We start from the raw sequence: 72,089 nt of genomic DNA, 5'->3' as shown, positions 1-72,089 counted from the left end.
ATGCATTATCTCACCTAAAATTCTGGTCTTAGAATTTCTTGTGGGGGTAGCTTACATACAAAAAAAAAAATTATACAAACTATCTTTTGAATTAGAAATTAACAATAACAAATGCACACCCATGGGTCTTTCATTTGGAATGCTAAATAAATCATATTGTACAAATGACATATGTAATAGCTTCTCACCTGCTTTTGAGCAAGATATAGAAATATGACTTTCAAGGAAAGTCAATTAAGGTCAATAATGATTATTAGGGAAGGCAAATCATGAAGCAGCACCAATTGTTTGTGTGCTCATGCAAGAATGTCCAACTCTTTGCAGCCACATAGATTGTAGCCCACCAGATGCCTGTACCCATGGAATTTTCCAGGATACTAAAGTGGGTGCCATTTGCTATTCTATAACATCTTCCAGACCCAGGGATACAACCTGCATCTCTTATGACTGCTGCAGTGGCAGACAGATTCTTTATAATAGTCCCAACTAGGAAGCCCACCAATTAAGACAGATTTGAGATCAAAGATAAGTGCTGGGAGCCCTAAACATGAGTAGACAATGGTTAATACACAAAATTCCAGGCAAATAGCTGGCCCAAGTCTGTCTATTGATAGGGAATATTCATCTAGTCAATAGAGGCTCAGCAGAAAGACTTCAGTTTGATGTAAGTGAAAGTGTTAACCACTCAGTTGTGTCCGAGTCTTTGCAGCCCCACAGATTGTAGACCACCAGGTTCCTCTGTCCATGGGATTCTCCAGGCAAGAATACCAGAGTGGGTTGCCGTTCCCTTCTCCTGAAAGTGAAAGAAAATGAAGTTGCTCAGTCGTGTCCAACTCTTTGCGACTCCATGGACTGTAGCCTACCAGGCTCCTCCATCCATGGGATTTTCCAGGCAAGAATACCAGCATGGGTTGCCATTTCCTTCTCTAGGATATCTTCCTGACCCAGGGATTGAACCTGGGTCTCAGCATTGTAGGCAGATGCTTTACCATCTGAGCCACCAGGGAAGTCCCTTGGCAGGTCAGTCTAAACCCCTGACAGGGTTTCTGCCATAAGCTGTATGAGGTCACCACGGAACCACAGAGTAGGGCTCCTTAACTTGTTTCATGCAGGGCATGTCATTCATTCACACAAGCACACTGTAGAGTTAGTAAAAGTAAAAAGTAAAGTCGCTCGCTCAGTCGTGTCTGACTCATTGCGACCCCATGGACTGTAGCCTACCAGACTCCTCCCTCCATGGGACTCTCCAGGCAAGAGTATTGGAGTGGGTTGCCATTGCCTTCTCCAGGAGATCTTCCAGATCCAGGGATCAAACCCAGGTCTCCTGCATTCCAGGCAGACACTTTAACCTCTGAGCCACCAGGGAATCATAGCAGAAAACATGTTCTCTAGGAGAACAAAGAACTAGAGCTCCAATCATCCTTATCTTGTCCTAAAGAATCTGGGATGAGCCTCCAAGATAAAAGGTTGCTGCTGAACCACAAAGACACTGGAATTCCTGGCCTCCAGAGGAGAAAAATTCAATCCATGGCCAGTGACAAGGATTGATCACACAGAGCTTTTGTGTCATAACATTTTATTAAAGAATAAAAGAGATAGAGAAAGTTTCTGACACAGACATGAGAAAAGGGCAGAAAGAGTGCCTCCCCCCCCCTCCCTCCCACCCCGCCCACCGCCAACTCCAGAGGGTGTTCCCAAATCAGGGATCAAACCCAGGTCTCCTGAATCGCAGGCAGATTCTTTATTGTCTGAGTCACCAGGGAAGCCCAATATACATATGCTTCAGAAACAAATTTTATTTCATGCCCATGTTCCTTATTCAAAGGCTTCTCTGTCCATGGAATTTTCCAGGCAAGAATACTGGAGTGGGTAGCCATTCCCTTCTCCAGGGGCTCTTCCCAATCCAGGGATCAAACCCAAGTCTCTTGCATTGCAGGCAGATTTTTTACAGTCTGAGCCACTAGGGAAGTAAGAGAAGCTGATTAAAATTAAAATAGGTTTCAGATCCTGGAAAACTAGAGATTATGTACTGTGATCTAATAAGACTCACTTTAGCACAATTGGTTAGAAAGCTTGGCTATTACAGAAAAAGTTCACAGAGAGTCATGAATTTAATTCTATATTCCATCTCTCCCTAATTATGAGATCTTTGGAAACGTTCTTTGTGAGAAATTCCCAAGACTATCAAGACAATTAAATGAAATAATGCATATAAATTAACCAGAACCCTCCCTATCACTCCAAGATGTTTAGTAAATATTTTCTATTGTTAACCTTGACATTACTTTGTCAACAAAGATCCATCTAGTCAAGGCTATGGTTTTTCCAGTAGTCATGTATGGATGTGAGGGTTGGACTATAAAAAAAAGCTGAGCACAGAAGAATTGATGCTTTTGAACTGTGATGTTGGACAAGACTCTTGAGAGTCTCTTGGACTACAAGGAGATCCAACCACTACATCCTAAAGGAGATCAGTCCTGGGTGTTCATTGGAAGGACTGATGTTGAATCTGAAACTCCAATATTTTGGCCACCTGATGCGAAGAGCTGACTCATCGGAAAAGACCCTGATGTTGGGAAATATTGAAGGCAGGAGGAGAAGGGGACAACAGAGGATGAAATGGTTAGATAGCATCACCGGCTCAATGGACATGAGTTTGGGTAAACTCCAGGAGTTGGTGATGGACAGGGAGGCCTGGCAAGCTGCAATTCATGGGGTCACAGAGTCGGACACGACTGAGCGAATGAACTGAACTGAACATTGACATGTTTCCAGGATAGTAATTATGGATCAGGACAAAGCAGAGAGCTACTTATATTAAATAACTGGAAACTTATGTTATAGGAAACTCTTTATCAGAAGGGAAGCCAGGAGAAAAACCATTAGGCAGTTTAGACATTCAGGGAACAACACTGGACCATGTCCAAGGTCTAATTCACAGTCGGGTGTCTCATGTTTAATGTCAGGCTTCAATGATTCTTGTGGTTTCACCATTAACCTGGGTCACCTCAGCTGAATGTACCAACAACACAGCACATTCTCTATCTCTCTCTGTCTCATGAAGTAATATTTAGAGACTGCATCTAACAACTTGCTTCTGCAGTGAGAAGCATGAGTACAGAGCAGAGCATGGAGCTGAAGATGGCCTGCATCTGAGTCTGTACTTTACCTGAGCAGCTAGGTAACCTTCAACAGGCCTTACTTACGTCAGTTTTAACTTCTAGGCTTCCTAAGATGAGAAAAATACCTGCCTCAGGCAGGACTTGAGCAGGAACCAGGGTAGGACACAGGCCATAATTGGGAGATGTCTAAGGATGAAGAAAGTAGAGGCTAGTGGCAGGCAAGAAGGAACTAGACTTGCTGTTCACTTCCTGTTTCACTAAATCCAGCCCTGATCTTTTTTCCATGATGTTTGAGGCCTTCTACTGACTTCCTTGAAGAAGGCAATGGCACCCCACTCCAGTACTCTTGCCTGGAAAATCCCATGGATGGAGGAGCCTGGTAGGCTGCAGTCCATGGGGTCTCAAAGAATCGGACACGACTGAGCGACTTCACTTTCACTTTTCACTTTCCTGCATTGGAGAAGGAAATGGCGCCCACTCCAGTATTCTTGCCTAGAGAATCCCAGGGACGGGGGAGCCTGGTGGGCTGCCGTCTATGGGGTCGCACAGAGTCGGACACAACTGAAGCGACTTAGCAGCAGCAGCAACAGCAGCACTGACTTCCTTCGATTCTCTTTTTCTCATCTCACTTCTTATTGATCTTCTGGTACTTATGCTTCTTCATTGAGCAGAGAGTACACAAGGATCACCTAGAAATTCTTTGTCAGTTAATATTGCCCCTATGGCTACTGAGAGAATTGGAAGCATGTGTTCCTGATTTTGCAGACCACAGGGCAATGTCAATGTAGAAGGTAACCCAACCAATTCTAAAACACAGACACACACAAAGCTTTGCCTAACTTTGAAAATACTGCTGTCACCTTGATCTTTTTGTCACTCAAGGAGACATAATTACCCAATGCCGATTGGGTATATACACATACACCTGTGCTCACACACCTGAATGTCATCCTGTTATCACTAATCCATGACTCATATTCAGCTCAAAATTGGACAATTAATATGGAACCTCTAAGTTTGAGTTATACAAGACAGACAAAATCTGGATATGTGATATTAACTTATCTCCCTTAATATACACTATGTACCAAGGGAACACTTCATGCAAAGATGGGCTCGATAAAGAACAGAAATGGTATGGACCTAACAGAAGCAGAAGATATTAAGAAAAGGTGGCAAGAATACACAGAAGAACTGTACAGAAAATATCTTCACGACCAAGATAATCATGATGGTGTGATCATGCATCTAGAGCCGGACATCCTGGAATGTGAAGTCAAGTGGGCCTTAGAAAGCATCACTACAAACAAAGCTAGTGGAGGTGATGGCATTCCAGTGGAACAATTTCAAATTCTGAAAGATGATGCTGTGAAAGTGCTGCACTCAATATGCCAGCAAATTTGGAAAACTTAGCAGTGACCACAGGACTGGAAAAGGTCAGTTTTCATTCCAATCCCAAAGAAAGGCAATGCCAAAGAATGCTCAAACTACTGCACAATTGCACTCTTCTCATATGCTAGTAAAGTAATGCTCAAAATTCTCCAAGCCAGGCTTCAGCAATATGTGAACCGTGAACTTCCAGATGTTCAAGCTGGTTTTAGAAAAGGCAGAGGAACCAGAGATCAAATTGCCAGCCTCTGCTGCAACGTGGAAAAAGCAAGAGAGTTCCAGAAAAACATCTATTTCTGTTTTATTGATTATGCCAAAGCCTTTGACTGAGGGGATCACAATAAACTGTGGAAAATTCTGAAAGAGATGGGAATACCAGACCACCTGACCTTCCTCTTGAGAAATCTGTATGCAGGTCAGGAAGCAACAGTTAGAACTGGACATGGAACAACAGCCTGGTTCCAAAAAGGAAAAGGAGTACATCAAGGCTGTATATTGTCACCCTGCTTATTTAACTTCTATGCAGAGTACATCATGAGAAACGCTGGACAGGAAGAAACACAAGCTGGCATCAAGATTGCCGGGAGAAATATCAATAACCTCAGATATGCAGATGATACCGCCCTTATGGCAGAAAGTGAAGAGGAACTAAAAAGCCTCTTGATGAAAGTGAAAGAGGAAAGTGAAAAAGTTTGGTTAAAGTTCAACATTCAGAAAACAAAGATCATGGCATCTGGTCCCATCATTTCATGGGAAATAGATGGGGAAACAGTGGAAACAGTGTCAGACTTTATTTTTTGGGGCTCCAAAATCACTGCAGATGGTGAGTGCAGCCATGAAATTAAAAGATGCTTACTCCTTGGAAGAAAAGTTATGACCAACTTAGATAGTATTTTCAAAAGCAGAGCCATTAATTTGATGACTAAGGTCCGTCTAGTCAAGGCTATGGTTTTTCCTGTGATCATGTATGGATGTGAGAGTTGGACTGTGAAGAAGGCTGAGCGCTGAAGAATTGATGCTTTTGAACTGTGGTGTTGGAGAAGACTCTTGAGAGTCCCTTGGACTGCAAGGAGATCCAACCAATCCCTTCTGAAGGAGATCAGCCCTGTGATTTCTTTGGAAGGAATGATGCTAAAGCTGAAACTCCAGTACTTTGGCCACCTCATGCAAAGTGTTGACTCATTGGATAAGACTCTGATGCTGGGAGGGATTGGGGGCAGGAGGAGAAGGGGACGACAGAAGATGAGATGGCTGGATGGTATTATTGATTTGATGGACATGAGTCTGAGTGAGCTCCTGGAGTTGCTGATGGACAGGGAGGCCTGGTGTGCTGCGATTCATGGGGTCGCAAAGAGTCGGACATGACTGAGCGACTGAACTGAACTGATACACTATGTAAGTAGAAGCAAAATGTTTGCCCTTCTCACCCTGCTTGAAATGCAACCTGTTAGAGCCACTGAATCATCTACAAAGCTTACACTAATTTTAAAAATCACCCTCTGAATTGTTCTTTCTTTGGTTGGAGTCATCGTTTGACTGGCATGCCCCATAAAAGCTTTGCAAGTAATGCAAAGAGGTTGCTAAGTAGAAAATATTTCAAGAGTTTTGAAAATATAAGCCTGACAGAGTCAGCCTTGAAACCCTCAGTTTACATGAAAATTTATTGTCTATACATGTTCTAGCATTAGAATGCAATATATGGCATTAGATCAAAACCGAGACAGCCAATCACCTACAGTTCTATGCTGAAGTAAAAAATGAAGGACAAGAACTATCACCCAGAGAAGGAAAAAAATAAGTATCAGGGAAAGAAATGACTATAGAAAGCACCTTCAGAATATTTTAAACTATTATTTTCTGGGCTTTGAGTTTGAGTCAGTAAGAGACCACCAGCTTCTTCAAATGGCTTCAACAGATGGAAAACAAAAATTACCAATGAATACACTGGGACCTTATTTCACAGCTCTGTACATTTGAGACACATTTCAAAGAATGAAAACTGAATACCCTCCATAAATATAATGGTAATGGTTATAGATATGGCAAGTATGCAGTTGGCCAGAGGGAGAAGACATTGTAATTTTTGTGTTTTTTCAACATGTTAGTTTGTGGAACCAAGAAGCTACCATTTCCAGAGGATATCACAACAGGTGTAACAGGCAGCAACTCAACACACTCTACCTTGGACTCCCAGTGGTGCAACTGACTTTGCTTGGCAATGAGCAAAGGGTTTATTCCAAGTCTTAGAAAAATGGGCAAGGATCATCATAAGAGCAACAGTTGAAAAAAAAAACTGCAGTCTATTTAGAAAACAAAAAAAGTAATTTTTCAAGAAGGTATCTTTATTAGTACTGGTTCTTTGTGCTGGAATTTAATAGCTCTCAAGATTTGTCTTGGTCCTGAAACTATAAATGCTCACAGGTATACCACTGTAACCTCAAACCACTTGGATATGAAAGACACAATAAGAACAAATAATTAAACACTGTTCTCAGTAACATGCTCAGTCAGAATCCCAATTTAGTGCCCAGAAATACTGAGGAAGAAATGAAGAGGAGAGAAAACAGCAGAAAATGCTCAACACATAAAAGAGCAAATCGCCTAACTTGGCTTTGGGCAGTCTGTGTAAATTCTTCTTCAGATTCTTTTCCATTAAAGGTTATTACAAGATATCAAATATATTCCCTGTGATATATACTATGTTCTTGTTGGTTATCTATTTTATATATAGTGGTGTGTATCTGTTAATACCAAATTCCCAATTTATCCCTCCGCACCCTTTATCTGTTGGTAACCATAACTTTGTTTTCTATGCTTGTGAGTCTACTTCTGTTTTGTATGTATCATAATAAAATTTTTTAAACTTTTAAATGATCCAAATGTGCAGTCTTTTAAATTAGACACACACATATAGTGGTTAAACCATATATTTCAATGTTACATAACAAATAGCAACAGAAGAATAGTATTGATGAGTATAGTCAAGGAAATACAAGAGATTTTTAACAAGCTGAAGTCAGAATACATTGTTTCAAGTGTCCCCATAGACAATTCCAAGGTCCAGCATTTTAATGCTTGGGGCTGGTGTACAGGGATGATCCAGAGAGATGATATGGGGTGGGAGGTGGGAGGGGGGTTCAAGATTGGGAACTCATGTACACCCGTGGCTGATTCATGTCAACGTATGGTGAAATCAATACAGTATTATAAAGCAAAATAAAGTAAAAATAAAAATTAAAAAAAAAAGAAATCTAAATAATAAAAGACAAGTAACATTATACATAGGAAGGCTTCACAGACCTTTTGCGAGCTCTGAGTTAGGTGATTACCTTTCCTCTCATGTCTTCTAAATAGTGCAGCTTCTATGTTATTTTGCCACACATATTCTTGCATGAACTCTTTTCTTGGGGTATGTATATGCTATGAAGAAAAGACTCAGCTATGCTGGTGTTTATCCAACACTAGCAAAGCCTTATTCATAACCCCAGCAAACACATGCTGAATAGAACCAAGTCCAGATTGTGCCAACTAGATTGTTATGCTGACCCTGAAGGACAACCTATTGTATTTCAAAGCAACTGTTAGTAACGTATGCAAACAAAATATGAGATGGCTTAAATTTTAATTTGGAGTGTGCAGCTGGTTCTGTTGTTTACCTTCCATCTGTTAACCCTTCCTCCTTACCAAAACCTGAATTTTTTAGGTATTAATACCCACAAATGGCCTAAATGACTTATGGGGCACAGTATTTCTAACTGCCAGTATTTGTTTCTGAAATGTTCATCCAATCATTATGATATCCAGTGGGATAGATTGCAAAAACAGAGAATTGAATACTTGTGCATATCCTCTTCTAGTCATCTGGATATTGTCCAAACTTACGCAGCAAATGAGGCTTTTTATCAAATCCTAATAGGGCAATTTGTTCTGATATCCACCCATTCATCTCATTCAGGAAAGTCAAGGGAAGGTCCTGTTACAGATCTTATTATAAGCAAGGTATTTCCATGATTGAGTCTATGCTTCCTCAGTCTCATCTAAAACTGATCTTCCCAAGCCCTTGGAATATTGATGATGTTTATATTGTTGATAATGAGTCCAAGCACACCACTTCCCCAGAGTTACCATCTATTAGACTAAGCTACTGTCATGAAATTGCTGTTTGATGAAGTTCATTCAGTGATAATAAAGTCACAAGATAATTTTGTTAATTTTGTTGTTTTTAAAAATATCCAAATACAAGTTGTCCTGGAAAAGGGTCAGGTTTTAAGATTATGCTACATACTTCTAATGAGGCTTCCAGGGTTTAAATATTTTTATAACAACTCTAGAGAACTCAGGGTCAATTAGTTGCTGTTGTTTAGTCACTCAGTCATGTCCAACTCCTTGAAACCCTATGGACTGCAGCATGCCAGGCTTCCCTGTCCTTCACTGTCTCCTAGAGTTTGCTCAGACTCATGTCCATTGAGTCAGTGATGCCATCCAACCATCTCATCCTCTGTCTCCCCCTTCTCCTGCCCTCAATCATTCCCAGCATTGGGGTCTTTTCCAATGAGTTGGCTCTTCGCATCAGGTGGCCAAAGTATTGGAGTTTCAGCATCAGTCCTTCCAATGAATATTCAGGGTTAATTTCCTTTAGGATTGACTGGTTTGATCCCCTAGCTGTCCAAGGGACTCTCAAGAGTTGATTAGAAGACACGGGGGGCGGGGGGGGGATCTATTTGATTTATACCACATATGAAGTGATAATGACCAAAACCAAGGTTATCAAGGCAAATACTCAAGATATTGCACTTAGTGACCAGTTCTAAACCACACCATCTGGATACTAACTAGGATAGAGACACATTTCAATATGTTGACAATGGTAGAATTTTGATACAAATAGGTATTTTACATAAGGACTTTAAAATATATCACCATCAATTATATAGGGCTTCCCAGCTGGTGCTAGTGGTAAGAACCTGCCTGCTAATGTAGGAGACATAGAGATATGGCTTCAATCCCTGGGTCCAGAAGATCCCCTGGAGGAGGGCATGGCAACCCACTCCAATATTCTTGCTTTGAGATTCCCATGGGCTACAGTCAAGAAGATCACAAGGAGTCCGACATGACTGAAGTGATGAGCATGTGCACATCATCCATTATATAAAGTTTTGAGGTATTTCATTATGTGGCCACATTTAACTGGGTTTGACAACATTAACTTGGACACCTCTCCTAACATGCTCTTTATTTTATTCATTAATTTTCTGCCACCCTCAGTAGAATATAACCTTTCATAAAGTTATGTGTTATTTTTCATACATCCCCAAAGCAGGGAATTGTGCTTAAGACATAGTAAGCAACCAAGAGATATTTACTGAATTCATTAATTCAGTGAGTTAACTTAGACCATATGCTCTGCAAAGGAAGATCTAAGTTGCAAGCTTCCAAGTATTTCCTAGTCATGGTGCTTAGAACAAGGATAAATAAGCAAATTGTCATAGTGCATCACCAACTTGGTAACCAGGCAAAGATTTTTATATTTTCACACCTTAACCACAAGAAGCATCTTGGGACACTGTAACATTAGCATTAGCATTAGCATTAAAACTTAATCCACCCCTGGAAATTGGTAATCACTTGTTGCCTTTGATTTTTTTGGCTAAGAGTTTCTAGATGCCCTAAGGGAAGACTTCATGAACAATTGCTGAGCATGACATCATAGTCATCAAATCATTTTATTCATGACACCCAGGGAGCCACTAAAACTAAATTATGTCAAGTACATCACTTGAAAATAAAAGGCAGAGTGCCTGGGACCTGGAGACATCACTAACAGATTAAAAATACAGAGCTTGTAAAATAATGACTAAATTGGAGAAGAATTTTAAAAGGTGAAATAGACACTTTCATATATGGGCACCAGATTTATATCCAATTGATTGTGAAGTTAAAACAAAATTGGAAAACAAGAAATACTTGAATTGTAATACTAAAGATTAACTCTTTTTTAAACAGGTAAACAAAAGTAACTATGGCAAGAAAGAAACATGATGAAAATGCTTAATAAAATCAATCCAGATGTTGCTTGACTTCAAGGACACAGTTCATGTATTACTTTCTGTCCATTTTCACTGACAGATCACCCCATTTTTGTTGATAAAGTTAACAGACAAGACAATTTTATTTTCTGACAAGCAAGCTGTAGCTTGTTTTATGGTTGTGTGCATGATAAGTTGCTTCATTGTGTCTGACTCTTTGCAACCCCATGGACTGTAGCCCTCCAGGTTCTTCTGTCTATGGAATTCTCCAAGCAAGAATAATGGAGGGGGTTGTCATGCCCTCCTCCAGGGGAGCTTCCTGACCCAGGGATTGAACTTGTGACTCTTAAGTCTCACGCATTGACAGGCGGAGTCTCTACCACTAGCGTCTCCTGGGAGTTCAGTTCAGTTCAGTTCAGTCGCTAGGTGTCCGACTCTTTGTGACCCCATGAATCACAGCGTACCAGGCTTCCCTGTCCATCACCAAATCCCGGAGTTCACTCAGACTCATGTCCATTGAGTCAGTGATGCCATCCAGCCATCTCATCCTCTGTCATCCCCTTCTCCTTCTGCCCCCAATCCCTCCAGGCATCAGAGTCTTTTCCAATGAGTCAACTCTTTGCATGAGGTGGCCAAAGTACTGGAGTTTCAGCTTTAGCATCATTCCTTCCAAAGAAATCCTAGGGCTGATCTCCTTTAGAATAGACTGGTTGGACCTCCTTGCAGTCCAAGGGACTCTCAAGAGTCTTCTCCAACACCACAGTTCAAAAGCATCAATTCTTCAGTGCTCAGCTTTCATCACAGTCCAACTCTCACATCTATATACAACCACTGGAAAAACCATAGCCTTAACTAGACGGACTTTGTTAGAAAAGTAATGTCTCTGCTTTTCAATATGCTATCTAGGTTGGTCATAAATTTTCTTCCAAGGAGTAAGCGTCTTTTAATTTCATGGCTGCAGTCACCATCTGCAGTGATTTTGGAGCCCCCCAAAATAAAGTACGACACTCTTTCCACTGTTTTCCCATCTATTTCCCATGATGTGATGGGACCGGATGCCATGATCTTAGTTTTCTGAGTGTTGAGTTTTAAGCCAACTTTTTCACTCTCCTTTTTCACTTTCATCAAGAGGCTTTTTAGTTCCTCTTCACTTTCTGCCATAAGGGTGGTGTCATCTGCATATCTGAGGTTATTGATTTTTCTCCCAGCAAACTTGATTCCAGCTTGTGTTTCTTCCACCCCAGCATTTCTCATGATGTACTCTGTATATAAGTTAAGTAAGCAAGGTGACAATATACAGCCTTGACGTACTCCTTTTCCTATTTGGAACCAGTCTGTTGTTCCATGCCCAGTTCTAACTGTTGCTTCCTGACCTGCATACAGATTTCTCAAGAAAGAGGTCAGGTGGTCTGGTATTCCCATCTCTTTCAGAATTTTCCACAGTTTATTGTGATCCACACAGTCAAAGGCTTTGGCATAGTCAATAAAACAGAAATAGATGTTTTTCTGGAACTCTCTTCCTTTTTCCATGATCCAGCAGATGTTGCCAATTTGATCTCTGGTTCCTCTGCCTTTTCTAAAACCAGCTTGAAAATCTGGAAGTTCACAGTTAATGTATTGCTGAAGCCTGGCTTGGAGAATTTTGAGGATTACTTTACTAGTGTGTGAGATGAGTGCAATTATGCAGTAGTTTGAGCATTCTTTGGCATTGCCTTACTTTGGGATTGGAATGAAAACTGACTTTTTCCAGTCCTGTGGCCACTGCTGAGTTTTCCAAATGTGCTGGCATGTTGACTGCAGCACTTTCACAGCATTGTCTTTCAGGATTTGAAATTGTTCCACTGGAATTCCATCACCTCCACTAGCTTTATTCATAGTGATACTTTCTAAGGCCCACTTGACTTCACATTCCAGGATGTCTGGCACTGGATGAGTGATCACACCATCATGATTATCTTGGTCATGAAGATCTTTTTTGTAGAGTTCTTCTGTGTATTCTTGCCACCTCTTCTTAATATCTTCTGCTTCTGTTAGGTCCGTACAATTTCTGTCCTTTATCGAGCCCATCTTTGCATGAACTCTTCCCTTGGTATCTCTAATATTCTTGCAGAGGTCTCTAGTCTTTCCCATTCTTCTGTTTTCCTCTATTTCTTTGCATTGATTGCTGAGGAAGGCCCCCCCATTTTATGGTTAAGATACTGAAAGTGGAATGAGGTGGATAGGTCCTCATCTTCTAGTTTATATACTTGAAGAAGAGTATGTCTTAGCCTTTACATTAAGATCAACTACCACTGCAATGCAGGCATGCTTATGTTTTTAATGTGGCTCCTTTGTGTCCTTCTCAGTGGTCATTTCATAAAGGCATATGACTTGGCACCACTCTCATGTCCTTCATTAAGTTACCTTTTCTCACAGCACAGTGCTTTGAGGGCTTTAAAACTACCCAGCCAACCCTACTCCAGGAAACTCTTTCTATATCACTAAATTAAAACAAAACAAAAATGTATTTAGCAGATCTATACCTATGACAGAGTTAGATTTTTGGCACATGTCATTTCATTTTAATCTTTACTACTCAGCGAGGAAACAGAGATCTAATTGCCAACATCCGATGGATCATCAAAAAGGCAAGAGAGTTCCAGGAAAACATCTATTTCTGCTTTATTGACTATGCCAAAGCCTTTGACTGTGTGGATCACAATAAACTGTGGAAAATTCTGAAAGAGATGGGAATACCAGACCACCTAACCTGCCTCTTGAGAAATCTGTATGCAGGTCAGGAAACAAAAGTTAGAACTGGACATGGAACAATAAACAGGTTCCAAATAAGAAAAGGAGTACATCAAGGCAATATATTGTCACCCTGCTTATTTAAATTACATGCAGAGTACATCATGAGAAACGCTGGGCTGGAAGAAGCACAAGCTGGAATCAAGATTGCCGGGAGAAATATCAATAACCTCAGATATGCAGATGACACCACCCTTATGGCAGAAAGTGAAGAAAAACTAAAGAGGCTCTTGATGAAAGTGAAAGAGGAGAGTGAAAAAGTTGGCTGAAAGCTCAACATTCAGAAAACAGATCATAGCATCTGGTCCTATCACTTCATGATAGATAGATGAGGAAACAGTGGAAATAGTGGCTGACTTTATTTTCTGGGCTCCAAAATCACTGCAGATGGTGATTGCAGCCATGAAATTAAAAGATGCTTACTCCTTGGAAAGAAAGTTATGACCAACCTAGACAGCATATTAAAAAGCAGAGACATGACTTTTCCAACAAAGGTCCGTCTAGTCAAGGCTATGGTTTTCCAGTAGTAATGTATGGATGTGATAGTTGGACTATAAAGAAAGCTGAGCACTAAAGAATTGATGCTTTTGAACTGTGGTATTGGAGAAGACTCTTGAGAATCCCTTGGACTGCAAGGAGATCGAAGTCCATCTTTAGATGGAGAACCAGTCCATCCTAAAGAAGATCAGTCCTAGGTGTTCATTGGAAGGACTGATGTTGAAGCTGAAATTCCAATACTTTGGCCACCTGATGCAAAGAGCTGACTCATTGGAAAAGACCCTGATGCCAGGAAAGATTGAGGGCAGGAGGAGAAGGGGACTACAGAAGAAGAAATGGTTGGATGGCATCATCAAATTGATGGACATGGGTTTGGGTGGACTCCTGGAGTTGGTGATGGGCAGGGAGGCCTGGCATGCTGCGGTTCATGGGGTCACAAAGAGTCAGACGCCACTGAGTGACTGAACTGAACTCTGCGAGATTGAAATTAATTGCCTATTTTATGAATTCTGAAGCTGGAGAGTCATGTCTTGCTGAAAGTAAAAGAGCTGGTCCATATGTTTGGCTATACTGATACCAGATATTTAAGACTGGAGTTTTTTTTGTTTGTTTGTTTCACAGCAGCCTGCCTATTGAACTTCTCAGAGTTGTTCAGTTTTCAAAACACACTTTCACATTCTGTATCATCATAGCAACTGTTCAATGAAGATACCAGAAAACTTTTTCCCAAGAATCAAAAACAATTTAAAGACCTAATTCACAAATGACAACATCCATGGATGAAAAATAAAACAGCTAGGCTACAAGGGTAAAAGATCATTTCTTTTGAAAGTCTGCAGCCTGCACACACAGATAAATGATTAGTCTTCCTTGATTTGTATGCAGCTGGTAGCTTGTCTGAACCCTTCAGGTTATGACCATGACACTGGGATACTTTTGATTTTCTTCTTAATTGAAAATCACATGGTAACGATGGCCAAGTTCTATGTAACACAATCTCATCATCTCTCAGGGGCAATCAATGACTTCAAAGCTGTCTGGCACTAATAGAAGTGCACTCAAACAGCTTTAAGAAGAACACAATCACTGTCTTCTCTTTTCTAATTTTTCAGCACAATTTAGAGCAATCGAGGAAAAAAGTGTGTGACCAGAAGAGAAGATGTGTTTTTATCTTGGTTTTCTTTCTTTCTAACTAGTTTACCTTGGGTAGGTCACTTAACCTCTCTGAGCCTCAATTATCTTATATGTAAGATTTGGAGATAACCACACTTGACCTGCCAATATCACAGGGCAGTTATGGGAGAATCATTTGGCATAAGGTGGATATAAAGTGTTATGTAAATATAAAGGGCAGGCAAGGAAATCTGGAGATTTTCGATCAAGTGCCTTATTTTTACTTTTTTATTCAAATTTTTTAAATTTAACATTCTATAATGTAGCAGAATGAAAATTTTTACAAGCTTTTCCACAAGGTTTTTATTTTTCTCAAAGGGTTATAAGTTTTGGGTTTATTTTTATCTTAGATGGTTTTGTTTTTCATTTTATGCTATACATGCTCTTGAATAAATTTTTTGGGATAATATATAACATAGTGGGGGAAATTACCCATGACAAATTTCACAGACATTTTAATTTATTCATTCCCATGCCATTTCTTTGCACATATTTATAAATAAATGCATGCTATTAATATAAAATTAGAATCATTGTTTAGAGATTTATTTTTTCACTTATCAAGGGCTTCATGCAGATTTTAGGTCTGTGGAAATGAGATCTTTACATAAAAAACACTACTTTATGAATAAATTTAACATTTAATTTTTGCACATACTGAGGTTTGTTTCATATTTATACTATCATCAATAATTATATTATAATTATCTTTATATGTAAATTGTCGACTGTTTTTGAGTATTCTTTTATGATTTGCACCTAAAAGTGGGATTTCCAGTTTAAACATTTTGAACGTTTTTAAGCTTTTGCTACAGATTGAAAAATGGCCTTCATAAATGGTGTTACTGTGCACTCCCACAAGGCATGAATAAAAGCTTATCTTAAGTCACCACCAAGAATCAAAATCCTATAACACACTCACACACAGAGATCAACACACACATTGTACACACAAAACAATGTGTAGCATCTATAAAGATGATGAATACACATTAGTTTGTATTCAAATCTCAGATTGGTAATAAACACTTTTATGAGGCTGAGACACATCCAATAACCTGTTTTGATACTACTTAAGAGACTGAGGATATGTATGTTTTAGTCATTGATTATTTACTTAAGATTCTTAAAAGTGAAATGTACTGGGGCAAAAACTTACAAACAAGTAAAAACAAACCTTATATACATTCTCAAATTTGCTTTTCACTATGATTATGTTGATTTAGCTTTCTGCAAATGACATTTTTCATTCATTCATTTAACAAACACATACTAATTACTTACTATGTGCTAGACATTGTTCTGGGCACTAGAAACACAACAAAGAACAAAGCAGTCAGAAACTCTCACAGAGCTCATGACCTAGTTGGAAGGAGAGAGACTATAAACGGGATGGATAACTGAAATATAGATGGACACAGAGAGAAGAGGCAAAGAAGTGGGAAGGAGAGTAACGAGGGTGGGACGTAAAAAATTCTACATGGAGTGGTCAGGTAAAACCTTAATAAAAATCTCACTATGCCACTGACAGATTAGGTAAATTGAAGTCAAGAACTGATCAATGGACTTAGCAAAGCAGTGATCTTTTCTGACTTAAGACCAATTTCAGTGGGCTGATAGGTGTCAGAGCTTGAATCTAAGGGAGAAAAGTCAAAGAGGTCATTAGATCTGTAGGTACAGATCTTTCTCCACTTTCAAGGAGGCTACCTCCTGAAAACCCATAAATAAACTGAAAACATCATAAGTTGAAATGTATTTAATAAAACTAACCATAAAATATAACACTTCTAGCCTCACCTACCTTAAATGCATTCACAACACATACATTGGCCTACAGTTCAGTTCAGTTCAGTTGCTCAGTCATGTCTGACTCTTTGCAACCCCATGGACCACAGCACACCAAGCCTCCCTGTCCATCACCCAATCCCAGAGTTTACCCAAGCTCATGTCCATCGAGTTGGTGATGCCATCCAACCATCTCACCCTCTGTCATCCCCTTCTCCTCCTGCCTTCAATCTTTCTCAACATCAGGGTCTTATCAAATGAGTCAGCTCTTCGCATCGGGTAGCCAAAGTATTGGAGTTTCAGCTTCAACATCAGTCCTTCCAATGAACACCCAGGTCTGATCTCCATTAGAATGGACTGATCTCCATTAGAATGGACTGGTTGGATCTCCTTGCAGTCCAAGGGACTCTCAAGAGTCTTCTCCAACACCACAGTTCAAAAGGATCAATTCTTCAGTGCTCAGCTTTCATTATAGTCCAACTCTTATATCCATACATGACTACTGGGAAAAACCATAGCCTTGGTGAGACAGACCTTTGTGGGCAAAGTCATGTCTCTGCTTTTTAATATGCTGTCTAGGTTCATCATAACTTTCTTTCCAAGGAGTAAGCTTCTTTTAATTTCATGGCTGCAATCACCATCTGCAGTGATTTTGGAGCCCAGAAAATAAAGTCTGACACTGTTTCCAGTGTTTCCTCATCTATTTCCCATGAAGCGATGGGACAAGATGCCATTATCCTAGTTTTCTGAATGTTGAGCTTTCAGCCAACTTTTTCACTCTCCTCTTTCACTTTCTCAAGAGGCTCTTTAGCTCTTCTTAGCTTTCTGCCATATGGTGGGGTCATCTGCATATCTGAGGTTACTGAAATTTTTCCCAGCAGTCTTGATTCCAGCTTGTGCTTCTTCCACCCCAGCATTTCTCATGATGTACTCTACATTGAAGTTAAATAAGCAGGGTGACAATATACAGCCTTGATGTACTCCTTTACTTATTTGGAACCAGTCTGTTGTTCCATGTCCAGTTCTAACTGTTCCTTCCTGACCTGCATGCAGGTTTCTCAAGGGGCAGGTCAGGTGGTCTGGTATTCCCATCTCTCTCAGAATTGTCCATAGTTTATTGTGATCCACACAGTCAAAGGCTTTGGCATAGTCAATAAAGCAGAAATAGATGTTTTTCTGGAACTCTCTTCCTTTTTCCATGATCCAGTGGATTGTGGCAATTAGATTTCTGGTTCCTCTGCCTTTTCTAAATCCAGCTTGAACATCAGGAAGTTCATGGTTCATGTAATGCTGAAGCCTGGCTTGGAGAATTTTGGGCATTACTTTACTAGTGTGTGAGATGAGTGCAATTGTGTGGTAGTTTGAGCATTCTTTGGCATTGCCTTTCGTTGGGATTGGAATGAAAACTGACCTTTTCCAGTCCTGTGGCCACTGCTGAGTTTTCCAAATTTGCTGGCATATTGAGTGCAGCACTTTCACAGCATCATCTTTTCGGATTTGATAGAGGTCCACTGGAATGTCATCACCTCCACTAGCTTTGTTTGTAGTGATGCTTTCTAAGGCCCACTTGACTTCACATTCCAGGATGTCTGGCTCTAGGTGAGTGATGACACCATTGTGATTATCTGGGTCGTGAAGATCTTTTTTGTACAGTTCTTCTGTGTATTCTTGCCACCTCTTCTTAATATCTTCTGCTTCTGTTAGGTCCATACCATTTCTGTCCTTTATTGAGCCCATCTTTGCATCAAATGTTTCCTTTGTATCTCTAATTTTCTTGCAGAGGTCTCTAGTCTTTCCCATTCTTCTGTTTTCCTCTATTTCTTTGCACTGATCACTGAGGAAGTCTTTCTTATCTTTCCTTGCTATTCTTGGAACTCTGTATTCAAATGGGTATATCTTTCCTTTTCTCCTTTGCTTTTTCCTTCTCTTCTTTTCACAGCTATTTGTAAGGCCACCTCAGGCAGCCATTTTGCTTTTTTGCATTTTTTTTTTCTTGGGGATAGTCTTGATTCCTGTCTCCTGTACAATGTCATGAACCTCCATCCATAGTTCATCAGGCACTTTGTCTATCAGATTTAGTCCTTTGAATCTATTTCTCACTTCCACTGTATTATCATAAGGGATTTGATTTAGATCAAACCTGAATGCTATAGTTGTTTTCCCCATTTCTTAAATTTAAGTCTGAATTTGGAAATAAGGAATTCATGGTCTGAGCCAGTCAGCTCCTGGTCTTGTTTCTGATGACTGTATAGAGCTTCTTCATCTTTGGCTGCAAAGAATATAATCAGTCTGATTTTGGTGTTGGCCCTCCGGTGATGTCCATGTGTAGAGTCTTCTCTGTTGTTGGAAGAGGGTGTTCGCTATGACCAGTGTGTTCTCTTGGCAAAACTCTATTAACCTTTGCCCTGCTTCTTTCTGTACTCCAAGGCCAAATGTGCCTGTTACTCCAGATGTTTCTTGACTTCCTACATTTGCATTCCTGCAGTTGGGCAAAATCATTTACCATAAAGCCCATGTAAACGTATTGAATACTGTACTGAAAGTAAAAAAACAGAATGGTTTTAAGTGTATTGGTTGCTTGCCCTCATGGATGACTGAAAGTTGAGGCTCACCACAGCTGACCAAGCATCACAAGAGGGTACTGTATTACCCATCAGTGTCCAGGAAAAGATCAGAATTCAAAATTCGAGGTATATTTCTATTGAACGCACATCACTTTCATATCATCATAAATTTCCCTTTTTAAGTTGAATAGTATTAAGTACTTAAGTCAATGAGGAAAAAGGCATAATCCAGGTCAGGAGACTGGAGAGTAGTTTAGGACTACTAGCTCAAAGACCTAGCTCAGAATAAACTTTGTTTTTGGCCGAATGTCGTCTATGTAACATATACCCAGTGTATACTTGTCAGCCTAGAACTTTACTTTAAACTGCTTAAATATGGTGTTGAATTACACTGGGAAAGGAAAAGAAGGTAACATGCATTTGGAAGTATATTCAATCAAATCTGTTCTCAGGGGTAGCCATGCAAGTGCTTAAGATTCATCAAAATCTATTTTCTGAACATCCACTAATTCACAGGAGGTAAGTGAGTAATAATTTTCATTGATAAAACAAACCTGTTCAAGATATGTGGTTAGCTAGAAAGATTTGCAACACTCCCATACTTTGATAAAAATAAAAGAATCCTGAATCCCAGTTATCCCACTAGCCTATTTGAAATAGCTCCTTAGGTTAGAAGCTCCATATAGGCTCATGCATCCCTGCTTCATGAAGGATTTTGACACGAAATCCAGATTTAAAAGTGGGCTGAACTTGCCTTCAGAGTACTGTTAGATTCACCTGGAAGTAAAACTCTCATGTATGTGCTTGTACAAAAGCCTTAGGGCCTCCTACATCTATTCTCCCTAAACTTCTAGTTCAGGGAGTGTTGAAGACAATTGTAAGTGGGGAAAAAATGAAGTTAGAGTGTTTTCTGGATCTCCAAAATATCCATGGATGCTGCACCATCTCCCAAGATATTCACATGTCATCTCATAGAGACTGGGATAACATGTATGCCATAGAAGCCTCCATGGCCTTTGAGAAGACCCTGAATCAAGCCTTGCTATGCCTTTATAAACTCTTCTATGTGGATTCCTGGGGAGTCACTTCCTGGATAAAGATGTGGAAATTTTCAAGATAAGTGACCACCTGACTGGGTTACACAGCTTCCTTGAGTAGTTACTCCATGTAAGCCCATGTAACTCCATGTTCACTGTCAAGAATGGCAATGGACATTCAGTTTGCATCCCTCAGGAAGGTTGCCTCAGTACCTTAGCCTAAAGGCTTCTCCTCAAATTTCTTCCAACATTATGGATGCTTATTGGCCATTCTCCAAGATCCACAACCACAAGCCAAGTGGCAAGAGTAAAGCTTCTCTATTTTTCCAAACAGCTTAAGCTCAACATTTTCCTTTCATTTATTTTGTTTGTATTTACATATTTCTGGGGAGGCCTTACAAATAGCTGTGAAAATAAGAGAAGCAAAAAGGAAAGATATAAGCATCTGAATGCACAGTTCCAAAGAATAGCAAGAAGAGATAAGAAAGCCTTCTTCAGTGATCAATGCAAAGAAATAGAGTAAAAGAACAGAATGGGAGAGACTAGAGATCTCTTCAAGAAAATCAGAGATATCAAAGGAACATTTGATGCAAAGATGGGCTCAATAAAGGACAGAAATGGTATGGACCTAACAGAAGCAGAAGATATTAAGAAGAGGTGGCAAGAATACACAGAAGAACTCTACAAATAAGATCTTCACGACCAAGATAATCATGATGGTGTGATCACTCATCTAGAGCCAGACATCCTGGAATGTGAAGTCAAGTGGGCCTTAGAAAGCATCACTATGAACAAAGCTAGTGGAAGGGATGGAATTCCAGTGGAGCTATATCAAATCCTGAAAGATGATGCTGTGAAAGTGCTGCACTCAATATGCCAACAAATTTGGAAAACTCAGCAGTGGCCACAGGACTGGAAAAAGTCAGTTTTCATTCCAATCCCAACGAAAGGCAATGCCAAAGAATGCTCAAACTACCACACAATTGTACTCATCTCACATGCTAGTAAAGCAATGCTCCAAATTCTCCAAGCCAGGCTTCAGCATTACATGAACCATGAACTTCCTGATGTTCAAGCTGGATTTAGAAAAGGCAGAGGAACCAGAGATCAAATGGCCAACATCCGCTGGATCATGGAAAAAGCAAGAGAGTTCCAGAAAAACATCTATTTTTGCTTTATTGACTATGCCAAAGCCTTTTACTGTGTGGATCACAATAAACTGTGGAAAATTCTGAGAGAGATGGGAATACCAGACCACCTGACCTGCCTCTTGAGAAATCTGTATGCAAGTCAGGAAGGAACAGTTAGAACTGGACATGGAAAAACAGGTTCCAAATAGGAAAAGGAGTACGTCAAGGCTGTATATTGTCACCCTGCTTATTTAACTTCTATGCAGAGTACATCATGAGAAATGCTGGGGTGGAAGAAACACAAGCTGGAATCAAGCTTGCCAGGAGAAATATCAATAACTTCAGATATGCAGATGACACCACCCTTATGGCAGAAAGTGAAGAGGAACTAAAAAGCCTCTTGATGAAAGTGAAAGTGGAGAGTGAAGAAGTTGGCTTGAAGCTCAACATTCAGAAAATGAAGCTCATGGCATCCGGTCCCATCACTTTATGGGAAATAGATGGGGAAACAGTAGAAACTGTGGCAGACTTTTTTTCGGGGGGCTCCAAAATCACTGCAGATGGTGAGTACAGCCATGAAATTAAAAGACACTTACTCCTTGGAAGACAAGCTATGACTAACCTAGATAGCATATTCAAAAGCAGAGACATTACTTTGCCGACTAAGGTCCATCCAGTCAAGGCTATGGTTTTTCCAGTAGTCATGTATGGATGTGAGAGTTAACTGTGAAGAAGGCTGAGCACCGAAGAATTGATCCTTTTGAACTGTGGTGTTGGAGAAGACTCTTGAGAGTCCCTTGGACTGCAAGGAGATCCAACCAGTCCATTCTGAAGGAGACCAGCCCTGGGATTTCTTTGGAAGGAATGATGCTAAAGCTGAAACTTCAGTACTTTGGCCACCTCATGCGAAGAGTTGACTCATTGGAAAAGACTCTGATGCCTGGAGGGATTGGGGGCACGAGGAGAAAGGGACGACAGAGGATGAGATGTCTGGATGGCATCACTGACTCGATGGACATGAATCTGAGTGAACTCCAGGAGTTGGTGGTGGACAGGGAGGCCTGGCGTGCTGCGATTCATGGGGTCACAACACGACTGAGTGACTGAACTGAACAGAAGAAATAACTGTTTTTTCTATTGATTTTTACCCATAAACATGTGGGTAGATTTTCCGAAGTGTCCTTCATTAAACACCTGATTTCTATTTGAATATTCTAGGACAATTTACCTCAGAGTCTCCGAACAAATTTCCAGTATCTTTAATAACTTTTACCTCCTGCTTCTAGTATATAATTATCTGGCTCTATAGAGATGAATTTCTGCCTTAAACATTTGAACTATTCTGAAACTAATTAGGAATAGTGACATTCAAATCAGGCAGAAATGGGGTCTACCAGTGCTACCATTTTCAGGCTGTGAAATCATAGAGCATATGATTTAATCTTTGAAACTCATTCCCATCATTTGTAGTGTCATGAGAATTAAACAGAATAGTATATGTGCAGTGTTTAGCAGATTACCTGGCACATAATAAATTCTGGATAAATGGTACCTAATATTGTTATTAAAATAGTAATATTTTCTTGCCAGCATAAGTGCCACAATTCTCAGTATACTTGCTTTGACACTTGCAGTTCCCACTTTTTCTTACAACTGGTTTTTCAACATGGTAGGACTGTATCACTTGTCACCCATGGCCAATGTGCATTACAAGGAAAGGTATGAATGAACAGCCAGACAGCAATAAAATTGCTCTACATTCCTCAAAGAGCAACTTGTATATAGTCAGAGGGTGGCTTTATTTTTAGTTAATAAATTGATTCAGTATCTTAGAAGCATGGTTTGTAGTAGGAATAGATAGAAACCCACCCTCTTCCCAGGTAACTGAACTCTCAGTGGTCTCTCTGGGCTTTGTTAATAAATAATTCCTTCTAAGATATAGTAATTTTTAACAATTAATCTTAATATATATTATTGTCATTTTGTATAACCTTCTATATGACGGTTGGTTTTCATTTTGTTAGCATTTTGTCTATTGTTGTTCTGCATTTTTTTTCCTATTCAGAGTCTTAGAAACTACCTAACAATTTTCCTGTTGTCCACTGAACATGCTTTCATGTCTTCTTATAAGAAAAATGATCAGAAATAATGTTGAGTATATTATAAAGTAAACGTATAAATGCTGTATCAGCATATGTTCTCTTAAACATTTAATGATCTTTTAAAAAAGAACTATTCATACGGACTCAATTTATTACTAAATTATCTTAATGGATTGCACTTCACAAGATTATGTAAGAACACTTACAGGTAAATTTGATAAAATTCTTCTAGCATCATCTCTGCCTTACTGGATGGCACCATTTTCAATCATACGTCTCAGGTTTTCATTCTTGTGTCATCGCAAAAGAAAGCCTCACCACAATTAGACTGAGACACAAAAATAATACCTGCAAAGGACAGAGGGAAAAAAGAAGCCGAAAATGTTTCAATTGTATGTTGTTCCGGAAAGCTTGTGAGGCTTTTCATGAAAGAGCTCTTCAAGTAAATGAGCTAATGACTAGCACTCCCTGAGAAACGGAACAGAGCCCATACAAAAAGTTCAGTATGCATCGCTGAGCAGGCTTCACCTGAACACACTCAGCAACAGAAGAAAACTCAGTCCATAAATCTCACAGCTTTGCAAGTCATTTTATTTCATGATTCCCTCAACACGCTTGTACTAAGAATCATTTATTTGCAAGCTCTTTTGAGGATACCAAAGATAAGAGGCATGCCCCAGGCTTCCAATGAGCTTACACTTGACCCAAGGAGCTTTTAAAACTACTCATAGCATAAGAACACAAATTTGAAATATTGAATATGCCACCAAATACATGTTTGACAGAGACAAGGAGTTCAATGAAAGACTACAGGAGAGATATTCCTCCTGGTTGAGAAATAAGGGAAATTTTCACAGAGAATTTGAGGATTATAAATGCGGGTATATTCCAAAATTGTGATGCAAATATGATAGGTATTCCTTGACAAGCAAAGTCTGTTCAAAGAGATAAAAGTAAGTATGCAGTGAGTTCATATGTCTAGTTACAGTGGAAAATTCGTGTAAGAGAATTATTCAGAAGAAAGATTTTAAGTACTTTGTGGACAGTCCAAGTAAAAAATAAAACAGTCATATCGCTAGCTATTTTCAATTAAAACAGCAAGTGTTTAGTATCTCAAGAAAAACCCTTCTTCTATCCACACACACACACATGTCCCAGAATGAAATGGCAGACTGTAAAGTAGAAGAAACATTTAGATTTTTACTTATTCTCTTCAGATTTCTGAATCTTACCGTCATATGCCCTGTATCCTTCCCCTGACAGTCCAACTCGTAGTTTCTTCCTTCCTCCCAAAGCCTGAGTCACTTGCTATCACTGTCTCCTATTTGGCAATTTTGTTTTGACCTTATTTTTCCCTCTCTTTTTATGAATATTATATTCTTATAAAAATTTTAATATATCTTGAGAGCAGATACCATGTTTCATATTTTTATGCCTTATATTTATTTTCATTTATTAACCTAATATTTCTGGTATTAGTGCCTCTGGGTTGTAAGAATGGTCACTTTATATATTCTAGTGGAAAACAAAAGAAATAAAAGAAAACACTATAACCTCACTATCTACTAAATAAAGTGAAGAATAAAACTATATGGATCTGTCTCCACGCCAACCATCTACATGCTTTTAAAATAAGCATTCCGTAAATATTATCTCTAAACTTTTTTGAACTAAAGGATATGGACACATTTTAGTGCTAATATCTAAATTTAATAGACCAGAGCTTTATAATTACTTCAGAGTGGGCCTGGGGAATAATTATACCACCGTTTGGTGAATTTTCATTTCAGATGACATCAACCTGAGAATTCAACCTCAGGGGGCTTTTAATAGAGGGTAGTCATCTCAAGTTGCTATGACAGTTAGCTGTAGAAATTTTATTAAAACAGATTACAGTCCAATGTAAATTGGTTGGAATATCAGAAATTTCTGGACTTAGCATTGACTGAGGAGCTATAAAGCAATGTCAAGTGAATATCAGTTATACAAACATTCCATGTTTACTTTATTACTATTGAGGTTTAGAAGACACACTAAATAAATATATTTTTCCTCGACCCATATAAGACCAGTTGTGTGATAAGCACAGGGATCAGGTAGCTAGATACCAAAATATTTTTATCTTAAAAAATTTCTTACAGTATAAGCAAGCACAAAATTAAAGGGAATAATACTATAAACCTATATACTAGATCATCCAGCTTCAACATTCATCAATTCTTGGCCTCGCTGGTTTCATTCATATACTTCCATATATTTTCCTACCCTCAACTGGATTATTTTGAAGCAAATCACAGACTTAAATATCACTTTACCCATAAATATTTAAGTATTTGTCAATAAAATAAAAGAAATATTTATAACAAACAATAAAGTCATCAGGGGTTTCTCTGGTGGCTCAGACAGTAAAGAATCTGCCTGTAATACAGGAGACCTGGATTCAATCCCTGGGTCAGGAAGGTCGCCTGGAGAAGGGAATGGCAAACCATTCCAATATTCTTGCCTGGAGAATTCCATGGACAGAGGAGTACTAAGTCCTAGAGGACTAAAGTCCATGGGGTTTCAAGGAGTCGGACATGATAATATCATTATCATACATAAAGAAAATAAATAATAATTCCTTAATACCTGTGATAAGAGCCTTCTAAGATGACCCCAGTGATCCTCATCTCCTGCTTTGCAAGCCATTGTTATAACTGCCCTTGAGTGTGAGCTGGACATAATAAAGAGTATAATAAGGCAAAACTGATGGGACCTCATTCAGATACAAAGACATTGGGGATTTCATCTTGCAAATTCTCTCTCTCTCTCATTTACAATCTCTCAACTCTCTCTCTCCCTCACTTTGTCTCTTTCTGAGCCCTTATCTGTAGAAAGTAAGCTCCCTTGTTGTGAACGGTCCTATGGACAGACCTAGTGTAGCATGGAATTGATGACTGACCATCAGCCAGATTTCAGCTTCAGCCTACCAACAGCAGCAAGAGAGAACTTGGAAGCAGATCCTTCCTAGCCAAGCTCTGAAGCAACTGAACCCCTAGAGAACACCTTCATCATAGCCTATGAGAGACTTTGAGGCAGAGGCACCCACACAAGCCATGCCCAGATTCCTGACCCACAGAAATCATGAGGTAATCAATGTTTGTTGTTTTAAGCCACTAAATTCTGGAGTAATTTTTTATATGGCCATAGATAACTAGTATATATCATTATATATTCGATCAGTATTCAAATGGTCTCCATGTGTTATGGATGATTTTCATCAGTTCAGTTCAGTCGCTCGGTCATGTCCAACTCTTTGCAACCACATGGACTGCAGCACACCAGGCTTCCCTGTCCATCACCAACTCCTGGAGCTTGCTCAAATTCATGTGCATTGAGTCAGTGATGCCATCCAACCATCTCATCCTCTGTCTTCCCCTTCTCCTCCTGCCTTCAATCTTTCCCAGCATCGGGGTCTTTTCCATGAGTCACCTGAGCGCTTCACATCAGGTGGCCAAAATATTGGTACTTCAGCTTCAGCATCAGTCCTTCCAATGAATATTCAGGACTGATTTCTTTTAGGATGGACTGGTTGGATCTCCATGCAGTCCAAGGGACTCTCAAGAGTCTTCTCCAACACAACAGTTCAAAAGCATCAACTCTTCAGTGCTCAGCTTTCTATTGGTCCAGATCTCACATCCATATGTGATTACTGGAAAAACCATAGCTTTGAGTAGATGGAACTTTGTCAGCAAAGTAATGTCTCTGCTTTTATATATGCTGTCTAGGTTGGTTATAACTTTTCTTCCAAGGAGTAAGCGTCTTTTATTTTCATGGCTGAAGTCACCATCTGCAGTGATTTTGGAGCCCAAGAAAATAAATTCTGTCACTGTTTCCATGGTTTCCCCATCTATTTGCCATGAAGTGATGGGACTGGATGCCAGGAGCCTCATTTTTTTGAATGTTGAGTTTTAAGCCAACTTTTTCACTCTCCTCTTTCACTTTCATCAAGAAGCTCTTTAGTTCCTCTTCACTTTCTGCCATAAGGGTGATGTCATCTGCATATCTGAGGTTATTAATATTTCTCCTGGCAATCCTGATTCCAGTTTATGCTTCATCCAGAGCATTTTGCTCTAGGTACTCTGCATAAGAGTTAAATAAGCAGGGTGACAATATATAGCCTTGATGTACTCCTTTCCCATTTTGGAACCAATCTGTTGTTCCACATCCAGTTTTAACTCTTGCTTCTTGACCTGCATACAGATTTCTTAGGAGGCAGGTAAGGTGGTCTGGTATTCTTGTCCCTAAGAATTTTCCACAGTTTGTTGTGATCCATACAGTCAAAGGATTTGGCATAGACAATAAAGCAAAAGTAGATGTTTTTCTGGAACTCTTTTGCTTTTTGATGATTCAGCAGATGTTGGCAATTTGATCTCTGGTTCATCTGCCTTTGTAAATCCAGCTTGAACATCTGGAAGTTCTTGGTTCACATACTATTGAGGCCTTCACTTGGAGAAAATTCACTTGGTGAATTTTGAACATTACTTTGCTAGCATGTGAGATGCAGTTGGGCAGCAGTTTGAACACTCTTTATGATTGCCTTTTTTGGGGATTGGAACAAAAACTGGCTTTTTCCAATCATGTGGCCACTGCTGAGTTTTCCAAATTCTCTTGCATATTGGCTGAAGCACTTTAAGAGCATCATCTTGAATTAGATTTGAAGTAGCTGGAATTCCATCACCTCCACTAGCTTTATTTGTAGTGATGCTGCCTAAAGCCCATTTGACTTCAAATGGATGATTTTTATAGATGGTTTATTTGAATCAGGATCCAAATAAGATCCTCACATTTCACCCAGTTATATATGGTTTACGTTTTCTTATCACTAGATTCCTTTTCCTGCAATTTTTTTCTTTGCCACCCTCCACATTTGTTATTGAAAAGCTGATTATTAAAAACCCTGACATGGTGTGAAAACAATGGATTTGCCAGCTCTTCCTTCTACTCCTATCAATTCCTCAAAATAGCTCTCTGAGAGGAAAGTTTAGATGTCCTGAGCAACTACCCTTCCTTGGTGTCATAATTTGATCTGGTCTAGCATAAAAATAGCAGAAAAAGACTACTAGACTCAGTGAATGGGGAATAAGTTATTAGTCAAAATAACACCAATTTAGACTTAAATGAAATGTGAGGGCCATACAATCAAATGTTTATTTATGTCAAAATTTAAAATTTGCCTCCTATTCTTATTGCTCTTGAATAAATTAAGCTTCAACTAAAGAATGTTTCTCACTGTAGCGTCAAGAGAAAGACTTCAGTATCAGTTTTTCCAGTAGTCATGTATAGATGTGAGAGTTGGACCATCAAGAAGGCTGAGTGCTGAAGAATTGATGCTTTCAAACTGTGGTGCTGGAGAAGACTCTTGAGTGTCCCTTCGACAGCCAGGAGATCAAACCAGTCAATCCTAAAGGAAATTAACCCTGAATATTCATTGGAGTCACAGGTGCTAAAGCTGAAGCTTCAGTACTTTGGCCACCTGATGGGAAGAGCAACTCATTTGAAAAGGCCCTGACGCTGGGAAAGATTGAGGTCAAGAGGAGAAGGGGGCAACAGAGGATCAGATGATTGGATGGCATAACTAATTCAATGGACATGAGTTTGAGCAAACTCAGGCAGATAGTGAAGAACAGGGGATCCTGGTGTGCTGCAGTTCATGGGGTCACAAAGAGTCAGACATGACTTAGTAACTGGATGACAAAAACTGACAATGTGCCTGCCTTAATGAGTTTATGATTTACTAGAAAAGTTAACCAAACAATCATACACATGCATGTGCAGACACACACATGGACAGAATGTGAGAGACAGATGAATTTTAAAATGTATGAAATCCTTTGAAAGAAAAAGTTGCTCTGAAAAACATAATAAAAATCTAATACAGTCCAAAATAAAAAAGAAGATATTTTAGTAAACAAGGTATGTAAAAATGAAGATATTGCATTAACGATATTAATGACCAATGACAAGATATTAAATTTTAAGCAAGAGCAAGATGTGATAGGACTTGAATTTCAAAGAGCATGGACAACAGTTTGGAGAGGGCAAACATGGTGCAGTTGGTTCAACATCTGTCTTAAACACTAGCCCTTTGATTTCACTACCCACACAGATGATACTTCCAATACCCTAGCCATTCTATTCCTTGACTCTATTCTCCAAAGATTTTCTCACCTATGCTACCTCAACTACCACTGCCCTCCCTTCATAATCTCAGTTTGAAGCATCTCACTTTCTGGTCATCACCTCCTAACATTTCCAACTAATTTCTTCCACTAATATCAGTTTCCTATTGCTACTGTAATAGATCACTAATACGGTGGTTTAAAACAGTACACATTTATTGTCTTACAATATCTTCACCATTCAGTGTAAAATGGGTCTCACTAAGCTAAAACCAAGATGTCAGCAGAACTCTCTCCATTATTAACCCATCAGCAAAATTTGGCATAGTTGATCACTTCCTCTTGTTGAAACTCTTTCTTTACCTGCTTCCCAGGACATCACTCTCTCTTAGGATCTCTGCCCATGTTATGGCTATGATTTCTCAGTTTTCATCACTGGGCTCTCTTCAACTTTCTAAGCTCAAACATTGGAGTATTCTAGGGCCTAGTTCTTAGGTATCTTCTCTTGTATTTAATCTCTCTGTTCAAGTCATCTTATCTTGCTTATGGTTTTAATTACCACTATAATGTACATATTCAGATATCACTGTACTTCCACTGAAACGGGTATCATTCTACATATGGTATAGTGTTGTGACTAAAAATCACAAGCTCCAAGGGAAAGTTTCTTGGGTTCAAGACCCTACTCTGTCACTTCCTAACAATGTGCCATTTAGCAAGTTAATACTCTGTGCCTCAATCTTCTTATCTGTAAAATGGAGCTAACAATTTTTAAGCTCACAAGGATACTATGAGGACTAAGTGAGTGAATACATATGTAAAGTTCTTAGAACAGTGTCCAGCATATTGCAATATTCAGTAAATTCTACATATTATTGCTCAGCATCCACTTGATTTTTTCAAGTCTAAAATCCTGATTTTTCCCCAGAAAACATATGTTCCTATAGCTTTACTACTTCAGCAAATAATAATTTCATCCTTCCAGATGCTTAGGAAAAATAACTGGGAGTTTTATTCATTTCTTTCCTTTATACCTATGGCCAACCCTATCAGTAAATTTTCAGTTCTACCTTCAAATCACATCTGGAGTCTTACAGCTTCTCACCATTTCCATTAATAATACCTTAGCCTCAATCTAAGTCTTAATCTGAGATAATTATTCCTCATTCTATTTAGCTCATTTGTCTAATTACTGGTCTCACTCATTCTACTCATCCCCTTTAAAGTTAATTTTCAATAGCGCAGCCAGAGTGACCACATAAAGTCATAAGTAAAATCACTTTATCTGCCCAAAACCCTCCGCTGGTTCCACATTCAGAGTACTCCCATCAAAGTACAAGCCAAGGCCCTTACAGTGACCCCAAAACCTGTGTAAGGTTCTGCCCCCATTCTCCATCTCAGTCTTTAACTACTTACTCCATCAATTACTCCACTGTGACCATACTGGTCTGCATGATGTTCTTCAGTGCTACCGAGGAAACTTTTACTGACCAAAAAGCCTCCTATTGGTGAGACTCTGTATTTCCTTTACTCCACTTACCTCTCCTTAGCGCTTACTACTATTCAGTATGCTAAAGATTTATTAGCTCCCACCTCTTCCAAGTAAACCGTCAACTTCATGAGGACACAGTTTGTTTTATATAATGTTGTATTTCAAATGCTTAAAACTGTGCCTGGCACATTATAATCACTGAATGAATAAGTGAACCTATTCTCAATCAATGATTTTATGCCATATACAACCAGTGGAATACTACTGCCATTCAAGGAACTCAACACATGTATACCCATGGCTGCTTCATGCCAATGTATGGCAAAAACCACTACAATAATGTAAAGTAATTAGCCTCCAATTAAAATAAATAAGTTTTTTAAAGTAAATGAAAATAAATAAATGAATTGGTGCTGGATATGTTGAATGTTAAAGTGCCTTTGGGACACTCAGGTAAGCACTAAACACTTGTGTCTAGAGCCAAGAAGATAAACTGAGATCTTTAAGTCTGAGGATCATTAAGAGAGAGACAATCATTGAAATCATACAAGACAGATATGATCCCTAAGGGAGAGAGTACACAGTGAGAACAGAAGGGAGCATCTAGAGGAAACCTGAAGACCCCAGTACAGAAGTGGAGCCCGGAAGAGAGAATCCCCCAGTAAGGGGGAAAGAGCAATAAAGGAAGAGAGGTAAGAGGCCACACAGAGTGAACAACAACTCTCAACACCTATTTCAATTTTGCTGGAAAGGAAATGCTATTATATGAAGTGACAGAGGCAGTGCTGGGAAGGGTCAGGACCAGGAACTTTTGTGCAACTTGTTAGGGAGACTAGAGTTTAGAGTGGGAACTCTGAAGGCTTTAAGATAACACACACACACACACACACACACACACACACACACACACACAAAACCATAGTTTGGGCTAAATGGATTAGGGCCAGGTTTCAAAGAAGCAGTATTTGTAACGATTAAAAGGTGAAGACTGCCACCTTGATTCCCAGCATTTTTCATCTTTGTGCAATAAAAATATTTTTGGCACAGGACTTCTATGTGTCTAACCTCATTAAAATCTTTCAGAAACATTAGGAGGAATTACTCTTAAAGCAAAGGGTGTGTTCTGGTTGACTTGAACAGAGTTTAAAGAATTTACTATCAGGGCTTAATCTTTGCACAGTGACTTCAATTTCTCTGTAGTCAATCATCTGAAAGGAGTCATTTCACAACATATGAACCAAATGAATGGCTAAATATATCCTATAGGGTTTTTCTCCCTACAACTGGCCTTGATGACTCTAGGAATAAATGCTATGATTCCTCAGGCTTTCAGAAGGAAAGCAGATTTTTAAGCACTTTGCATCCCAGAAGAAATTTACATATGACTATTGAAGAAAATTAATCAGAGAAGACTGCCACCCATCACCCATCAGGAATTAAGATGACTTAGATATGCAAGAGCAAGCAGGGGACATTGTTTATAATCAAATCAGCACCAGAATATCAAGAGGCAAATACATTGACACAGCTTTAAGCCACTTACAGCATTGATTAAGTACACAAATATTTTGTTCAGCATAATGATTGCTCAATCACTGTTATTTTCTTAAAACATAAATGGCATGGTCTCTTAACTTTTAGGCTTTATCCGATAAGCACCTAGAAGGTTTTTCTACAGATACCTAACTAGTTCCCTTACTCACTTCCTTGAGATATTAGCTCACGTCACCTCTCAGGTGAGCTTTCTCTGACAACCTTGTATAAAATTGCAATCCCTCTTTCAATTCTCCTACTTCAACTATTATTTAGTTACTTACTGTCTTTGCTCCCCACCTGGCTCCAGCTAGAATGTGACATTTTTGAAAGCAGAAGGTTTGTTTTGTTGTGGATATATTCCCAATACCTGGTATATTGTAGGTACTCAAGAAATATTGCTTGTTTGTATGAATGAATGAAGCATACTTATTTGAAGGAGAGGCTGTGAACAAACTAATTTCACACCATTCTTTACAGCTGAAGTTACCTGAAGTTTATAGTTGTTTCAGAGAAATAACATAATACAGAGGAAAGATAGGAGGAAACTTTGCAGATAAAGATTTCAAAGGCTTGGTTATTCATCTTAGCACTGCCATTTCCCAGCTCTGCAACTTGGGTAAATTTTTAATTTTTTATGCATCAAGGTTTTTATTTATAAGTGTCAACTACTCATTCCTCCAGAAGACCAGCAATAAAACCTATTGATAAAGCACAACTAACTTTATTAGATTTAACTGCAATAGAAGAGACCATGGCAAAATGTCCCAGATCTGAGAAGCTGGAAAAGCAAGAACATTTATAGAGTTTTTAAGGCCAAGGCTGGGTGATTTTAAAGCAAGTCTTTCAAGAACTGAGTTGGGCAGGATTAGTGATATAATACTTTTGGATCGGTTGGCCCATTGAAGTGAAAGTCTTAAAGGGATTCTTGTTGAGCTAACTGATACTCTTGATTAAAACATACTGTTTTAGTTGGCTCACAGTTTTATCTTCTCACATTAAGTGTACCTGAAATAAACAGGTGAGTTATGTTTTACTTGTTGTTCTCAATATTGGGAAAGTAAAGTGTGTCTGTATTTTATCCAGTATTTTAACACAAGGACAAGAAATTGTATTGGTTTCAGTCCTTAAATATGAGGTCAATAATTTCTGCCCAGTTTGTAGAGTAAGAATCAGCTCAGATATTGTGTTTCCAAACTTATAGATAGGCATGCTTCTATTATTGTAAAACACGATACAACAGTTATTTATATTCAAACTCATTACGTACAAGAAATAGTATTAGTCTCTGGAAATGATACTGAAAAAAATAAGACATGATCATTATTTGCAGGAGATTACAGTTTGGACAGGTGGTTAAAGCTAGTAAAAACAAATAACTGAAGAAAAGTCAGAGTAAGGTATGTGCCGTAAGAAAGGCACCTATAAAAGTGCTCCAGATTTTTCAATAAGGAGACCTGTGTTTGACAGTGACTCAAGAAAAGATTTATGGAAAAGGGGGCATTTGTATGGGTTTGTAATTTTGAAGGAGAGGATTTTGTCAGTTGTGCATAGATGCTCTGAGGATGAATTCATGCCAGACAGAAGGATTAGCCTGAAGAAAAGCACTTGACCTTTTAAGGAATTGTTTGCACTGAAAAGCATTCTACCATCCAGTTAGTTTGAGAAAGCTGCTGCTGAGGCTGCTAAGTCACATCAGTCTTGTCCGACTCTGTGTGACCCCACAGACGGCAGTCCACCAGGCTCCCGTCCCTGAGATTCTCCAGGCAAGAACGCTGGAGTGGGTCGCCATTTCCTTCTCCAGTGCATGAAAGTGAATAGTGAAAGTGAAGTCTCTCAGTCGTGTCCGACTATAGCGACCCCATGGACTAGACTACCAGGCTCCTCCGTCCATGGGATTTTCCAGGCAAGACTACTGGAGTGGGTTGCAGAAAGCTAGTCAAAACTAAACACTTTTCTTTACTGCAGGCCATTGTAGGCTTTCATTTGTGAATATGCATTGTCTTCCAAAAAGAACAAACAGTAAGCCCACTTCCTAAACTTATGTTACAAGAGACAACCCTTCCCATATTTTAAAGTGTCTCACTGGACTTTCTTCTATCAACACAATCTAGTTAACACCGGAATGGAGAAAGGTAAGAAAGTTGGAGTAGAGTGTAGGAGGCAGCAAGGTCATGGAACAGCAAATAGTTCTGTTTACCTGGAGCTAAAAAAGTTCTTGGGGTCCAAAGTTTAAAAAATGACAAGCATTATATACATTTCAGTAGAAATGAGGGAAACAACTAGTGAGCAGAAACTATTATTAAACAATGCTTGACATGGATCTGTTTGTCATCATTAAGTAAAATACACGAAGACTGGGAGAAAAGGAAATCAGGAGAGCAGGTTTCAGAGTTCCACAGCACCCTACATAAAAACCATAGAGAGACATAGCTAAGGGAGTGGCAGTAATGATAAAAATAAGATTCAAGAAACAATGAGGTAAAATCTACAGAATATGGCATATAGAGGATAGCAGAGGCGGATTATAAGTCAAAGTTGATACTGAGCTCCCAAGCCTGGTTCGTAGGAGAACCCTGATGTTAGTGACAGGAAGGAAATCAGGAAAATATTTGGAAGTAGGTGTTTAAAAGTGAATCGAAGCAGTTTTTTGACATTGTGAATTTCATATTCTATCTCTTTTAAAAACAATACTCTGTGCACATAACATTAACACTTCTATATGCATCTATGTAAGGACAATAATTCCAAGAAATTTTCTATATTTCCAGGAGTTTTACAAGTTTCATGATTTTTAACTTTCTAGTGAAATTTAATGCTATTAAAACATGCCTTATAATTTAATAAAATGCTCTTTTTATTTTCTATTATGCAGAATGTATCTCATAGTTACCCCATCTATGTAGTAGAAAATATAAAGTGCATCAAAGCAAATACTTGTCATAATTTATCCAAACTAATGCAGATGATACCACCCTTATGGCAGAAAGTGAAGAATAACTAAAGAGCTTATTGATGAAAGTGAAAAAGTGAAAAATTTGGCTTAAAGCTCAACATTCAGAAAACTAAGATCATGGCATCCGGTCTCATTACTTCATGGCAAATAGGTGGAGAATCAGTGGAAACAGTGGCTGAATTTATTTTTCTGGGCTCCAAAATCACTGCAGATGGTGATTGCAGCCATGATATTAAAAGACGCTTACTCCTTGGAAGGAAAGTTATGACTAACCTAGACAGCATATAAGCAGAGACATTACTTTGCCAACAAGGGTCTGTCTAGTCAAGGCTATGGTTTTTCCACTGGTCATGTATGGATGTGAGAGTTGGACTATAAAAAAAGCTAAGCACCAAAGAATTGATGCTTTTGAACTGTGGTGTTGGAGAAGACTCTTGAAAGTCCCTTGGACTGCAAGGAGATCCAACCAGTACATTCTAAAGGAGAACGGTCCTGGGTGTTCACTGGAAGGACTGATGTTAAAGCTGGAACTCCAATACTTTGGCCACCTGATGTGAAGAGCTGACTCATCTGAAAAGCCCCTGATGCTGGGAAAGATTGAGGGTAGGAGGAGAAGGGGACGACAGAGGATGAGATGGTTGGATGGCATCACTGACTCAATGGACAAGGGTATGGATGTACTCTGGGGGTTGGTGATGGACAGGGAGGCCTGGCGTGCTGTGGTTCATGGGGTCGCAAAGAGCTGGACATGACTGAAAGATTGAACTGAACTGAATTATCTTTGAAAGGTAAATTTCAAATCAACAGAAACTTACTTTGTTCAGATAATTGGCATTGTGTAAAGAACTAAGTATAAGACTGATTAAGAAAGAGAATAACACTGTAAGTTGACAAAAAAATAGCTTCTCAAGTGGATGTTAAAGTCAATACTGTAAAGGAAGTTTTAAGTTCTCAGTAATTTAGATGCTCAAATTGCTGAGACATTCTCCCCAAAACTGTCTTGCCATAAAAATCATCTGTTAATTTAGACTAGAACGTCTTCATTTCATTTACATAACACAAGCCCTGTCACAGTATGAAGTACCTAAAATAGTTATTATGTCTTTGGGCAAATATAGGCAGACAGCACTGGTGAGAAAAGCATGTGAATGCTTAGATCCCCTACAGAGACAAAGATTATATGTCTGGTTTCCTAAATACCAGAAGCAAGATTGGATTAAAACCCTGCCATTGAAAGACTTCCAAATGTAGCTGGTTGCTATCCAAGATTCTCTCTTCCCAAACGTACTCAGTTCCCAGGAGGATGATTTTCATGGTGCAAGGGAATGAAATACTCTTCCACTGGTTATGATTTGAATAGTTTTCTGTGACCTTGAGAAGGGTTTTCTCAGCATATTCATCTATACACATCTCATTGACTCAGCTTTGGAGGTCTGTTTAATTCGTAAAGTATTCTGAGATATTAAATAAAATGTGCTAGACAAGTATGATGTGTTTTCCTTTTCGAGTCCATTTTGAAACCACAGTGAAACAGAATTAGATCTTTACATCCTGCTAATCATGAGGAAGATGAGCTATCTATAGAGTAATTTAGAGCAAATAGAACAGAGGATAAGAGGGTAATCTCTAAAAACTACTTTAAAGATACATGATTTAAAAAACAATAAAATAAAAATGGAGAGTAAAGGACGGGAAAATAAAGATAAACTGACTATAGCTACAATGACCAGTTCCTAAAAAAAAAAATAAAAAAAGAGAGAGAGATAAAGCACAGGGCATTTTAGGGCAGTGAAATTATTCTGTATGGTACTCTAATGATGAATGTAGTGATTATACATTTATCAAAACCTACAGAATTCTGCAGCACAAAGAGAGAACCTTAATGTATGCAAATATTTTTAAACAAACATTTAGGAAGTCAGTATCTCAGGAAGGAATGCACACTGTGATAAAAGAATCTACCTGTATTAAAAATGTATAAAACAACCTCACTGAAGACAACAGGCAAAAAGTCCTGACGTAAGTAACTTTGGAAAGGAGTAGAGTCTATAAGACTGAAACAAAAAAAAACCTACACATAAACACTGTAGTCAGTTGATAATGTTCTTTCCAATGGGACTATGGATTAAGGATTCTGGTACTATTATACATGTAAACTGGAATGGAATATTTAAGTAAGGTTTATCGCTGTTGGAATATGAGTTTACAAACAAGCAAGAGTGAGAGGCTAGAACAACCCAGGTGGTCATAAACTTGAGTTGAAGACATCAGTAGGCACTCACATTTTTCTTAAAATAGATATAAGTGTTTACATACAGAAATATTTATAGATATGAGTACATCCATGTATTAACATAAACATATAAATTTTCTTACTCTATTATCTGAGGGGACCTAAAAGAAACAATACCCCAAAAATATTGAGCACACCTAACACCCACACAGACCTTGGTTTCTAATACCATTCTCCCATAAAGGAACAAGAATCCTTGGAGAAAAAGTTGATTCTAGAATTGGAACAGGAAATATACAAGGTGAGCTTTGTGCATCTTATAGTGCCAAAGAGTAAGAAAATGCTCAATTTAATCAGCAAAATAAATTTACTAGTATTGCATAATTGAAAATACCAAGGGAATATTTCATGCAAAGATGGGGTAGATAAAGGACAGAAATGGTATGGACATAACAGAAAAAGAAGATGTTAAGAAGAGATGGTAAGAATACACAGAAGAACTGTACAAAAAAGATCTTCATGACCCGGATAATCGCGATGGTGTGATCACTCACCTGGAGCCAAACATTCTGGAATGTGAAGTCAAGTGGGCCTTAGAAAGCATCACTATGGACAAACTAGTGGAGGTGATGGGATTCCAGTTGAGCTCTTTCAAATCCTGAAAGATGATGCTGTGAAAGTGCTGCACTCAATATGCCAGCACATTTGGAAAACTCAGCAGTGGACGCAGGATTGGGAAAAGTCCGTTTTCATTCCAATCCCAAAGAAAGGCAATGCCAAAGAATGCTCAAACTACCACACAATTGTACTCATCTCACACACTAGAAAAGTGATGCTTAAAATTCTCCAAGCCATGCTTCAGCAATATGTGAACCACAAACTTCCAGATGTTCAAGTTGTTTTTAGAAAAGGCAGAGGAACCAGAGATCAAATTGCCAACATCCACTGGATCATGGGAAAAGCAAGAGAGTTCCTGAAAAACATCTATTTCTGCTTTATTGACTATGCCAAAGCGTTTGACTGTGTGGATCACAATAAACTGTGGAAAATTCTGAAAGAGATGGGAATACCACACCACCTGACCTGCCTCCTGAGAAACCTATATTCAGGTCAGGAAGCAACAGTTAGACATGGAAATGGACATGGAACAACAGACTGGTTCCAAATAGGAAAAGGAGTACATCAAGGCTATATATTGTCACCCTGCTTATTTAAGTTACATGCAGAGTACATCATGAGAAACACTGGGCTGGAGGAAGTACAAGCTGGAATCAAGATTGCCGGGAGAAATATCAATAACCTCAGATATGCAGATGACACCACCCTTATGGCAGAAAGTGAAGAGGAACTGAAAATCCTCTTGATGAAAGTGAAAAAGGAGAGTGACGAAGTTGGCTTAAACCTCAACATTCAGAAAATGAAGATCATGGCATCCAGTCCCACCACTTCATGGCAAATAGATGGGGAAACGGTGTCAGACTTTATTTTGGGGAGCTCCAAAATCACTCCAGATGGTGACTGCAGCCATGAAATTAAAAGACACTTACTCCGTAGAAAGTTATGACCAACCTAGATAACATATTCAAAAGCAGAGACATTACTTTGCCAACAAAGGTTCGTCTAGTCAAGGCTATGGTTTTTCTAGTGGTCATGTATGGATGTGAGAGTTGGACTGTGAAGAAAGCTGAGCACCGAAGAACTGATGCTTTTGAACTGTGGTGTTGGAGAAGACTCTTGAGAGTCCCTTGGACTGCAAGGAGATCCAACCAGTCCATTCTGAAGATCAGTCCTAGGTGTTCTTTTTTAGGAATGATGCTAAAGCTGAAATCCCAGTACTCTGGCCACCTCAGACAAAGAGTTGACTCATTGGAAAAGACTTTGATGCTGGGAGGGATTGGAGGTAAGAGGAGAAGGGGACCACAGAGGATGAGATGGCTGGATGGCATCACCGACTCAATGGACATGGGTTTGAGTGAAATGCGGGAGTTGGTGATGGACAGGGAGGCCTGGCATGCTGCAATTCATGGGGTCGCAAAGAGTCGGACACAACTGAGCAACTGAACTGAACTGAACTGATTACATAATTATCTAAAATATAAAATGAATATATATAAGTCAATACTGACATATATAAAAACATATATACAAGATAAATACTCTTACAGAAGAATTCCATATAATCAGTGTCGATACTCTACCCTCAAGCATATCTTTGTAGTTATCTGTATTATTCTCTTCCAGTAACATACAAAGAAGAAATATGGGAAAAAATTGTTGAACTTTGGATTCAGAAGTTGCAGATATACAGATCTGAAGGGATGCATAACATACATGAGGTAATTTGTATATCATTTATGAAAATAGACTTCATTGATCACATAGGTAATTCAATTTTCATCTAATTTATCCTATAGTAGGATAGTGTTAGTCACTCATTCATGCCCGCTCTATGCAACTGTAGCCTGCCAGGCTCCTCTGTCAATGGAATTCTCCAGGCAAGAATATTAGAGTGGGTAGCTATTCCCTTCTCCAGGGGATATTTCTGAGACAGGGATCTAACCCAGATCTCCTGCCTTGCAAGCAGATTCTTTACCCTCTGAGCCACCAGGGGAAGAAAGGGGACGTTTCATGTAAGAAAGTGAAAGTGGAAGTGACAGTTTCTCAGTTATGTCCAACTTTTGTGACCCCATGAACTATAGAGTCCATCGAATTCTCCAGGGCAGAATACTGGAATGGGTAACCTTTCTCTTCTCCAGGGGATCTTCCCAACCCAGGGATCGAACCCAGGTCACCCACATTGAAAGCATATTCTTTACCACCTGAACCACAAGGGAAGTCCAACAATACTGAATTAGGTAGCCTATCCATTCTCCAAAGGATCTTCCTGACCCAGGAATTGAACTGGGGTCTCCCACATTGCAGGGCATGATAAAGGACAGAAATGGTAAGGACCTAACAGAAGCAGAAGAGATTAAGAAGAGGTGGCAAGAAAACACACACACATAAAAATAAAAATTATACAAAAGAAAAAAAAAGGTCTTAATGATCTGTATAACCACGATGATGTGGTCACTCCTCTAGAGCCAGACATCTTGGAGTGTGAAGTCAAATGGATTTTAGGAAGAAATACAGCAAACAAATCTAGTGGAGGTGATGGAATTCCAGCTGAGCTATTTCAAATTCTAAAAGATGATTCTCTTCAAGTGCTGCACTTAATATGCCAGCAAATTTAGAAAAGTCAACAGTGAATTCCAAAGAAAGGCAATGCCTAAGAATGTTCAAATGACCATACAATTGTGCTTATTTCACATGATAGTAAGGTTATGCTCAAAATCCTTCAAGCTAGGCTTGAGCAGTAGGTGAACTGAGAATTTTCAGATGTAAAAGCTGGATTAGAAAAGTCAGAGGAACCAGAGATAAAATTGTCCACATTTGTTGGATAATAGGAAAAACAAAGGAATTCCAGGAAAACATCTATTTCTACTTCATTAACTGCACTAAAAACTTTGTGTGGATCATAACAAACTATGGAAAATTCTGAAAGAGATGGGAGTACCAAGAAATCTATATATGAGTCAAGATGCAACAGTTAGAAACGGACATGGAACAACAAACTGGTGCAAAATAGGAAAAGGAGTAAGACAATGCTGTATATTGTTACCCTGTTTATTTAACTTATATGCAGAGTACATCATGTGAAATGCTGCATTGGATGAATCACAGGCTGGAATCAAGACTGCCCAGAGATTATCAACAACCTCAGATACACAGATACCACTCTAATGGCAGAAAGTGAAGAGGAACTGAAGAGCCTCTTGATGAGGCTGAAAAGAGGAAAATAAAAAAGCTCATTTGCAACTCAACATTCGAAAGACTAAGATCTTGGCATCTGATCCCATCACTTCATGGCAAATAGAAGGCGGTGGGGAGGGAAGCAGTGACAGATTTTTATTTTCTTGAGCTCCAGAATCACTACAGATGGTGACTGCAGCTATGAAATTAAAAGATGCTTGTTCCTTGGAAGGAAAGCAATGACAAACCTTCATATTGGGGTGAGTTGTCATTTTCTTCTTCAAGGGATCCTCCCGGGATTGAATTCACATCTCTTGAGTCTTCTATATTGATAGGCAGATTCTTTAGCGGTAGTGTCACTTGGGATGCTAAAATATAAGGGTGGAGGTACTGGGGATTGAACCCAGGACCTCATGCATGCTAAGCATGGGCTCTACAAGTGAGCTATACCCGAGGCATGACAAACCGTGAGAGCGTACTAAAAAACAGAGACATCACTTTGCCAACAAAGGTCCATATAGTTATAGCTATGGTTTTTCCAGTAATTTCATATGGATGTGAGAGCTGAACCATAAAGAAGGCTGAGCACTGAATGATGCTTTTGAATTGCAGTGCTGGAGGAGACTCTTGTGAATTCCTTGGACTGCAGGGATATTAAACTAGTCAATCCTAAATGAAATCAACCCTGAATATTCATTGGAAGGATAATGTGAAACTCCAACACTTTGGCCAAATGAGGCAAAGAGCCAACTCAATGGAAAAGACCTTGATGCTGGGAAAGATTGAAGGCAGGAGGAGAAAGAAGTGACAGAGGATGAGATGGTTAGAGAGCATCACTAGCTCAATGGATATGAGTTTGAGCAAACTCCAGGAAATAGTGAAGGACAGGGAAGTCTGGTATGCTACCGCCCATGATATCACAAATAGTCAGATACAACCTAGTCAGACACAACAAATTGGAAAAGATTTAAATACACTAACAGATAAGTTCTTTATTCCCAATTAAAATTTGCCCTTGAGATCAAGGAATTCCAAGTTTATTACCTCAGGGAAGAACTTACATAGCCCAAACCAGAAAGTCAATTTGTTGTCTTTTGGGTTTCCAAGTAGGCTTTTGGGTTTCTAAGTAGGATTTTGGGTTTCTAAGTAGACTTTTGAAATTCATTTGGAAAAAAAATAATTTAGAAAGCTAAAGATATTTAAATTTAAAAGCTACACTTTTGGAGAAAGAATAAGGCTTACACTTTAAAACTTTCAATTGGGATGTCAAATGCAAATTTCTGATAGAAAAGAGGTATAAAGTTTAGTACACAAAGAACTGGGAAACAATGACTACATTAACATAGGTTCATTGGTTGTAACAAATGTACCTCTCTGGTGAAATATATTGATAATAGAGGAGGCTATGCATAGGTGGGGGCATATGGGAAATCTCTGTACCCTCCCCTCAATTTTGCTGTGAAACTAAAACTGCTCTAAAAGAATAAACTGTCAATTTAAAAAGAAGACAAAGTTCATGCTAAGTCACTTCCAGAGTTTGATCAGGAGAGAAAGAGGACCTCAAAGAGGAGAAAATAATTACTGGAGAAATGTCCCTACTCCCTAGCCTCTAACAGTAATTGTCAGGAGGCATAAGTCAAGAAAATCAACCCTGAACATGCACTGGAAAGACTGATGCTGAAGCTCCAATACTTTGGCCACCTGATATGAGAAGCGAACTCATTGGAAAAGACCATGATGCCGGGAAAGATGGAAGACAGGAGGAGAAGGCAGCAACAGAGGATGAGATGATTGGATAGCATCACCAACTCAATGGACATGAGTTTGAGCAAATTTTGGGGGAACAGTGAAGGACAGGGAAGCCTCATATGCTGCAGTCCATGGGGTCACAAAGAGTTGGACACAACTTAGCGACTGAAAAACAATGAACAACAAGTCATGGCAACTGGGGTTCTACATGATGGAACCCACAGGAGATTTTTCCATCAGGATCCCTGGATGATAAAAGGGAATGTTTAGACAAATAATATTGAAGTAGACTCTTAAGTCTTCTGCAAGCCGTAGAGAATTGGAGGAGCCTCCAGAAGTTTGCCCTAACATTAAGAGGCGTTATAAAAGAGACAGAAGGATAAAATTCCCCAGTCATAAAGGTATCCACATGTCAAGACTGATGACTAGGAAGATGTGACATTGGTCAGCCTATGAAAAACCATATAGTCCAAGTGGGGTCATTCTAGAAAAGAAAAGCAATGTGATTCAAAGGGAGAATGAACAAACCAAAAGTCTCCAGAATTACATTGTGAACTTTATGAACAGAGACTAAGTCTTAAAACTCTTAGCACAGTGCTATTCTCTAGATAGATAGTGATCAGTCAATAATCAGAAAATGATTACAATCCATAAATAGATACTTTTAATCTCTAGAGAGTATAATGATTGCTATTGCTTAAAACTTCTAGAAAAATCATGGTAGGATCATGGGAAAATGGTGACTACCAACTACCTCTCTGACAAAAAAATACAACTGACACCCTTAGTCTGTGTTGCATCTATTCTCTGAATGAATCCAGCATACCCCTAACTTCAGGTAATACATACTTTCTGATTCTCCAGCCTGTAACATTCTTACTCCAGGTAATCTGCAAGGCTCTCTTCCCTCAGAGTTAGATCTCTGAGAGGCTTTACCAGACAAAGTTGCCTAAAATGTAAACATGAATGCACTCAAACACGTGCACACACACATTCATATACTTCCAAAAAGTTCACTCATTCTCACTGCTAAGTCGCTTCAGGCATGTCCGACTCTGTGCGACCCCATAGACGGCAGCCCTCCAGGCTCCCCCGTCCCTGGGATTCTCCAGGCAAGAACACTGGAGTGGGTTGCCATTTCCTTCTCCAATGCATGAAAGTGAAAAGTGAAAGTGAAGTCGCTCAGTCGTATCTGACTCATAGCGACCCCATAGACGGCAGCCCTCCAGGCTCCCCCGTCCCTGGGATTCTCCAGGCAAGAACACTGGAGTGGGTTGCCATTTCCTTCTCCAACTCATTCTCACTAGTCTGCTTTATTTTTCCTCTAGAGCTCCCCTTAGTATTAGATATAATATACATGTATGTACACACATATATACATACACATATATGTTTCTTATCTGTCCCCAGCCACTAAAATGTAAGCTCTGAAAGAGAAAAGTTTGTCTGATATGCTCCTGGGCGGTGGATTGGCTCATGGTGGACAGTGACTCCTGGGCAGCAGTGAGCTAGTCAGCCTCCAACACACTTCAACATTGGCTCCAGCCTTCTCCAGACCCCCCTCCCAGCCACTCCAGCAGGGCCTTTGCCTCAACCCCCAGCCACATGTTGATTAAAACTGAACAGCCAGTGAAGATTTATACACTCAGTGATGACTAGCAGTGGGACAACCAGGGCACCAGGCATGTCATCCACATACGTTGAGCAGCTGAAGGTCATGTCCTGGCTAGTTAGAGCCTGACAAAATGTGGTCCACTGGAGAAGGGAATGGCAAACCACTTCAGTATTCTTGCCTTGAGAACCCCATGAACAGTATGAAAAGGAAAAAAGATTTGACACTTTAAGATGAACCCCCAGGTTGGTATGTGTCCAGTATACTACTGGGGAAGAGGAGAGAAAGAGCTACAGATGTGAATAGCTACACTTGGCCATCTGATGTGAAGAATCAGCTCAGTGGAAAAGACCTTGCTACTTGGAAAGGGCAGGAAGAGAAGTGGGTAACAGAGAATGAGATGTTTGGATGGCATTACTGACTCAATGGCCATGAGTCTGAGCAAACTCAGACAGATAGTGAAGAAATAAGCCTGGCGTGCTGCAGTTCATGAGATTGCAAAGAGTTGAACACAACTTAGCAACTGAATAACATAATCCAAATTTCTATAACAGTACCCAGCACATAAGTATCCCATGCATATTGACAAATAAAGGAATCAAGTTTTCAAGAGATAGCCAAGACTTCTCTGCATTGGAACCTAATTGTAAAGTTATTTCTTGAAATAAGTCTCATATCATCTGGAGCTTTCTAATATATTTCATTATGAAGATTTTTATTGTCAATGCTTTCTTTTTAATGGAATGTGACTTGCTGAAGAATAATCTTTCATATTAATTTTTCAACACACCTGGAAGTTGACCATTTGCTTATATCTGAGATAATTGCATTATTTTCTGCATATAGTTTTCTCATCAGATCCAGGTTGTATAATCATCATTGCATTAAAAAAAAAAAAAAAGCAACTTACAAATTCAGGCTGCAAAGAAAGCAGGTATAGGCTTAGCTTTGTTAGAGCCAAAAGGGAAAAAGTTAACAAGTATAAATTCTATTAGTTCTTAACCAATTTGTATATTTATCTTCTTACTGGAACTCTTAATCTGTCTTAGGAAGCTGTTTCCCTGTACTGTCAAAGAAGCCTATTTCTTGTGTGTGTGCTTATAACAATGTGTGCTTACATGTCCATCAGAGCACATAAACTCAGATCCTGTCTCAGGCTGTTCCTCATTCTCATAATTAATTTTCATGATTGTGTTTGATGGTACACCATCTGCACACCTAATAGGCTTTTCTCAGGCTCTGTTGTTCTTCATTAAACTCTATTTAAACTGGAGACTTATAGGCAGGAGAAGTGCCCAGATATTATTTGCAAGACTGGCTAATATATTACCCTAAAGAAGCCAAAGTCTCTCAAACTAATAATCTCAAGCAATGAGTTTTCAAGTCCTGCCATAAATAGTGGAAGGCAGCCATGTGCCATAAAGATATAGCTTCTTTGAAATAAGCAGTATAAAGGAGTGGCACTGCAAGCTATTTATTTAAGAGAAAGTTTAATAACATAGAGTTATTGTTTCTGAAAATCTGGGTGACTTTTCTTAATTTGGACCAGATACATAAAGGCCCTCCCTACCTACCAACTAGATCCTAAGGTGGGGCGGAAAGGAAAGAATTTTTAATATATTGCTGGGCTTAAGAAAGGTAATGGAAACCTCCAATCCTTTCCTTCAGCTCCAGTAATAAAAATAAGCAAACAATAAAATTTGAACTGTGAATTCTGATGTGGAGTGATGAATATTAAGCAAAAGAGAAGGATTCTCAGAAGGCAATACTCATGCCAGGTCTGCTATTTGAAGACTGTGTGTTGGCCTAGCAGCTGAGGGGTAACTAAAACAAAGACTTAGGCCTTCAATTCTGAACTTTTAAAAGAAGCTAAAGTAGTTAAAAGCTGGAATTCTTTTAGCTTCGGATAAAAGTAAATGTAAATCCTCTCTCAAGAAGAAATCTCCTATTTAGACCTTCAGGATTCTTGCAGAATAAAGTAAAATAAAATGAGATCATAAGCATGAGAGTTCTGTCAAATAAGCAAGATAAATCTGAAGGAGAAACAATCCATGAAAATAATAAGTTTTAAATTTAGAAAACCCAAGGCTCTCAAATGTTTCACTTATCAGTATAGAATATAAGTTAATTATATAGGAAAAGTTTAAAAAATAAAAGGTGGAATCATAAGAATGAACTAACAATAGTGACTTTTTAAATGTTCAGGTTAAAAAGAACAAAATAGAACACTTATAATTAAAAATCTAATTTTTGAAATTAAGAAAAACAATGGATGGCAAAATACAAAATAAGCATAACTGATAGCAGAATTAATAAACTTGTACTGTTCAGGTAGAATGGTTAGGCTATTGTTGAGCCTCAGACTTTCTTTAGAACGCTACCCCTGGAAACATTTCAAAATGTCAGTGATTAAAAAGAATAGAAATAAAGGCTATGACTTTTAAATACTAAAAGATGAAAAGTAAACTTTAAAAAACTTAGTAAAAGAAAAATGCAATCAAGATTTTAAAATGCAAGAAAGGAGAAAAAGGATTATAGAAAAAATGAGACAAAATAAGATCATGAAAGTAAATCAAAATATATCAAAAAACACAATAAATATATCTACTTTATAAGATATCCACTTCTTATAAGAGGCAAGTAAAATATAAGGACATAGAATGGTTGACATGTACATGCTAGTATATTTAAAACAGAAAACCAACAAGGACCTACTATATAACACAGGAAACTCTGTTCAATATTCTATAATAACCTAAATGAGAAAGAAATGGAAAAAGCATAGATACTAGTATATGTATAACTGAATCACTGTGCTACACACCTGAAACTAACACAACATTGTTAATCAACTGTTCCAATATAAAATTAAAATTAAAATAAGCTTTTAAAAAAAGGAAGTAAAGGAATGGGTACAGAAACAACAAGGATTTACTGTGTTTCCCAGGGAAGAATATTCAAAATCTTGTAATAACATGTAACAGAAAAGAATGTAATAAATAAATAGACTTCCCAGGTGGTGCTAGTGGAAGGAACCTACCTGCCAATGCAGGAGACATAAGAGACTTGAGTTACATTTCAGTTATAACTGAATCACTTTGTTGTACATCTGAAACTTACATAATATGAATTAACTATATTCCAATTTTTCAAAAATGTAAAAGAATGGCAAAAACATATATAAAGTCATGGAAATTTTGAAAGAGATGGAGTAAGACTCTAATAAATACAAACTAATAAAAACAATTTTCAGGCTCTACTACAAAGCCACAGTCATCAAGACAGTATGGTACTGGCATAAAGACAGAAATATAGATCAATGGAACAAAATAGAAAGCCCAGAGATAAATCCACACACATATCGACACCTTATCTTCGACAAAGGAGGCAAGAATATACAATGGATTAAAGACAATCTCTTTAACAAGTGGTGCTGGGATAACTGGTTAACCACTTGTAAAAGAATGAAACTAGAACACTTTCTAACACCATACACAAAAATAAACTCAAAATGGATTAAAGATCTAAATGTAGGACCAGAAACTATAAAACTCCTACAGGAGAACATAGGCAAAACACTCTCTGACATACATCACAGCAGGATCCTCTATGACCCACCTCCCAGAATTCTGGAAATAAAAGCAAAAATAAACAAATGGGATCTAATTAAACTTAAAAGCTTCTGCACAACAAAGGAAACTATAAGCACGGTGAAAAGACAGCCTTCTGAATGGGAGAAAATAATAGCAAATGAAGCAACTGACAAACAACTAATCTCAAAAATATACAAGCAACTCCTGCAGCTCAATTCCAGAAAAATAAACGACCCAATCAAAAATTGGGCCAAAGAACTAAATAGACATTTCTCCAAAGAAGACATACAGATGGCTAACAAACACATGAAAAGATGTTCAACATCACTCATTATCAGGGAAATGCAAATCAAAACCACAGTGAGGTACCATTTCACGCCAGTCAGAATGGCTGCAATCCAAAAGTCTACAAGCAATAAATGCTGGAGAGGGTGTGGAGAAAAGGGAACCCTCTTACACTGTTGGCGGGAATGCAAACTAGTACAGCCACTATGGAGAACAGTGTGGAGATTCCTTAGAAAACTACAAATAGAACTACCTTATGACCCAGCAATCCCACTGCTGGGCATACACACCAAGGAAACCAGAATTGAAAGAGACACATGTACCCCAGTGTTCATCTCAGCACTGTTTATAATAGCCAGGACATGGAAGCAACCTAGATGTCCATCAGCAGATGAATGGATAAGAAAGCTGTGGTATATATACACAATGAAGTATTACTCAGACATTAAAAAGAGTACATTTGAATCAGTTCTAATGAGGTGGATGAAACTGGAGCCGATTATACAGAGTGAAGTAAGCCAGAAAGTAAAACACCAATACAGTATACTAACACATATATATGGAATTTAGAAAGATGGTAACGATAATCCTGTATGTGAGACAGCAAAAGAGACACAGATGTATAGAACAGACTTTTGGATTCTGTGGGAGAAGGAGAGGGTGAGATGATTTGGGAGAATGGCATTGAAACATGTAAAATATCATGTAAGAAACGAATCGCCAGTCTAGGTTTGATGCAGGGTACAGGATGCTAGGGGTTGGTGCACTGGGAATACCCAGAGAGATGGTATGGGAAGGGAGGTGGGAGGGGGGTTCAGGATCGGGAACTCATGTACACCCGTGGTGGATTCATGATGATGTTTGGCAAAACCAATACAGTATTGTAAAGTAAAATAAAGTAAAATTTTAAAAAAATGTTCAGTATCTATAACAATATCAGAAAAATAGACTTTAAAGCAGCACTTAGGTTAAGAGGATCACATCATCGGGATAAGAGGTCCAGTTCACCAGGATGACACAATAATTCTCAACTTGCATGTACCTACTAAAATGATCTCCAACTATATTAAGCAAAAATTGATAAAATTCAGTTGTCAAATGTATTTCTTCCTCAAAAACTAGTAGGTTAAAAAGACTGAGAAATACTAAAAATACAAAATACTTGATTTTTAATTAAGTATGACTTAATGAACATTTATTCTTTTGTTCACCTAACAATTAAAGGTTGCATATATCTGTCAGTTGTGAACACATTTGTTAAAAAAACGACCATGTAATACACCATGAAAAATGTGTAGTTGTTTCAAAATATACCTTCAAATGTTTTGACATATCTCCTATTAAGATATGAGTTCTATGTCATATTTTGTTGATCTGGGAATAGTTATAACTTCTTTGGCCAATGGAGCTCAATGGAAAAAAAATCACTATATGACTTTACAGGCTAAGTTATAAAATGACACACCACTTTCTCCTCTTTTGCTCTTAGAGCCCTGAGCCTCAAGATGAGAAAGAAGTCCAAATATCTTCAGGCCACCAAATTGGGGAGATCACCTTAGCCCTCTGGCCAGCTGAGCCTAATCTTCCAGTCATCCTTGCCAACACCCCAGACATGTAATGAAACGTGTTCTCTCTAGGGCAGTCCACCCAGTGATGCCCCATGGTATAAAAGATTTACTCATACAACTCTGTCTAAAATTCAGTAAGTAACTAATACAGTAGTTTAAAATTATGAAGAGCAAAAATTATATAGACCACATTCTCTGACTCAGTACAATTAAAGTTACAGTCAGTAACAGGGAAGATCAACTTAACAATGTCCTTATATTTAGAAATTAAAACTAACTTACACAAAAAGGAAATAATATCATGGGAAAGATTTTAATAATAATTCCTAATGTTAACTAAAATTCTGCATATGAAATCCTGTGGGATAAAGCAAAAGTGGTAATTACAGAAAAATGTACAGCTTTAAGTATTTGTATTAAAAAGAAGAAATGAAAAGGTTGAAAAATCACTTGTGTATAATTTAAGAATAAACAAAGAAAGCTTTGAATAAACCCAAAGATATCCCTATCCTTAGCTCAAAATCTCACAAACACTTAGGCATTCAGGCTTAATTGTATAACCCATATAATTCTTATTTCACAGTTCAGAGTTAATCATCTTCAACTAATCCTTTTATTGTCATCATAAAGTCTTAATTAAATATTGTTTTAGGTCACTAAAGAGGGTGAACCAGGCCAGTTGGACCAAATTAACCAGTGAACCAAGGTTCAGTACAGGTTAGGTTCTCCCTTATAGAATTCAGTGCGTATTTTCCATATTGCTATTTGGAGAGTGTTTACTTAAGTGACATTACATTTGTGTGTGTGTATGTGTGACATTACATGTTTTAGCACTTCCTCCTCCAATTTCTTCTCATTTTAAAGTTATTGTCTGATGCTTCAGGTCTTTCCAAGAATCTGTAAGGTTAAGGAAAAAAACCTACAATGATATTCTAATACATGACACCAAAAGTTACTTTGCAAATCCTTGCCAATTTATAAACAAGACAAAGAAAAAAAAAAGATAATGGAAGATGCTACTCTCTTAATATTTTTTATACATTATTTGCATTTTTGCTATTTAGAGAGTGTTTACTTCAGTGACATTACATTTGTGTGTGTGTGTATGACATTATATTTTATGTTTTAGCACTTCTCGGGGCCTCCCTGGTGGCTCAGAGGTTAAACGTCTGCCTGCAATGCAGGAAACCTGGGTTTGATCCCTGGGTTGGGAAGATCCTCTGGAGAAGGAAATGGTAACCCACTCCATTATCCTTGCCTGGAGAATCCCATGGACAGAGAAGCCTGGTAGGCTACAGTCCACGGGGTCGCAAAGAGTCGAACACGACTGAGCGACTTCACACACACTCACACACAGCGCTTCTCAGTTTTCTTTTCATTTAACAGTTATTGTCTCATGCTTGAGGTCTTTTCAAGATTTTGTAAGGTTTAAAAAAAAATACTACAATGATATTCTAATATATGACACCAAAACTTAGTAAATCCTTGCCAATTCATACACAAGATAAAAAAACGTAATGGAAGATGTTATTCTCTTAATATTTTTACACATTATCATCTTTAAGAAATATGAATAAATCAATATGCTTTACTCTAGCCTCTATTAATCTGCAGTATTTTCCAGAGTAAAGATTTTTTTTTTTTTTTTCCACAGCAGTACACCTGTCTATTCTGACAGTGAATCACCTCAAGCAACCAACAGCAAGTCTTGTCCCTTTGGTATTGTCTATGAGCAAAGCTGTGCCTTCTGAAATTCTTTTTTGTTCTTCCCAGGTGAAAACTTTATTTCCTCTAGTTACATAATAAGGTAGAGATAAGATGTGCATCTGATAGCAATCCTGTTTTAATAAATACTAGTTAGTGGGGTAGAAAATGGATCACTAAAGTGGCACAATAATTGTCAAGAGCTTCCTTTGGTAGATGTTATGCTAAGAAATAATTTTCATTATCATTAGTGAGTTAAAAGATCACCTGATATTCAATTTTAAGACTGAACTTCCCATCTCACTGATTAGTCAGAAATATGTTGAGGGGTTATTTTATTCTTGTCTCACAAGATTCCTATTTTCCCCTTCTGTTGGGATAACCTATGATCGCCACTTTGATCAGCACTTATTTCCTGCTTCTTAAACAACTCATATAGTGATTTTGATGTCAATTAAGCACTTTCTACATGACAAGTCTTGCTTTCAAAGTTTTACATATATTCTTATTTTATTCATCTTGATATCACTATGAAGTAGATGATATTTTCATTCTCAGTTTTGAAATGGGAAAATCAAGGCACTGAACGTTTAAGTAACTTGTACAATGTCATAGTTAGTAAGTTAGGGGGGGCCTGGAATAAAATAAAGAGATCAATCCTTTATGTACTTTATTACATCAGGATAAAAGGACAAAGAAAAGAAGTTTCAGGGTGGTGTTTCATGTCATTATAAATGGTGGTGCAAACATGGAAAGAGATTGGCTAGGAACATGTACATGCTTTTCCTCCCTCCTCGCTCACCACACTCTCCACACTCCCTTGCTTTCTCATTTGAGTCTAATGTTGAAAGAGAAGCCAACATCTTCTCCTGAAACAGACTCTAACATTCAGACAATCTAATCAGCAAATAAACTTATGACGAGATCGTACAACAAAAGGCTTCCTTGTCATTTTTCATGAGACTGAGGGATTCTTCTTATCACTCAATCATGAGCTTGGCAATGCTCAGCTAGACACCAGGAGAAAGGAAAAAAAAAAAAAAAATAAAAGACATGATTCTTAGCAACAAAGAAGCACAATATAATTGGTTACCCACAGCACACAGGCAGGGGGGGAAAATGACTAGAAATGTTTTCAAAGTATAAATGGTTACAAATGATCACATTGTAAAGAGAACAAAACCACCCAATAGAAATGTAAGATGAATTTCCTGTCATAATGAAACAGCGACACAAAAGGAAAGTTTCCTGGAAAGTGGAGATTAGAACTAGGCTTTCACGGTGCGGCATGGGAGGAGAGAGTTACCAGCTGCTCCTCTCCTGACAAATGTCAAGACAGCATTATCTCAGGTGTTCCGTGGGCAATGGGCTCCCTTCACAGCCCTGTGACTGAATACCATTCTCTCTGCCACACTGCCTGAGGACTGTATCCACTACACATTTACCATGGGGCCGAAAACACAGCTCTGCTTTCTGGAACAATTGTTACAAACACATTCCATTTCTAAAACACATAAAAACTGGAGGATGCCTTCAAAGCAAAGCAGAGAAATACAAGTGTCATTCATCGTCTGTCTGGCCTCTCCAAACTCCCTTGAGGAAAATTATTTCATTTTGGACTTTCTCAGGAAGAGACAAAAATTCTAAGATTTAGAATCTTGAGGGTTACAGTGTTGGGGAGTTCAGCGAGAAAATGAAAGCCTGAGAAAGGGGGAAGAATTTGTAATGAAAAGAGGCAGGGAAAAAGGCTTATATCAAAAGTTCAAGGCAGCTTTCTACAGGCCCAAATTTCCAAAGTTTAAGAATTTTATAAACTATTTTTCTCAGCGATTCTTTATATTTAAAGGGGTCGCAAAAAGCACAGTTTGTTTTCAGCCTCCCCTGTTCTGCTCCTCTTTCCCTGGACCTTTTGCAAAGTCAAAAGCTGACAGTCAGAATATGGTTTCAGTCGTTTCTGCTCCAGGCTTTGATTTGGGGAGGAGGAGAACCGGCTACCTGGCCTCTGGCCTTGAGATGGGGTTATACGCAGCAGTTCTGATCTTCTCCTTTGCATCAGTAGAAAAGGCATATGTTTTCTCCTTCCTTTTCTTGGTCGATTTTTGTGTAGTTGTCCTGACATCTGAAGAGGTAGCTCATGAGAAAATCTCAGTAACTAGCAGGTGAAACCCTACTAACATTTGAACAAATAATTGGTCCCAACTTTTCAGAAATATAGGATAAAGATCTATTCTCCTTTTTTCCTTAATCTCTCTCTCCTGGTCTAAATAAAGTGTGCTGTTCCTATAAATCACTGAGACAGAGTTTCTCAAGTCTGCCTGCTGGAGATATAAACCAAATATGATGCTCTCTTTTTCTTTTTTTTTTTTTTCAGCTTCACAGGCAGAGTCAAGAAATGTTTGTTACACCAACAACTGTCAATGGAATTAAGGAAGGTTTCCTGTATTTGTCATATTTCTGCCATATCTGCTCTCTTGATCATGAAACTCAGAGAACATAGGCAGTTTTTACCGAGGAAACACATGAGTACCTTCCTATAAACACCGGTTGCTACCCTGAATATTATATTTAAATCTGTAGTACACATCACTCTTTATTCAGGAATTGTCCTTGTTTCATACTTCTTATCTAAGAGGTAAATGTGCTGTATTTCTGTAGTTTGGTGGAGTAACTTTAGAGTTCCTCTAAAATTTGATAAGGCCTGGCATTCTAAAATAGTGGAATGGAACACAGAATTACAGTAGGACCTATCTCTTCCTCAAGGATATATCTCAGATTATAAAATAGTGTAAATACCACTAAATTATCATCTAATTAGGGGAAAAAATGATAGCATTAGGAAACAAAGATGATAATTCTGGGTGAGGAATAATCTGTATTTGACAGTCACAGGATCAATTAAAATAGCCATTATTACATGAAAGGAATCATAGATAACAGTTTATGCTTAGTATGATCTGACTTTATATTCATTGCAAAATGAAAAATTAAAAAGCAGAGACATTACTTTGCTGACAAAGGTCCTTATAGTTAAAGCTATGGTTTTTCCAGTAGTCATGTATGGATGTGAGAGTTGAACCATAAAGAAGGCTGAGCACCAAAGAATTGATGGTTTTGAACTGTGGTGTTGGAGAAGACACTTAAGAGTCCCCTGGATTGCAAGGAGATCCAACCAGTCCATCCTAAAGGAAATCAGTCCTGAATACTCACTGGAAGGACAGATGCTGAAGCTGAAACTCCAATACTTTGGCCACCTGATGCAAAGAACTGACTCATTGGAAAAGACCTTGATGCTGGGAAAGATTGAAGGCAGGAGGAGAAGTGGACAACAGAGGATGAGTTGGTTGGATGGCATCACCGACTAGATGGACATGAGCTTGAGCAAGCCCCAGGAGTTGGTGAGGGACAGGGAAACCTGGTGTGCTGCAGTCCACAGGGTTGGAAAGAGTCAGGCACAACTGAGCCACTGAACTGAACTGAACTGAAAAATTTTATATGCGGTAATGCATGTTTCAGTGCTACTCTCTCAATTCTTCCACCCTCTCCTTCCCACTCCTGTGTCTATAAGTCCATTCTTTATGTCTGTGTCTCCATTGCTGCCTTGCAGATAGGTGCATCAGTATCATCTTTCTAGATTCTATGTGTGTGTGCGTTAACATATGACATTTGTCTTTCTCTTTCTGAACTTACTTCACTCTGTTTAATAGGCTCTAGGTTCATCCACCTCATTGGAACTGAGTAGTGATTTACATTTCTATTAAGCCTACTAGCAAGTATTTGTTGAATGCTTATTTGTGAAGAATTAGAAGTACCATGCCTGGGACTGCCCAGGTGGCACTAGTGGTAAAGAACCTGCCTCAATGCAGGAGACATAAGAGACACAGATTCAATCCCCCGTTTGGGAAGATACCCTGGAGGAGGAAATGGCACCCCATTCCAGTAGTTTTTTCTGGAGAATCCCATGGAAAGAGGAGCCTGGTGGGCTATAGACCATGGGGTCACAAAGAGCTGGACATGACTGATCGTCAAAGCACATACATAGAAGTACTATGCTTAATCTGTTTTTGATAATTGATCAAGATTTAACAAGAAAAATACTGGCTAAATGTAACATGGCAGATTGTACAATATTATTGTTAGTTATTCACTTCCTCTTTCGCCATAGAAGAATTATATCTTTGCTCCATTAAATTGGACTTGGTTATATGATTTGCTTTGGCCATTGGGATGTATATATATATGCCATATACCATGTGTAAGTATAACATTGAAATGTAAATCCATGGCTTGACATAGTCTGGTGAATGAAGTGATTGAAATAGTGTACCTAAACAGTAGTCATTATGTTTCCTGCTCAAGACCAACAAGTCAGCACAGTAACAACATGATCCCGCATAAGTTGCAATGAGGAGGCACACTCCTCTCAGGGAGCATATCAGATTCCAATGGATAGCTTGAGTACTGAAAAAAAAAATCTCATTCTCAAGAAATCTACCCCCAAAGAAGAATATGGAACTTAGCAAATTCGGCATACTCTTTACCAAATAGTTTTGTTTTTTTTCTTATAGTATCTCTCTCTGGGGAAGAAGTATATATCTCTACAGTATAAAATTCAGAAATGTCCAGGTGACCTGATTCAGCCAGTGAAACATGGACAGAAGTGACGTGTGGCACTTGCAGACATGAACTTTACCAGTTTGTGGTTCTCCATGTCTCTTTTACTTACACCACTGAAGTGGAAATGTTCAAAATAGACATTGATCAATCATATCAGGTTTGGGGCAATAAAATGTGAAGCAAAGTCACAAATGACCTATAAACATGTTTCTTGCATGGATGAGAAATTTGTGACTTTAAATACTGAGAAAGGGGTCCCTTTGTTACTGTGACGCAGCCAAGCTTATTCTAATAATACCATTAATCTGGGAAACTAACATTCTTTCCTGATAATCATGAATTTAGTGAACTTCATAGGATCCAAGTGCTCCTCTCTATAATTGTGTCTCTCAGTTAACTTTTTGAAAGGTAATGTACATAATGACAAGGACCTACAAGTGCATCTACTCCCAATGTTGATTTTAAAGTTGATTTTAGTTTTAACAATTAGTTGATGTAAATAAGGAACCTAACAAAGATGTCAGTCTAAAGAGAGGAGATAAGCCAACTAAATGCCCATATCCATCATTTTCTAATAATAAAAGTGGTCACAGGTAGTCTCTGACCAAGACAGGGGTGATAGATGATAGGTAGTTAGGTAAGGAGGTAGATAGATATGAAGAATTCTATTCCTAAGTCAAGTTTAATTATAATGTAGAGAGATTTAACTAGCTATAACAGAGTATACTTCTCAACCACCAATTTTATTTTCAGTAAAACACCCATAGTTTCAAGTAAAAAGAAATCTTCAAAATTAATATAGAATTATTCTAAAACATACTTCTAGACAGCTGTATATGAAGTGATTATAAATCAGTCAAAATAAAGCATCGGACTTCTGTTAATGACTTTGGTTTTAAAGCAATTGATCTAGATGTTTTCTCTCTTCCAGGATGAGACAGCAGAGTTACTCCTTTATTAAAGCCACTCCAAAGTCATGGTACTAAAATCATGCAACCTTTATGATGAATGAATGCCTAGATCACTCTTTACTCTTGAAGATGGAAATACTTCCAAATCATCTGAACATGGAGTTAAATTACAAAGGAAAAGATTTAAAAGACAGGAAGGGGTAAATTAAAACATATCTTTTCAATCACTTTGGAAATAATTGTCTATGAAGTGTAAAGACAGCATTCTTATTTTCTTCTGGTTTAGATGCAGTCTAAGATCTATATGGTCAAATTTTAACAAATTTCTACCCAGAGAGTCAAAAGCCAAAGAAAGAGCCTTAAAATCTGTGATTTTATATTATTAACACTATACTCCTGTATTATTCTTGGAATTTCATACAAAGAATGTGAGTTTACTAGGAATCCCCAGCAGAAGGGATAGGCCTCCCTGAGCTCACTAGCTCTGCACATCAAACACTGAGCTAAGAAGTAGGAGCTTATAATTTGTCAAGCTTGTATGTGACGTGTTTTAGATTGATCAACTTGTATTTCAGTGTGTTTATAATTTAGAGAAAACAAAGGCCCAGTGAGGCAGTATCCTACCCATTGAAGTGGTAAAAGTAAACAAATTAACAAGCTGGAGCTCTGCATTTCACAGGTGCCTTTAAATACTCATGAAGCAACAATTCTTTCCCGGTTGGCCTTTAGCTATTGATGACTGCACTGCACCATCATGCTGCTTATTTCTAAACATATTAATTTCAGCTTGACATTTGCTTTGTGAATATTTGATTCTCAGAGTTAAGAAAACAGCTCACCTAGGAGAACAGATATGCAAAATTAAAGGTTATTTATATAATCACTAACAGTGATGTTTAAGACTCTTGGAACTGCTGTGAAATTTTAGGGTTATAATATCATGCCACACACTGAAAAATTAATTCAAATTAGTTTGGAAATGAGCACTTGTATATCTGCTGAAAATTTCATTAACCATAGAAATATGGGCTTATAATCGAAGATATGGTAGAACACTAAGGAGATGTCTACAGAGATTAAAATTGGATTCTTTTTTAATATCTCCATTTAAGACCTAAAATTAATAGCAAGCTGATTATTCAAATGTATGAATATTAAGGAAGAATAATAATAAACTCAATAAAAAAGAATTTTAGTATTTAAAATGTAAGTGTCAAAATTCGATTAATTTTAAATGGCAAAGGTCTGGAAAATAGATATAGATATTAGGGAAAAAAGAAGGTAAAAGCTCTGGAAAGCAATTATGTAAATAAATAAATCCACAATATTATGTGAAAATATCAATACGATCTGGAAAGAAGCTGTTACAGTTGGGAGAGTTGAGGCTTTCTACATTGCACCGTGTATGGAAATGAAGATGATTAATGATATTAAATAGATGGGAATAATATAAGGCACTATTAAACCACAATTTGTTCTTTTGATACTATGGTATCAAAACTAGTTCACATGATTTTCAAAGTCTGATAAAAAGAGGACAAATCATTCAAAACTCTAGGGCAAGCCAATAATTCATAATGAGTCTCCTGGTCCTTATAGTACACTCAAGCTGCAATTAATCCCTCCCCCACCTCACCCCAGTTCAAATCACCCACTTTGTGCTAACTCTCAGGGCTTTGGTGGAAAGCAGGGCTATAAACTGTCTCTTCATCTTCTAACTGAAAAGTGTGGCTATCTTAAAGCCAAGGCCACTATAATCTAACATATTCCCTCAAAGTGGTACATAGTTTATCAGCTTTCTTATTATCCAGGGTCACAGTCTGGCAGGGAAGAGATAAAAGAAATCACTGGAGATGCTGCTCTGAATATATCGACAGAGAAACACCAGGGCCTTGACCACCATAGGTCTGGAACCTGTTCTTGGCAGAGTATTCTAAGCTATTGACCAGCAGCTGTTAATCACAGTGAGTTTACAAAGACTCCAGCATGGAGTAAAATAGCCATAAAGTATCTCTTGGAGAGTTCTGAAGAAGGACCACTGGAGCAATATCTTTTAAAATTAGGAATGAAGATAAGTTTCAAAATGTATATACAAATGTTTTTTTTTCTTTGAGGCTAAATAGAAGCAAGCAAAAAACAACACATCCCATCAACTGGTCCAGTGACTCTCTGATCTTTAAACTCAGGAAACAGAGAAAGAAGAGCAACTGCAATCACTGCCTGAAAGACAGCCTGAAAGATGGTCAGTCTATGTTCCAACCATTAATATAGGCAGGAGTCAAGGGTGATAAGGGCAAAAGAGCAAAATTGCAATTTTGCCTGAATAAACCCTTTTCCAGCTCTTCCAGATAACAGAGACAGACAGTCTAAAAAGGTTAATGCTAATGACATTCACCACTGAAAAATGAGCTTAGGTGCCCCCCTCTGCCCATTCTTTTTCCTCTTGGATAATCATAATAGATAGTTGTTCCCTGTGATTAAACAATTGGGAAATTACTAAAACAATCTGAAATAAACAGACATTTATAACATTGAAATATTAGAAAAGAAATAAACTGACATTTCAAAGGCATTTTACCAAAGGAATCTTGCAGTTTTCAAATTGAAAGGAGTTGTTTTGGCACAACAAACTAGAACTACCTAAACAATCTAATCTAAAACACATGTTATCTCCCTCCAAAAATCTTCCATGGATGAGATATCAGTTTTGTGGCTTTCATGAGCATATTTTGAAATTAATATTTTAATATGTAATATTTAAATGTGCTAAGTCAAGTCAGTCATTGATTAGTTATTCCTCAAGAAAATATCAGAAGAAATAAGCTTGTGAACAGCCTTATTATAAAGATCTATAAGGAAGTCAAGATGGTTCTCTTATCACTCAGAAAATTATCATGAGTTTTATTCTTAGAACTTCATATATAACTTCTATAATTCATTTTCTGCACATATTTTTATTTAATTATATCTCTTCTTTGATTATAAACAATCCTAAGTTACAGATTTTGTCTTTATATTTTCAATGTCTATGCCAGTATCTGACATGTTGTAGGTATTAAAGAAATGCTTTCTTAATGAAAAAACTGGAAATTTTTTGTGTTCTGAAACACAACCTTGGATCATCTCAAGGTTGCCACTTCTATATTAACGTTCTTCTCTTCTTTTATTTCCATTTTCTTCCTCCTTATTAAATTCTTGTCTCAAACCATTTCAAATCCTTCCTTTCCCACATACCACCCCAGCTATTTTTCCTTATTTCCCCCAAATTTCTACTCCCTGTTGGTACTTTTTCGCCTCCCACTTATTCTTCCATCCACTCCAATCTGACTCCCTACCTTATTATTGCAAAGACATTTTTAATCTGATCTTTAATGGCTTCCATGTTGAATATCCAATGAATGCTTCTCTTTTTGTATTTCATCAAATTTCTCATATGATTTTTACACAGTTAAATGTTTACTCCATTATTCACATTTCTTTTTCATAATTTAGTCCTCAGCCTTCTCTAAAATATTCTTAGTCTCAATAATCTAATTCATTTCTAAGTCTTAAAATGTTATCCACATACTATCTTATCAATTTTTATCTCCTTTTTATTATTATCCACACACTGATGATTTGTAAACATTTATCATATACGTATATATTTCTGAATTCCTTACTCATATAGCCAGTGGGTTCCATGACTTCTCTACATGGATGACTTAACATATTCAAAGGAACCTAGTGATTCCCTTAACTTTGTTTCTTAACTAGTCTTTTCTTAGTAAAAGATACCAACAAACTGCTCAAACCAAAAACTATAGGATTTACTCTTCACTCTTCCCTTCCTCGATAAATCCACATAACATCTATAAATAAACTGTCTGTTCTACTTCCAAAGTAAACCCAAATCTAGCCACTTTTCATCCTTATTTGTATCCCTCTAGTTCAAATCACCACTCTTACTGGAATCCTTTTCTATGGTGGCCTCTAGACTGATAGTTTTCCTACTTCAACTGTTGCTCCTCATTCATGTGCTCAGTTCATTTTCCACTTAGCAGCCATTATCTTTTTAAATGAAAATTAAATTACATTGTTTCCCCACCTAAAACCCTCTTTCCCAAAGCATTCTGAAAAGAATTCAAACTCCTTACCAAGATTTATAAGATCCAAACATGTTCCAGCCCTCGAATGCCTCTCCAATTTCATTTTCTACTCTTCAATCACTCTTGCTTCCTTTCTTTCCTTGAAAACTCTAAACTTTTCCCAAGTAAAGAGCTTATGCACTTGTTCCCTTTGCATAAAAATCATTCTTCCCTTGGTTCTTCGCGTGGCTACTTCCATCTCACCCTTCAAGACTCACTTCAGTCTCCTTGGAGAGGCTACCCATGAGCACCCTACCAAAAGTAGCTCTCCCCAACCCCTCAACTCAGTTATACTGTTTCATATCAAGATATTTATTACAGCCTGAAATTTTGCTAACTGTCTGTTTGCTCTAACTAAATGGTCTTGCTCAACTGCTTTATTTCTGAAACCCAGAACAGTGTCTGGCAAGCAATAAAGACATAAATAAAATTCATGTGTTAATGGATGAATGAATGGAATATGAGAAATGGAGTAATATGCTCCATTCAAGAGTCATATGTTCTTGAACATCTTACAATTACATAAAATCCTAACCACTACAATAGACTCCAATTTTTGGTAAGAATCAATCAGCAAAACATGAAACATATAAATTAGCTCATCAAATCATTTTACTGGGAGATTTTTTTTTTATTATTGTAGAGGAGGGGGCTATTATCCTAGAACCCCTGCCTCATCTCTGTACCTTTAAGTCAGATCTTATATTTCCATTGGATTTTTTTTTTAAAAATGAGTTACAGAAGCACAAAGGTTTCATTCTATGGCCAACTCAACTCTTTCCCTTTGTCCTTGGCTCTTACCCTGTCTATCCACTCCAAACCCCTAAATGCTTCTGCCATTTCAGAATCAATGATCTGTGGGATCTGTGGGCTTACACTTAAGACTATCCCTGAACATTCTTGAATTCCCTTCTCCAGGGCATCTTCTCAACCCAGGGATCAAATCCGGGTCTCCATCACTGCAGGCAGATTCCTTACCATCTGAGCCACAAGGGAAGCCCCACAAACATTCTTGAATTATTCTTGTTCCATTGGCTTTTTTTCCTTTCATACCTCTTGGAGTAGGATGCGTCAAGTTATGATGACTGGCAACTCTACCTTGAGCAGGAAATTCTATGATATGCAAGACTCCTAGCTAAATTTCAATTTCTGATAAACAACAGTTTAAAAAAAAAATAGATCCCACATTTGCATGGAACATATTTGAGAAATACTGGTGAAAAGAAAATCACCTACTTAAGTAGGTAACTTGGATTTTATCTGGCCACCTTACCAAGGAAAAAGAAGGGTTTTCTCAGATATTGGTCCAAATGAGGAGAGAAGTTCTCTCTGAGTCAGAGTTCCCAGATATGAAAGATGAAAGAATTAAGTGAGCTCATGCATAAATATCAAGCATTATTGAGCATATATTTTATACTCAGCACTGTTGGAATTACTGGACATTCAGTGGCCAAAAAAGCAGACATGGGCCTATCCAAGCTAATCATCCAGCATGGGAAAGAGAAAATAAACATTTAAATAAACAAGTAAGTTCAGGTACTATCCTCCTTTCTCAAGGTTTTCCTCAGATCTTCTCTTTCTCTCTCTTTCTCACACCACATCCAACAGCAGCTAGCAGTTTTAGTTATTGATAAGTTTAACATAGTTCTATTTAAGTTTTCTTGTAATCAAGTGATGGCTTCCTTTTAGAAAGAAACAAGCCAATATTATTACCATTCTACCAGTAATGTTACAGAAAAATTAAATAGTACTGATGTTATCATATGCCTTGCAGAATTTTTTTGAGATCTTGATTTTGGATTTTAAGGCAGAGTAAAACTCACTTTTCATCTAAATAGCAGTGAGTTTATTATGAATGGACCATCTTAAGATAAGAAGATCCTTTATGATACTTATCATCCATATTTGCCTTATTTTTTCTTATTAACATGCTCTGCAGTTATCTATTACTTTGGATCAAAAAGTTTTAGCTCTAAGCATGAATTAGTTAGTGGTAATGCTGAGTTAAATATTTATACATACCATGGCAGAAAAAGTCAAGGAAATGTATTCTAAAGTCCTTTATTAACCTGATATGCTGAAGGTTAAAGAAGTTTTTATGGAAGAAATGTTTCATTTAAAAAAAATAATATTGAAGCAGAACAAAAATACATCAAAGGTAATAAGTTGAGGGACTGTCCTCTCTGATACATAGACCTGAATGAAAAATCACTTATCAAAAATGGTCTCCCACCTCTGACTTCCAGAAGCAAGCACCAGAATATGAAATACCCTTGTTCTGGCAGCAAGGGTTAATGCAGTGAAAACCAGGATGGTTGGCAGGGCTCCTACTGAAGCCTACTCCTGCACTACAATGTCCTCCGTGATTTCCATTTTCTCCAGCCCCTCATATCTGTTTCATCTATTCTCACATGCCCTGGGACCCTAAAGGCCAACCCATGATGGTCAAGCGAAATAGAACTTCTTTTAACCTCATCAAATCTTTCTGCATCAGCATTCTTCAGCCTAAGGCATCCTGTCCTTAGTATGAAGAGGAGAAAAAGAAATGACAGCATCATTTACCATTCCAATCACTAAGCCCACATTTATGCACTTCAGTTTCAAAAGTCTGAATATCATGAGGTCTCAATTCAATCAGCCCCATGTAGGCTATGTTAAAAATCCTACTAAAAAACTGTAAGTTTTCATCAGCACTTAGACTAAGCCTGGGGCCATTCCAAGATACTGGTGAAAAGTTTAAATTATGGATTGTTATTAAAATGGAGTTTCACTACTTTTCTTCATGTTCAATATCTGAAATTAGGTCAACTCAGTCCTACCTTGCAGATACCTTACTACAAAAAAATATAATTAATATTAATTTGCTCAACAAAAATGTATTCAGTGGCTACTATATTTGGGATATTGTGAGGGGCACTTAAGAATACTACTATAAAAATGTGGTTAAGTATCTAATGTTATATGTAAATGATGTTTTCAGAATATTTGATATTCCTAAAAAATAGTATACATTGTTTAAAATACTTGAGATTCAAATACTAATTATTAGGGTAATTTTTATTCTTTTATCTCTAGATGAGTAGATAAGATATGTAGAGTCAAGTCATTTACATTCTGATGAAAGACAAAAGCATACACAGTTTACAAATGCAGTAAACTTGGGCAGCAGGAGTATGGAGCACCATAAATCACTGAGCATAGAACTAGTCATAGAACCTAGAATTACTGCGGTCTGAATGCTTGTGTCCTCTCAAAATTCATATGTTAAAACATAAAGCTCCATATGATAGTATTTAAAGATGGGAGGCTTTGGGTGATTAGGTTCTACCATGGAACCCTCAAGAACGGAATTAATGCCTTTACAAAAGAAGATCTAGAGTGATCCTGGGTTCTGTATGTCATATGAGGATAAAATGAAGTCTGAGACCTGAGGAAGACCCTTACACATCCAGACTGGCACACTTATCTCAGACTTCCAACATCTAGAACAGTGAAAAATAAATTCCTGTTGTTTATAAGCCATCTAGCTTGTGCTGTTTGTGTTATAGCAGCTCATATGGGTCAAGTCAGTTTCACACAGACTGCAGCCATATCCTCCACTGTCCTGCACTATCCTCCACTGCACTACATGGAATTTTGCACAAAATTTTAAATAGTTATTTAGAGTTTAGTATTGAGAATTCATATGTGAACCAGATGATAAAGTTTCTGTCTTGTGTAGCATCTACTCTACTACATCCTCATTAACATACAACAGAAACTATATATTTATTTTAATAAATATTGGAGTACAATCCACTCAAATGATATAAATGCCTTCTTCTCAGGCCTGGTGCCATGCCTCCACATCTTTGGGTTCTTAGCAGATGCTTCTTGAATAAGTAAATTAAATCTTACAAAGCATAAAAACCATCTTGTTAGAAAACTGTATTCTCAAATATCACTTCAAAACAGAAAGCTTAACTCCAAAATGAAGCCTTTAAAGAGACTGAGAGACTTGCCCAAGGTTACACACTTAGTATAGAAATTAGCTTGAAGTTTTGTTGAAAAAACAGAATAAAATAATGGAGTGAAGGAGCTCTGTAAACCCCAGAACTAATGTGTTGACCTAAAAGGCACTCACAGGAAATAGCAGCAGCAGCTTTCAGTACTCACAGTTATCACTCATTTTTCAAACAAACCTTGCAAGATATTACCCTGGATTTCTACCATGCTTGCTTATTCTGCCACTTTCAACATCAGATGCTATTTAAATGAATTATCTTCCAAATAATAACTATTATTTGTGCTAATAATAATCTTCTAAATAACAATGATTATTTGTGCTAATAACTATTAGTCATAACTAATCACTCAGTCATATCTGACTCCGTGTGACCCCGTGGACTGTACGTAGCCTACCAGTCTCCTCTGTCCATGGGGAGTCTACACAAATCTTAAAGTTTGGCAGAATGGTTGGATTTCTATAGTCACTAAATTCTTTCTATAAAAGTTTACAAACTCATAAGGAAATTTGAAGGTGTGCTATACATTCAATTAATGACAGTCACCAAGATCAAGATGCATTAATGCTTCCTTCAGTTTGACTAAGATTTAGACAAGCTCCTCCCTGACTCCAGGTTCCAGATCTCCCTTTCTAGAACATTTCCTTTGGAAAGCTTGTAATTTGTAAATTCTTTCTCTGCCCCTTTGAGATGTAAATTTTTTTAAAACCCTTTTGACAGCTTTACAATCCAAACATGTCTTTCTTAGGGGTCTGGGAATCATCTCTTCTAAAAGTAACCATCAAAGAGGATAGTCCCCCTCTTTCCCAATTTCTGCAAAAAGGTAGAAGCCTAACTTTAGATGGCACATTGCTCCAAGTTACAAAATTGCCTCCTATCATGAAGATATGAGAAGTTAACTTTTCCTTTGGAAAAAGGTTAAAGCCAATTAGAAGACACAGATAGTCTATGACTTATCCCTAATGTCCTCCAGTACTTTTCCACTAACTCACTTCAGTCCTAAAAAACTACTCCCTATGTTGCATGCTGTTGCTAAGTCATGTCAGTCGTGTCTGACTCTGTGCGACCCCATAGACGGCAGCCCACCAGACTCCCCCGTCCCTGGGATTCTCAGGCAAGAACACTGGAGTGGATTGCCATTTCCTTCTCCAATGCATGAAAGTGAAAAGTGAAAGTGAAGTTCGCTCAGTCGTGTCCAACTCTTCGTGACCCCATGGATTGCAGCTTACCAGGCTCTTCTGTCCATGGGCGTTTCCAGGCAAGAGTACCGGAGTGGGTCACCAGTGCCTTCTCCATGTTTGCGCAGTTCAGACTTATTCTAGCATCACTCCCCTACTGCAATAGCAGTGGATAAATTTTTCCCTGCCTTAATACTTTTTTCAGTGCAATTTTTGCTTTGATACTATATTTTTAGAAAAGATTTTCATGGTATATGGGCATGTCATATACGAATGTGAAAGTCATTAATCTCAACGTTATTTACAGAAATTAGAGTAATTTAAAAATTAAAGTAAAATACATTTGAGTTATAAACACATATCTATAATTAACCAACTCTACAAAAGGAACCTATACTTGGGAGTTCAAAGCCAAGTATGATCAATAACAGGTAATCACTTTATTTCCAATGCAATGTTACACCCTTTTCCTTTTCTACTCTGGCAATTAAGACAATAATAGAAAGAAATCAAGTTACTTGTCATAAGAAAATATAAATGAGAAAAAAATCAAAAAGACGGAATACAACAGGCAACAGAGCATGCAGAAGATAAAGTAAGTAGGAAGAAAATCAATCTGAATGTCTAAAACAAAAATGCAAATTAACATCACCAAACTTGAAAAAAACTCCTTAAATTAGACAACTTGAATGTGGAAATGAACTCAAACATGAAGATATTCATAGTAAGCTTGCCCTGTCCTCATTGCTTAGAATAGCAGGAACCAATTTTAAACGATAGTTCATCAATATGAAACTTCTGAAGAAGACAGACCAACAAATTAAATTAGAATCTAATTTCTCATAAACTGGAATGATAACACATGACTGACATATCTATGTCCTAGAGAAAAAAAATAAAGAACTGGGAATGTAGGTATAGGAGACAGGAAGTTATGGAACACTTTCCAAACTGTTCTGTAATGAATTGAGAGAAATAATATTTCCTAAAGAATACAATCTTAATATTTACCCCAAACCAACCAATAGTCTTAAAAGATGAAAGTAGCCCACGTTGACTATGGATGTGAAAATGCAGACACACGTGGAAATAACTTGACAAAAAGAGTCATTTCACAGGAATCAATTTCATATTTGTAAACATTACTTGGCCTTAAAAAAATTCCCAAGTGAATGTAGTACCCATAAATCATAATCATCTTTATTAAAATGCTACTATTATTTCAGTTACTTTAACAATAGAAGCTTTAACAATAGACTGTCAAGAAATAGAAATAAGATCCATGGAATAGGAAACATTCAATCTATTAACTTTCTATGTGATTTATACAGCATGGAATAGTTCAGAAAAATATAATGAAATTCAATTATACAGCTAATTTAGTTCAATGTTTATCAAATTAATTTTATGAAACCAAAAGTAGCAGTAGTCTAAAATAATTTTTAAATCACAGAACTATTTATTTAACAGGTATTAGATTGGATCTTAAATCTCCCTATATAAATTTCATTTACTGTGTCAAATTATTTTAAAGAATTTACAACCCAGAAATTGCAACATGTATTTCTAATGAATTCTAAATACCAATGAAGTGCTCTCAAAGACCTACTAACTCAATAAACACACACAAAAAATAACATTACAGACCTTGTCATTAAGGTATTCATCGATATACTCTCCACCTCAATATGATTGAAATTTAGTGCAAGTGCTGTGTGAGAAAAAAAGGCAACTTCTTTGTTCACATTTTCCTTTCCTAGAGTAACATAGACTATTAGCCTTAATATTTCATGTCTCGTTTGTGTCTTCTCTTTTTATAGCAGCATTTAGCACACACCCAGAAATCACTATGCTGACATTTATGCATGCATGCTTAGTTGCTCAGTTGCGTTCAACTCTTTTGTAACCCTATGGAGTGTAGCCTGCCAGGCTCCTCTGTCCGTGTGATTTTTCCAGACAAGAATAATGGAGTGGGTTGCCATTTCCTTCTCCAGGGGATTTTCCCAACCCAGGGATGGAACCTGGCTCTCTCGTGTCTCCTGCACTGACAAGTGGATTCTTCATACCACTGATCCACCTGAGAAGCCCATACTGATATCTATTCATTCAACCACTATCTTTTTTACTCAAAGGCCAATAAAAAATTCACACTGAAACATTAGAAATTATATTTCCTAACCAAGAGGAAACAAAGAAAATTAGACATCTTTTCCTTTAGGAATATTTTTCCCAGAATAAAGTTTAACTTTTGAGGAAGCAGAAAACAAAGTCCATGATTTTTTACTCATATTTACATTGCTATCTAGCTTCGGTTAAAATCAAATACTGTGATTCAACTGAAATTAACACATCATATGAGTAATCAGTACTTTTATTCTCTCATTAAAGCTATTGTGATTTTTATAAAGTGATAGATTATTTTATAAAGTGATCTCACTATTTATGATTTTTATAAAGTGTTGACCTACATAATGCTGTACTTTATTTTTACCACTTTATAATTTTCTTCTAAGTTTGTCTGCATTTGTTGTTTATGAGATGGAAAAAAGCATTCTTAAAAAGCTGCTAACAAAGTTTACACTGAGTATTTGGAGACTATGTGTTTGCTCAGAACATAAACATATATAACTAAAACTTGAGTGTGATGCTAAACATCTCTCAGAAGGATCAAAACCAATATGTTAGAATATTGGAGAGAATTTGTATGCTCCACAGAAAGAAAGGTGGGAGAAAAGGAAAACACAGAGAGATGAGAATGTGAGAGAAGAAAGACAGAGAGTAGTGAAAAACTCACTGGAGCCTGATAGAGACTCTCCATAGACCTCACAAACATTTAATGAGTTTTTTAAACTCAAGAGATATTTAATGTGCATGAATATTTTCAGAAAATGGTGAGTGATCACATTTTCACATACAGATTAACATCAGGCAACATGACAAGAGCAAGCGAAGATTCAGGAATAAAAGACTCTTGAGAAACTAAGACTTTGGGAACTTCACACAAAGCTTGAAGATGTTCAAGATTGTGCCATTAGCCTTCAAGATAAGCCCCCCTGGATGTCAAGAGTCTAGGAAGTTCAAGCTGGCAGCCAAGTAAGGGACAATGCTTGAATGGAGGGAGATTTTTAAAGGGGTGTCAAGTTGACTTTTTTGCAATTTCCTGTTTATTCTTAGATTCTTACGCAATGTCTTATTAACTATTCCGGACATGACTGAAGCAACTTTGCAGCAGCAGCAGCATGCCTCTTTTGATTGCATTCTTTTTCTATGTTTTTGTTAGATTTAGAATTTTCTTTCCTTCTGGGTTTTGTGAAAGTTATACTGTTGGAGTCGCCATTGTTTTTTGAGCTGAATTTCCTTGAAGAATCTCTCATCTTGGTAACTGTATAGATGCCAACTATGATAGCTAAGGTCATCATACAAAAATGTACACAATACACATACAAAGTGTATTGATATGGTGTATCAGTGCCATGGATAGAGGATATCAATACCACAGATTGGTGGGTTAAAAAACAGAAACTTAGTTGTTTGTCAGTTGCTTCATTTGCTATTATTTTCTCCCATTCCGAAGGCTGTCTTTTCACCTTGCTTATAGTTTCCTTTGTTGTGCAGAAGCTTTTAATTTTAATTAGATTCCATTTGTTTGTTTTTGCTTTTATTTCCAGTATTCTGGGAGGTGGATCATAGAGGATCCTGCTGTGATTTATGTCGGAGAGTGTTTTGCCTATGTTCTCCTCTAGGAGTTCATTGCAGCACTGTTTATAACAGCCAGGACATGGAAACAGCCTGGATGTCCATCAGCAGATGAATGGATAAGAAAGCTGTGGTACATATGCACAATGGAGTATTACTCAGCCATTAAAAAGAATACATTGGAATCAGTTCTGATGAGATGGATGAAACTGGAGCCGATTATACAGAGTGAAGTAAGCCAGAAAGAAAAACACCAATACAGTATACTAACACACATATATGGAATTTAGATGGTAATGATAACCCTGTATGTGAGACAGCAAAAGAGACACAGATATATAGAATGGACTTTTGGACTCAGAGGGAGAGGGAGAGGGTGGGATGATTTCGGAGAATGGCATTGAAACATGTATACTATCATGTAAGAAATGAATCGCCAGTCTATGTTCGATACAGGATACAGGATGCTTGGGGCTGGTGCACGGGGATGATCCAGAGAGATGATATGCGGTGGGAGGTGGGAGAAGAGTTCAGGATTGGGAACTCATGTACACCCATGGTGGGTTCATGTTAATGTATGGCAAAACCAATACAGTATTGTAAATTAAAATAAAGTAAAAATAAAAATAAATAAATAAATAAATAACAGAAACTTATTTTCTCACAGTTCTGAATACCAGATATCCCAGATCAAGATGCTGCTGCTGCTGCTGCTGCTGAGTTGCCTCAGTCGGGTCTGACTCTGTGTGAGACGGCAGCCCAACAGGGTCCCCTGTCCCTGGGATTCTCCAGGCAAGAACACTGGAGTGGGTTGCCATTTTCTTCTCCAATGCATGAAAATGAGAAGTGAAAGTGAAGTTGCTCAGTCATGTCCGACCCTCAGCCACCCCATGGACTGAAGCCTTCCAGGCTCCTCCGTCCATGGGATTTTCCAGGCAAGAGTACTGGAGTGGGGTGCCATTGCCTTCTCCAGATCAAGATGTTAGGAGGATTGATTTCTTGTGTTTCACTCCTTGGCTTACAAAATGGCAGCCTTCCCCCTGTACCCTCCATGGCCATCCCTGTGTCTGCATCATGATTCTCTATTGTAAAGACATCAATCATATTGGATTAGGGCCCACACTAATGACTCCATTATAACTTAATTATCTCTTTTAAAGACTCCATTTACAAATACAGTCACATTCTGAAGTATACAGATGAAGGCATCAACACATGAATTTTGGGGAAACACAATTCAGTCCATAACAGTAACATTATCATAT

The sequence above is a fragment of the Capra hircus genome, chromosome 4, assembly GCF_001704415.2.
Source record: "Capra hircus breed San Clemente chromosome 4, ASM170441v1, whole genome shotgun sequence".
NCBI lineage: Eukaryota > Metazoa > Chordata > Mammalia > Artiodactyla > Bovidae > Capra > Capra hircus.
This window is presented reverse-complemented; position numbering follows the sequence as displayed.